Here is a 71,819-nt window from a genome sequence, read left to right as displayed (position 1 = left end):
AACTCAATTTTAAGCAACTCAAAAATTTGCAAACAAAACTAAAACTACACAAAAAGGTTCAAAATCATAGCACAGTTTAACCCATTAGAAAAATAGCGTGTGAGCGTGGAATCGATTTGGACTTGAAATGATTTATTTCCCATTTTGATGGGCATATTTTTTGATGTTTTGGATATGCTGCGAGTATCTAATATTTTCTCATGTATTTTGTGTTGAAAATTTAAAGGGTTAATTAGATTTCTTTATCTAATTAGTTTATGCTTCACACTTTGCGCTAAACTTAGATCCCATTGGATTGTACTAGCTATTAATAAAATTTTAATATCATGGACGGTATTAATCAAATCATTATGGGCCAATCGTTATTCTATTGTCTTTGTTCAAAGTTGTTAGCGAGAAAAAAAACGTGATTCTGGTTGGTAACAATGAATACAAATAGTCACAATTATTAAAGCACATAACATACAAAATTTTATAAACCAACTAGATATATGAAACGTACGATTTATTTGTTTTATGCATGCATAGTTGTTCGGCAATTATTCTATTACCTATTCATGGAGAAAAAATGAAGAAATTGTCTCGTTTTTAACTGAGTAATCGAATTTTATAAGTTTCTATTTCTTATTAATTTTGTTTTCACTACGACTCAGTAAGTGCTCATTTGATTATTTCCAACCCTCTCTGGTAGAGCGATAAAATATTTACATCATTAATTAAAACTAAAAAAAATAAATCGATAAATTTTTCAATAATCAACTCCAATTGAGTTTGCACTTTACAGTGCAAATGAATTTGGATCTTGGGCTCCACGATCAATACTAGGCCTCGTACCGAGTGTTGTAGGCTTATTATGGCCCAAGGCCTTTAAAAAGCCCAATTTTACTTGGGTTGGTTAAATGTCTTGTTAGTCCCTGTATAACTCAATTATTGCGACTTGTTCCCTAAACTTTTCATGTCAACACTAAACCAGAGCATAGAATTATTAAAAAAAAAAAAATTGTGCGTGAAACAACTCATTTCGCAATAAAAAATTGTAGATTATTGAAGTACAGTTTATGCAAATAATTTAAAACTTAAAGAATCTGATTAAATGTCTAGAAACCAAATTACCCAAAAGCTACAAAGAGAGCAATGCTTTCTTTATAGCTATAACAGAAGTATAGATCTTAATTACCTCCTGAGCATTTAAGCTTTGAGACACCCTGAGTCATTCATTTGTATTTTCAATTTTTTTAGTACAAAAAGTTTTAAAAAAATTAAGAATGATAGAAAGTAAATTACCTTAAACTCTATAACAGAATAGGTAAGTAGCATTTGAAGATGGACTCTCACCATATCTAGTACAATTGTTTAAATAGTTAATAATTAATATTCAAGCTATATTTCTAAATGTTAAAAATAAACAACGCGATTAATTTGCTATTTTTCTCCAACAAAAGTATATAGAGATGGACGTGAGCGAGGGATGACCCCTGTTTGAACAAAAAGAGTGAAAAAAAAAAGTAGACAAAAAAGTACACAAGCCGCTTGGCAAAATTAATGGTACCAGTGAACTTTGGACTATAAATACGGTGACATGTGGCAATACATGAAACTAACTCTACGAACTCTAGTATATAATAATAAATAGATTTTTAATTTTATTAAGAAAAAAAAATAAATAGCTTTAAGTCGTGTTCGCCAACTACCAACAAGCGCAATGGGGCACATGCTTAAATTTGAACGACCACCGACAACTAGGGATGCAAATGGATTTGGTCCGGTGGAGCTCCCGCATCAATCCGTTCCGAATAGGGCGATAAATAAAAATAAAAAATATAGAAAAATGTAGTTTGTTGTTAATTCGTTTCAATCCGCTAAGTAAATGAAGTAAAGAAATTATTTTCTTTCTTCAATCGGTTTCGATTCGTCAAATATTTATAAAAAATTCGCTTCCGTCCTGATCCGCTCCGAATGAAGTGGTAAGAAAAATAAAAAATACAAAAAAATGATTCGGTCCGAATCCATTCCGTTGTAGGAGGTGGGAAAACTCTCCAGCCTCCAGATCCGGATTGTTTGCATTCCTACCAACAATTGCGGTGAGGCACGTGATTTAATTTGAGATTTAATTTGAATAGTTCGATCAAATAAAATGGTCAGTGACTTGTGTCGAGTGACCAGTCTGTGCGTATAACGTCCACTACTCCTCGGATTGTGTGAAAGAAAAGGAAGGAAGATTATAAACAGTAATTTATTATTCAACCATGCAATTTGACTGCTCACTTAATCAATATTACAACAAGCTACAAATACTATATATATATATATATATATATATATATATATATATATATATATAGCAGGGTTGCTGTGCTCTCATGAGCACGGAGGTGCCTCCATGCTCCTGAGCCATTTTCGATGATGGAATTTTCGAATCGACGATCGGTTCCGTTAGACTTGATCTAAGTGCATTTGAAGTTTATAGAAAATAATTTTTTACGATTTTTCGATATCACCATTTACCTATGATCGAAAGGATTCAAAATCCATAATTTTTAATGGTTGACTTTCTGCGTTTCAAGTTTACACGATGTAGAATATTCAAACAGATGAATAATTTGAATAGAAATATTTTTAATACTATCTACAACCAAGATCTATATTCGATCGAAAATTAGTGCATCTATATCACCCACCACTTGTTTATAGAATTTTCTATTTTCAGCGTAAAAATTATTGATTTTGAATCCTTTCGATGCTAGGTATAAGATATCGAAAAAGCGCAAAAATGTATTTTCTAGAAACTTAAATACGCTAGTCAAATTTAACGGAAGCCGACGTCGATTCGAAAACTCCATCAAAATCAGAGAAAACAGGCTCAGAGCACGGGGCCCTCCGTGCTCCTGACCGAGCACAGCAAGCCCTGCCTATATATATATATTAATATATATACATAATATATATATATAATACATATATATATATATAAATTGAAGCAAAATACTTTAAAAGTATTGATGTGAGTGGTCTTTTGATTTTTAGGCCATTGGACTGAGAGATGTGAGGTTAGAATGGTGGTAGGTATGGTAGGATGGTGGTAGTGGAATAGTGTTGATCCAAGGGCTATTAGTACTCAAGAAGTAGATTCAATGGCACAAAACCTAATAGCAACCATGGGTATACTTCGTAAAAAGTATTCTACGCTCCATTATATATACTATATATAATATACTACTATAATACTACAATATAATATAAGTATAATATATGAGTCCGGCTATGAGCGTGTTGAAATTTTTTAAAAAATAATTTTGGTCAATTTAAATTTTTTAAAAATATATTTGTTATTCGAGTCCGGCTACTATGTTATTAATGGCACGAAGCACTTAGTACTATCAAGTTTTCCGCCGTTAGATCTACCATTTTAATCATTTTCATCTATTAGATCATATTATTCAACCAACCACCCACTCAACCCTAGGAGACCCACATTATTCTAACCACACATCTCTAAATCCAATGATCAAAAACATGATAGCACCAATGACTTGGTGCTATTAATAGTATATTAGCCTAGTTCTTGTTATTCTATATATTTCTCCAGTTGGTACGGGTATAAGTAAGAACTAGATATTTCAGAAATATGTGCAAGTGTAACAAAATTAAAGATTAAGAACTCAATTTTAAGTAACTCAAAAACTTGTAACAAAATTAAAGCCACACAAAAAGGTTCAAAATCATGCCATAATTTGACCTGTAAGAAAAATAGTGTGTGAGCACGGAATCGATTTGGACTTGTTTCTGTATCTGAATGCGTCAGATGATTCCTTTTCCATTTTGATGGGCATATTTACTGTTGATTTGGAAATGATTTTCTTTGGGCATATTTATTGATGATTTGGATATGCTGAGAGTATCTAATATTTTCTCGTAGATTTTGTGTTGAAAATTCAAAGGGTCAATTTGATTTCTTTATCTAATTAGTTTATGCTTCACACTTCGCATTTAACTTAGACCCCATTGGATTGTGCTAGCTATTAATAAATTTTTAATATTATGGACGGTATTAATCAAATCATTATGGACCAATCGTTAGTACGGTAAAAACTTTTGGATGGTCACGATGAATACACGTAGTCACAATTATTAAAGCATATAATGTACAAAGCTTTATAAACCAAACGAGATATCTGAACCGTACGGTTTATCTGCTTTACGCATGCATAGTTGTTCGGGATTTATTCTACTATACCCATTCATGGAGTAAAAATATATAGAAATTGTTTGCAATGCACCATACTTCTTAACCGAGTAATTGAATTTTAGAAGTTTTTGTTTTTTATTAATTTTGTTTTCACTACGACTCAGTAAGAGCTCATTTGATTATTTCAAGCGACAAAATTTTTACATCATTAATTAAAACAAAAAAAATAAATAGATAAAATTTTCAATAATTAAGTGGGGGAGGGGGGAATCTCTCTTACCGCAAATGTTGTATCGAGAGAGTTTGAGTAAATGGCCTGGGCTTTGGTTTACAATGTAAATGGTTTTGGATTTTGGGCTCTACGATCAATACTAGGCCTAAGTACCGAACATTGTTTTCTGTATTATCTATAACATAAGCATAGATCTTACCTCCAAGTCTTTAAACATTGAGACAACCAGCGTTATTCATTTGTGTTGTCAAATTTTTTTAATACAAAAAGTTTTAAAAAAATTAAGAATGATAGAAAGTAAATATCTTAAACTCCATAATAAAAAGTATAAGTAGCATTTGGGGATGGACACTGACCATATATAGTACAATTGACTAAATAGTTAATAATTAATATTCTAGCTATATTTTTAAATGTTAAAAATTAAACGACGTGATTAATTTGCTACTTTTCTCTAATTAACAAAAGTATACAGAGATGGACGTGAGCTAGGGCTGACGCATGTTTGAACAAAAAGAGTTCAAAAAAAAAGAAGGGTCGAATATTGTAGACAAAAATAGAGGCACATGAGCCTCTTGGCAAAATTATTGGTACCGAGTCACCTCTCGATTGTAAATTCCCAACTTTGTTAAAGAAAATAACAAATAGCTTTAAGTCGCGTTCACCAACCACCAACGAGTGCGATGAGGCACATACTTAAATTTGAATAGTTCGATCAAATAAAATGGTTAGTGACTTGTGTTGAGTGTACAATCAATTCAAACCTAGGACTTTGATGAGACGAGTAACTTCGTATACCATCCACTATTCCTGGGATTGTGTTAAAAAAAAAAAGAAAAAAGATCATAAACAGTAACTTATTATTAAATCATGCAATTTAACTGCTCACTCAATCAACATTACAGCACGCTACTAGTACTATAAATATAGGAGCAATATTATTCGACGTTAATTAATCAGTATCGAACCATGCATGTAGCTTCCTTTTTCTTGCAATTTAATTCTTTCTTTCTATAACCTACGTACGTATCTTTAAATCATCAATGCATAACTATTAGCTAGGAGGATAGATAGATGGCGTAATTTGCCATCAATCTCGACTGTATACAGCACTCCAATCTTAAAGCAGTACGTATTCAAATCTTAAAGCAGTATAATTAATTAACTAGGGTGGTAAATTATACCGGCGTGACCGGCACCGGGTATTTGCCGATGCAGTCGGCCCAGGCGCTGTGGTCGTCCTTCGGGACGGCACGCAGGCACCTCCAGACGGCGCTGTTGCACTTGAAGCCGCTGCCGAGGCCGATCTGCCAGACGCGGTCGCCCCTCCGCATCTTCCCCTTCGCCTCCACGTAGCCGAGCTCGTACCACGGCGAGCTCGACGACGTGTTCCCGAAGCGGTGCAGCGTCATCCGCGATGCCTCCACCTGCTCCTCGCTCAGCCGCAGGTTCCTCGCCAGCTCCTCGATCACCGCCCGCCCGCCCGCGTGTATGCAGAAGTACTCGAACGCCTTCGTGAAGTCCGGCACGTACGGCCGCCACTTGGGGTTGATCAGCTTTCGCCCGGCGACGCTCAGGAAGAAGAGGATCTGCTCCGACAGCGGCAGCACCAGCGGACCGATCGTCGTGATGTTTGCCTTCAGCGCACCGCCCGCGATCGCCATCAGGTCTTTCGACAGCAAGATGCCCGCCTTGCCGACCTCGTCCTCCTCCTGGTGTTTAACAACACACACCACTACTTTAAAAGCTTGAAGATTTTTATATTATCTAACTAATTTTATTTCTAACTAAAATAAACCAAACGGATAGCAGCATACTATCTATTTTTTTTTAAAAAAATACTTTTATATTTAATACTTTTTTTGTATCTGGTGTTAGATTTAAAGTTTCTCTATGAATACTAATTAAGATATCGATTATGCTCCTCCTCTGGGAACCGTCGGAATCATAATATTAACGCATTTATTTTTATCTTTGTAGTATAGTGACAAATTTGATTTTGATATTTACAAATAGATATATAAAACGATTGAATTAAACCAAATTTAGTAAATTTGCACTATCTTATTAAAACATAGTCTGTCAATATCTTTCGCTTTTGTAGAAATTTAAACTACAATAAGATCCATCATGTATAGCTAGCAAAATAATTCAAATTAAGGATTAATTTTATGCTGTGTCCCTAGAAATCGCATAAAATATATTTTTACTAAGTAAAATATTGTTTAAGTGATTAATTATAATTGTCCCACCAAAGTAAAATATTATTGTTTTTTGAGAGAGAGAGAGAGCAATAGCACGCTATCGCTTCGTTTATTTCATTTAGAAATAAACTTAGCTGGAAATGTGAATCAACTAGAATTCGAACTTAGGTCTCGGGTACCAACCAGCAAGCTCTTTGCCACTTGCTCTAGGGACAGTTGGTACCAAAGTAAAATATTGTTGCACATATATATTCCTATTTGTTAGTCTCTCTTAACAATATTTAGTTGGCCATAATTAAAATAGAACTATATTATTTAATCATAATTAATCAAGAAGTAAAATAATTTTTTATTCTCGTTAATTATATTTAAGAATTAATTTTATACGTGTTTCTATAAAGGCATAAAATTATAAATATATTTCTATAAATTGTAAGTTATCAAATTTTACTACAATAAAAATGATCTATAGCGACACATTTCAATGTCAGTACATGTTAAAAAAAGTGCTGCTGCCTAAATTACCGATATTTTTAAAAAGTGTTGCTATATGTGGAGTCGCTAGGTATATAGTGACAGTTAAAGAGTGTCGCTATAATCTAAAAAGTGCTGCTAAGTTACCAACATTTTTTTAAGTATTTAGCAACCGCCGAAACTCTACCTCGTTGGTTGTAGTGGCGGAGGAGGACGAGAGGAAAGGGGCCTTCGTCTAGAATTTCAATGGATTAAGTGAGGAGAGAAAGGGAGATGGTAATCGATTTTTTTTTTTATTTTTATTTTTTATCTATAATCGGGCCGAATGAGCTGAGTGGGGTGGGTTGAGTAAAGTAACCTTTTCTTTTTTGTTGGATTAGGCTTTATATTTAGGCATTAGTAGATATTTTTTTAAGTTTTGGTATAAATAGGATACTTATACAAAAGTGTCCCAAACATATGTCCTTATAACTTAATTCTAGTGTAGTGTTTGTAGTTTCAAAAATTCTAATATGTTAATTTTATCTCTCTCGTCGTGAAATGTTGAAAGGTATCCCTTTCATCAAAAGAGAGAAAAAGAAAAATGAAGGATAGTGTAGAGCATATGCGAGATATATAGGTGAAAGAGAAAAGAAGGTAAGTGCGGGAGATGTAAGAAATGGATGAAGAAGAAAAGTGGCAAGAGAAGAGGTGAAGAAGAGGTATAACTATAAACAGTAGAAAATTAGATAGATTTTAATAGAGAAAGAAGATGACCATTAAAACTTTTTACGAGATCTAGTATATTTGCACATGTTAGTTTTATTTAGAGCAACAAATTTATAATTACAAAATCATGATTTTACAAAGTAATTGATAAAAAATAAACGGTAGACGAACGAGAACAAATGAGAGGAATAAATATGAGCGTGTTGACTTTTTTAAAAGAATAGATTTGATTATTTAAAATTTTTACAAATATATTTATTATTTGATATTTTTATAGAGACACGTCTAAAATAAACCCTAACTATATCACTTAATATATACATATGTATATACCTGGAACACGCAGTGGTACGAGGTGTCATCGGCCCCCTTGTGGGTGCGCACGAGGTGGAGGAGCTCGTACTTGGCGCGCCACCCCTCGCGGCGCTTGTTGGTGAGGAGCACCGCCGCGCCGCCCATGCGGAAGAGGCAGTTGGCCACCAGCTTCGACCGATCGTTGCCGGTGTACCAGTGCTCGCTGATGATCTCCGTCGTCAACACCAGCGCATACGCGCTCTGGTGCACCTGCAGCTCGTCGCGCGCCAGATCGATCGAGATCAGCCCCGCGCTGCACCCCATCCCCGACAGGTTGTAGCTCCGCACATCGCTCCGCATCTTGTATCTGTAAAACACATAAAATATTAAAATACCGTTTTCTTACTTTCTCATATGATATCAGATTGGAAGCTCTCACATTTCAAATTTTTTCCGTTCTCTTGTTTGTTGAACTCTCACAAGCAACTCAAACTTTTAGTGCTTTTAAATACCTATTTACGATCATGGCGGAAAGCGACGGGGTTGGTGAAAAGAGGCTGCAGTTCACGACGAGGATGTCAATATCCCTCGGCTTGATCTTAGTCTTCTTGAACAGCGAGTCGACGAGGGAGAACAGGACAAGCTCCGCCTCGTCCCGCGAAGCGGTCATCGACGGGGCGTAGGGGACGGCATGTTGCGCGGGGGGGAGGGCAGTGTCCTCCCCCAGCCCGGACCGCTCGAGGATCTTCCGCTGGAACTCGACGTTCGACGGGTCGAAGTCAAGCATGAGGCTCGAGTGCTTCATGAACTTCTCGGTCGAGAACCGCAACTCCGCGGGCGGCTTGAAGCACACGAAGTCGACGAGGTAGACGGGGCGGGAGCGCGACATGAAGTAGATGGTGGCCAAGAAGATGAGCGCAAAGGAGTAAAGCACGACGTAGAAGGCGTCCACGGAGTCGACTAAAGAATAAAGTGCGCCGAGCTCATCGGAGGTGAGACAGAGGACTTTAAACAGCGCGACGGCGAAGGTCGGCAACAGCAGCACGGTGACGAGGTTGTCGAAGAAGTATTGGTAGCAGAGCCTCAAGTACTTAGCCATGGACATGATTATGTCACAAGAAGGGGCACTAGGAATTAAGAAGCAGAGGAGTATGAGTATATAAAGAGCTAGTACGTACCCCTCTTCTACAAAGAGAGAGCTTAAAGTTATTATCATTTTTAAACGTGGCGGGAGTGAAAAGGTTAAAGAAAAGAAGTGAGATGCTGAAACGAGCAATGAACGAATATGCCACGCAACTTCATTTATAATTTAAATTAAAAGATAATATATAAATTTCATTTATTAAACTGTAACTAAAAGTATGAACTTAATAATAAAACTATTGACAATTATAAGTTGATTAAAATTATTAATTTTAAAAAAATATAAAAGTTAATCGCCTAGGTGAAGGGATCTCCATATATTTTTGCCTTTAAATAACACCGGTAGGTTTGAGGTCACACACCACAGGTTGCTCTATCACAAAGAGAGGTGGTATAATAAGTGCAAGCTAGCTAAGAAGATTGGCTCTAGGGTTTTCCAATATTTTGGTACTTGGACTTGGGTTTACAAGCCGACTTATTCTAGTCAATCACATATTTTGTTGCTTGTTGATTAACATGGGTGTGAAAGATACATGAGCCCTGCAATTTTTAGTAAATAATGAAATATATATGCATTAGTTGGGTGAAGATATTTTTACTTGTAACTACAAATAAAAAAGGACAAAAGAGAAGTTAAGTGAACGCACAAGGGCGTGAAAGATAGGTAGCACGCTACCCGCTTCATTTATTTTATTTAGAAATAAACTTAGTTAGAAATGTAAATCAACTAGAATTTGAACTTGGGACCTCGGGTACCAACCACCAAGTCCATTATCACTTGCTCTAGGGACAGTCAGTGACATCAATTTGTTGATAATGTAAAAATAAAGCTTTTGTCCAATGAGACATCACCCCATTACCAATACTGGGAAATGAGGGATCAAATATGCATGGAAAGGTATATGGATACAATAATTTATTTGGGATAATTCTGATTTGGTGTTATCGAGTTTTCCACCGTTAGATTTAATCCTCTGATTATTTTTACCCGTTAGATTATACTATTCAACCAACCACTCACTCAACCTTAGGGGACCCACATCATCCTAATCATCCATTTCTCAAGCAAAGGGCTAAAAAATCAATAGCACCAATAATTTTGTGCTATTGATAGTATTCCAGTCTAGTTCTCTCTCTATATATATATAGTAGGTCTTGTGTGCTATTAGGAGCACGGAGCCCTCCGTGCTCCTAAGCCGTTTTCGATCATGGAGCTTCCGAATCGACGATCGACTCCGTTAGACTTGATCTAGCGTATTTGAAGTATTTAGAAAATAAATTTTATGATTTTTTTATATCATTTACCTGGCGTTCGAAATGATTCAAAATCAACGGCTGAAAATAAAAATCTCACAAAAAGTGGTGATATAACACTAAAATTTTCGATCAGAGATATTAATCTTACTGTAAATAGTATAAAAATTTTCTGCTCCTAATAGCACACAAGATCTACTATATATATATATATATATATATACACACACAAGGTCAAAAGAGAACATAAAAACACAAATAAGTAAATAAATGCTGTTCCGAGAGGATTAAAAATTCTATGCATATGATTACAAAAAATTTAGGCTTCTTCGAAATATTTAATAAACATGATCAAACTAGAAAAAATTGAATATTTGAGCCTAGCTAATTGAAGGAGAGTGACATACTAAATTTACAACCAAAATAATAATAATAATAATCCCCACAAGCCATCATCTAAAAGCTAGTACTTAGAATTTGCTAATCCAATATATGCAGCATCTAATTAAAGGCGCCCGTTGGCTTCATAGATTATACTATTTATTTTACTCATAACCGCATAGAATTTTTGGCAATTTTTTTTTAAAAAAATCTTGCTGTAAATGAGAATTCTGAATCTCCATAAATGAAAATACAATTTGGATACATGTGTTTAATTATGCTACAATCAATTAGTAGATGATATATATTCAGATAAAAAAGTAAATTTTTTTTCTAACAGTGGTAGTGACACAAAATTTTTGTACCAGGTATTATATCTAGGTAAATTAATGTGATTTAATAACATATGGTTGAAAGGGAAAAAGAAAAATTTTTAAAAACATCCCTTTATCACCTACTACAGATTTCTGTGGGCGCCACACCGCTATATAATTTGGACGGTTGTGATCGTCTTGGTTGACCGACCCAATTCCCGCCACGTAACTACGTGTGACACGTTTCGGATTCCTCTCTCATTGGTCGGAGATCACATCACACGGATGAGTCAGAGAAGTAATCGCTCGGTCAAACTGATTCAATAGGGGGCGAGTTGACCTGCGTCGGGAGGTTTGACACGAAATTGTTGGTTGCACCCGGTGCAGGCACCATATACATTGTGCACAGTTTTGTTTTTCTTTTTTTTTTTTTATACTAAAATGCAAGGTGACTTTTTATGTGGTTGCTTGATTAGAAGAATGAAAATATATAGCAGAAACTTATGTCCCTAATCAGTCGATCCCTACTAAAACTTATACGAATCTAATTAAAAAACAAATACAAATTACGAGCAACTATTTCACTAAAACTAATACGAATAGTTCTGTGCTGAATAAAAACTCATAAATACCACAACATACATGAGAAAAAAAGATGAACAAATACTTCACCACTCGTAGGATAGCTAATCAAATGTTGAAACAACGAGCAATTTTGTATTATATTAATTAAACTCTCTACACCATCCCGAACTATATAAATTATAGCCTCTTTTGATTTAAACAAACACAAGGCTTATGTTATGAAGGACTAGAAGATGCAGCTTATAATACATTTCGACGCGCTTGGTGCGAGCGATAGTCTTTAAATTTGACCCAGCTGAATTCTGCTTTCTTGCGAAACATCACAAAAGAATTTCGGTAGCAGAAGTTTTTACTTACTTCCATTATTCGAGACTACACTATTGCTGCATGTAATCAAATCTATATATGCCAACACATCGAGAATGTATAAAAGCAATTTGAGTGTATATACGTGAGTATTGCTTGAAAATTTACGTGTGTATAAGATGATTTTTTTTCTCTGAAGAACTACTATGGATTCCGCAAAATACAACCATTGATCACAAACTGCTGAATAATCACATGAAAGCTCTAACAATATAAGAAAATTAATATTTATGGACGTTTTTTTTTTATATTTAATGATGTTTAAAAGAGTCTCAATATAGTCTAAGATCACATTTGAAAGTGTCAGCAAATGAATAGTGATCATATATATACCGACATTTATGTAAAGCGTCAATAAAATATATTTTGAGGTTTTAAAGCGTCAAGATTTTTCAAAATTTTTTGAAACCTTAACGCTTTAAAGCGCCGAAAGATTTAAAATAATAGTAAAATTTATCATGTAAAAAATTAATTAGTTTGATAAAATAGAGGATTCATATGACGATACTTTTTAAAGTGTCAGTATTTTCAGCTAAGTTTATTTCCAATTAGGATTCGAGACCCAAGTTAGAATCCTAGTTGTCGGTATTTGTTATATTGTAGGGATGCTTGGGGATACTTTTCCCAAGTATCGTCTAGAAAATGTCTTTATATTGAGACTTTTTTGTTGTGTAATTGATTGGTTGGTATGAGCTGCGCTAAGTGCTTCATAAATTTGACAGTATATCTACATCCCGCAGAAAATCTTATGAAGGAATTAATCTGCAGAAACCAAATAAGCTCACTAAAAGTAAGCGTTAAGAAGGTCACATACCAAATACAATATAGAAGTGAAATGCATATCAATATTAATTTAATGATCCCCTCAAACTAGCTAGGAAAAAGAACATAAAGAGTAATTAAAGGTCGAAATAGTTAGTGAAAACAGTCAATTGTATTAAAGAAAAATGTAGCAATCAATCAATAATTCAAACAACGCAGCAAGTTAATTAATTCGACCAAAATATTTAAACCAATGTACACCTTTCAATAAAAGCCCTACCAATTAAAGCGTCATTGTATTGACCTATTCCTTGCTTCATTAGCATCCTAATTTTCTTCAACTACCTAATGTCACAAGATTTTGAACATTCACATGCAGATTATAACTTTTTTGTCTTTAGTTTAAAATTGGATTGCGGTTCCTTTTTCTTTCCGTAAATAGTTGACAAGTTGATAGAGTGTTTACGGCTTAGGAAAATATGAAAGAAGAACGACAGTTGAAACAACCATGAGAAATGTCAAGTCTACAACCCCAAAAAAATGTAAGATTATAATTTTTGTTCTAAGGGTCGTAATCTTATAACTCTATTATTCAAGAGCCCATATTTATCTACTGGTCGTATCCCCCCCATTCTATATTTCTATCATTCTATTTTTGTATCGTATAACTAACAAGAAGTTTTTCAAACCCTAAGGTGTAGGATTACAACCCTTAGATAAAGATTGTCATCATGCAAGCTTTTTTTTTTTTTTTTTAGAAAAAGATAGTATGCTACCTGCTTCATTTATTAAAGGGATGATTAAGCAATAGGGGTGAGTTAATTGAACTCAGCCAAAACATAAATAAACAATAAAGTGAAAAAAAAAATCATACAAGCATATTTAAGAAGTACACTTAGCATGTTTTTTTTTTAAAATAAGAGTGATAATTAAGACAAGTTAAGAAATATGAACTCTCGAATAATAAAGTCATAGGACTATAACCAAAAGGTGATTATGCAGCTTCAATTGTTCGATAACCATATGAGTTCTTATCAGAAACTTCTCGTATGCGATTAAGAACTCTTTATTCTTGTTGTGTTGCAATCTAGCCAGAACAAGGTACAAATAAACAATAAATTGAAAATTACGAATTTATAATCTCCAAATGGCGGTAAGATAACGTACACATGCAATCCTTTGCTACATACAATTCATTTTACTGCTTAATTTATGCATGGAAATAAAGATTAAAAAAAAACTTCGTTAACGTCTGTAATTATCTTTCCCGATTAAACATATACAGGTTTTGGTCATTGTTCCAGGGCCAATATTTTTCCACGTGCTCTTTTGATCTAGCTAGCTAGGTTTTTTTTTTGTTTTTTTTTTTTTTTTTTGAAGGGAAGGTAGTATGCTACAGCTTCATTCAATTAGAAAGTGAATTTAGCTATTTGATGAGGCAGCTAGGCCTTAGGAGGCAAAGGAAAAAAAAGAAAAAAAGAAAAAATGGGCAAGGGATTAAAAGGAAGGGAAGATTACACCCCTGGAGGGAGCCCGCTAAACTATAGTACGCTTGACTTGTCAGTTCACAGGCGTTTCGGACCGCTTGTAGCATCTGCCGGTGTGAAGCTAGAAAGGTTCTAACAAAACTTTTTAAAGAGAAGAGTAGCTAGTTAGGTTGGTGTTGGTATTGGTAGATAAAGAACTTCATGTGTGTGATCAGTGCTTCAAACGCCCACGAGCATATCTAACCTCTCATATTCAATATTACAAGAAATGTTAAGTCTACGACCCAAAAAGGATCCCAGAATTACAACCCTTAATTTGAAAGTTGTAATCCTAGCTACGTCACCGGAGTTAAAAAATAACTTTTGAATTTTAGTTTTAAAATTAAAGAAGAGAAGCAATAAGAGTAGCGAAGAAATATGAGCATTTGGGAGTGATAAAGTTACAGGATTAGGACCAAAAAGTGGTTGTAGGGCTAGCATTGGTGTCCGTTATTTAGTTACAACCCTTCTAAATAGTTATAGCCACACAACTTCCATCGATCCTCTCATCATTACTGTTTCCAATTTCCAATTAATCTAAATTGCTTTAATATGCTCACTTATGTCTAATTTAGACAAGCATGAAAGACATTAGATTGGGCAAATTTCAAAGTTTTTGGATTCTTTCAGATGCATTAGACTAGGAGCATGTTTGGCCTGCTAAAAAAAAACTGTACTGACGGCAGTCAGCCATTGCGGTTTATCTTTGCATAAGAAGATTGCCATAAGAGAAGCACCAACCCAGACTGTCACGTGGGTTGGGAAGCTCATTGCACAGTTAGGTCAAAAAGGCCCTAGAATTCTAATTACACCAGCCTTTCTTTCATTTATTTCTCTATTTTTTCAATTACGTACCATTCCAGTTGGTAAATACTGAACTGAATTGAGCCTACCATTACTCTCTTTCCAATTCAATTGCTCTCTCTCTCTCTCTCTCTCTCTCTCTCTCTCTCTCACACACACACACACACACACACACACACACACACACACACACACACACACACACATGTACAGATACCAGAGAAGATACATAGATTGCATAGGTTGTTATATATGTAGCGAGGATCACATGCAAGGAATCCCACCGACGAGTCAAAGTTGACCACCTCTTTGATCCAGCAGTGCCAATTAATAAGTCACGACACTTGCCCCTTGATACCCTATATATAACTGCAGCTTTATCCTTGTCAATCAACAATAGAGATCGTGTTTCATCATCAATTGGATCCTTCAATTAAAAGGTACATTTCTGCTGCATATATACATGTTTTAAGCCCTAGTACTGCAGAAGCTTCTTTTGTAGTAAAAGCCATCTTCATGTATTTTGTTTATGTTTTTGGCTTTTTGCAGATATTAAAAGTTGCAGGGACTGATCATAAGTTGAAGGGGAAACTTGGTATGAGGTTAGTTTCTTTCATGGTGAGTGCTATCCGTGCCATGCTTTTGACAATTGTAAACAGTCCTTCGATATCGACCTTGCGTTCGTTGTCTGTTCGACCTTGAGTTTCCTAATGCAGCATACCCTAGCAAGTTAGGTTTTCGGTGTTCAATATCCTTAATTAAATTATGAAACCTTTTGATCTGTTTGTGGGTAAGATATATAGCTCAAGTAGTAAACTGTAATTAATCCTTAAGACTGAAATTAAGCTGTTGTTATATAATTTATACAAGGATGTCATGATTTCAAAGCTTGCTAGCTAATCTTATACACCACTAGTTAAGAATTAAAAACATGCATCCACCCATTTGATTCATTTCAAACTAGAAAAAAGGGAACATGATCAGGGAGCGCATAGAAATTTTACTATATTCGCCTGCTGTTATTCGACGGTTTAAGCTTTAAAAGAGAAATGATGGAACGGCTACTTTTTGATAATGAAACACTAAAATATATAAGAAAATCAATGACTAAATTTATAGAACCAGTAGTTTCATTTAATAACTCTCCTCTAAGATTTCATGAGGTCCCCATAACGTTAAATTTTGTGGTCTCCACCCTAACTCTTGAGGTACCTAGGCGCTTGTAAGTTTTTTTTTTTTTTTTTTTTTTTTTTTTTTTTTTTTAGTGATAGGTAGCATGTTATTCGCTTCGTTTATTTCATTTAGGAATAAATTCAGCTGAAAATATGAATCAACTAGTATTCGAACTTGGCACCTCGGATGCCGACTATTAAATCCTTTGTCATTTGCGCTAGGGATGGTCGGTGAGATGCTTGTAAGGTTAGTTGCCAACTATTGTTAGATGTTCCTCTCTCTCTCTCTCTCTCTCTCTCTCAGGTTTTGGCAAAAATCTAAGTACGTTTAAACTGGTGTATGTTGCATCTCCTTTTCCGCTTCGGGTATGAGAAAAGGATATCACACATGGCAATGATATATCTATATAAATACAAGATAAAATCTTGGTTAGGTTAACTACATACCTAGTAACGTACATATAAATTAATTATGAGCAATATTATTGCATGCATGCCGACACCAACTAACATCTACAGGCAACTGCCAGTGCTGAACTGATAGGTAATGTAAAAGAAAGAAGTTAATTAGGCCCAAATTGGTTTTTTTTTTTTTTTTTTTTGAGAGAGAGAAAGGTAATATGCTACCCGTTTTGTTTATAAAATTAGTTAAAAATATGAAACAACTAGGTTTCGAACTTTGAACCTCAGGTACCAACTTCCAATCTCTTAGCCAGTAGCGACAGGGACGATCAGTGCTCAAATTGGTATGTGATATATATTCAAATGTACTTGTTTTGATGCTTTAGAGTGCATAAAATTTGAGTCCTAGTGTGCTTTAGAGTGATTTGTAATGACCATACGAACTTTGTTGGGTACAAGAAGCTAAAAGCAGTTTTGGAGCTTTCGAGCAAGCTAATTAACTACCAATTCTTCTGCAATTGGGTAGTGCATTACCAAAATTTGTGCGAACATCTGCGCTCTCCTATATACAGTGGTTCCCACCAACGTTTGTAGTACTAATAGATTAGCCTAGCTAACAAATAATTTTCATTTTCATGGAGTATATATGTGAAGCCAATTAATGTATTTGAGGATTAATGCATTTGCAAATTAAACTACGCATGCTTTAGTTAATTAGATTGTTGGATTTGAAATATAATTAGCTGTATAACTCTACAATCCATACCATATTTTATGATACATATACTACATATAAAAAAAAAATTATGTACTGATATGATACAGATGACAGTGTACATCAATTAATTAAACAATATTAATATGATATTGGAGAAGGAAATAAAGCGACATAATAGCAAGCACGAGGCGTTCCTCAGGACTTGGGCTTCCATCACCCCATCACAAAATTCCTATCCAATTTATAGACCACACACTGCTACACGAAAAGACACTATGAACATATATTTTTTTTTCAATAAAGAGATGTAAAAGCATCTTTGCATGCAAGGCACCTCTTTTATTAAGACACCTTTTTATGATAATTAACTAAAACACTTTTTGTTCACGCCTTTTCATACAAATATATGCTTAGTTAATCAATACAACTCTTTGTAAAGATATATTTTTTTCACATGATAGCTAGCTAGATGCCTCTACAAACATTATTTTGAATATAATCCTTAAGGTCTAATAATTAAGGCATCTGAAGCCAGTTTACATGGTATATGATTACTCAAAGTTGTATAGCGCAGATTATAGTGTTTTAGTGGTTTTCATACGACGAGGCTTGCTCTTCTGAGCAAGTAAAATACACTTACTTACTCATGTCTCATGGATAATATCTAATATGTCTTAACAAGTGTTTTCGTAGCATAATCAAAGGAAAAGCCCATACAATATTGGTGTATAGCCTAACTTAGTTTAAGGTCGGACACGCAACGAAGTTGAGGTCTAAGGAACGGACTGTGTAGTTGACAAAGGGTTGGCATGGATGGATAAAGGCACCATTCTTCGAGAAAGCTCCGTGCTTTTGGCTCAACACATGCGTAAAAGGTAATTAAAGTTTCTTGAATTATTATACTTGTGACTTTTATCAATTAGAATGATTGTAACACCAATAATCTCAGAGTGGAACATGTTAGATCGATATTGTTAATCTTAGTCTCCTTCATATAGCAATGTTAAGGACCTAAGTAATTAAGGTGCTATATCTTACTGTATATGTGCAACATATTATAAACTAGCTCTAATTCTCCATTGTTTGAAGTTGGAACAGAGAAGAAGGCCAATTTGCAAAAAGGTATAGTCCCTTTCCTCTTTTCGAGTTTAGAGTTTCAGTTCATTATGTTCAATCATTTGTGCAACTTCAAGTCAAATGTGAATCAATAGACCTGAGCAAAACTGGTCCAACCTGCCCGACCGATCGATCTAGCTCACCCAGTTTGGTTCATTGCGGGTAGGCTCAACCCTAGCCCGGCACATCACATCAAACACGGTCAGGAAGCAAAGTTGGAAGCTCGAAAAGAACTGAACTTTTCTTTTCTTCGATTTGCTCGACCCCGAGCCACTTTGGATTGGGCTTGAGTTTGAAATATATATATATATATATATATATAGGCTCCTATGCTTTTGGAAGTACGGAGACCTCCGTACTTATAAGTTGTTTTCGATGATGGGACATCCAATTTGGCAATCGGTTCCATTAAACTTGATCTACGCTATTGGAACTATTTAGAAACCAAATTTCATAATTTTTTGACTTTGCTTGTCTAGTGAACGAGCAGCCTCAAAATGAACGGCTGAAAATAAAAATCTCATAAAAAATAGTGATAAAAGACTCACATTTTAAATCGGAAGTATTGTTTTTACTCTTGATGTTAAGTATAATTTTTTATTAAATTTTCATGTAATTTGGATACTTCGACACCGTTGAACTTAAAAATGTACCACATCGGCCGTTAAAATAGTCATTTTTGCGACCCTATCATCGCTTGGTAAATTATGTCGAAAAATTATAAAATTTGATTTATAAATAGTTTCAATAACGTAGATTATGCTTAACGGAGCCGATCGTTGAATCGAATGTTTGATCATCAAAAATAACTTACAAGTACGAAGACTTTTGTACTTTCGAAAGTACGGAAGACGTACTATATATATATATATATATAACTAAGTTGGAATACTATTAATAGCACCAAGCCATTGGTGTTATTAGTTTTTTAGCCCTTGGATTGAAAAATATGCGGTTAGGATGATGTGGCCCCCCTAGAGTTGAGTGGGTGTAAATGAGCCGAACACGAGCGAGCTGAGGTCGGCTCGTGTTCGGCTCGTTTAAAATGAGCCGAACATGAGCTGGCTTGTTAAAGTATCGAGCCAAAAAATTCAGCTCGTGTTCGGCTCGTTAATAAACGAGCCAAACACGAGCTGGCTGACGAGCTGGCCAACGAACAATAAGTTAAAAGGATTAGATTGAATATATATAAAAAATAAATTTATAAAATCTTATCAATTAGATTTTGACCTGATAGTTGAAACTTTATATATAAATGAGTTTTTTATAATTGAGCTTGCCTTTATATTTTTATTTTGCTAAAAATTAAATAATAAAAATATATATTATATATAATTATTTATTTATATATAAATATAAATTACATAAATTATATAAATATAAAATATATGTATTCGAGCTGTTATCGAGCCGAACACAAACGAGCTGACTCCAACTCGTGTTCGGCTTGTTTAATAAACGAGCCGAAAAATTCGCCTCGTGTTCGGCTCGTTTACTAAACGAGCGATTCAATTTCGAGCTCATTTCGAGCCGAACACGAGCTGGCTCGCGAACAGCGAGCTGGATTGCCACCCTTACCTAGGGTTGAGCGGGTGGTTGGTTGAATAGTACAATCTAACGGATAAAACTAATCAAGGGTTAAATCTAACGGTAAAAAAACTCGATAGCACCAAGTCCTTGGTGCTATCGATAGTATCCCAGCCGGACTTTATATATATATATATATATATATATATATATATATATATTATATATATATATATAGAGTAGGGCTAGATACTTGTAAAGTATCATGCGGGTGATACTTGTGTATTATTTTAGCTCTTGGATGGAAAGATGTGAGGTTGACGGTGATCGTGATAGGTTGAGTGGTTAGGTGAATAGTGTTTAATCAAAGGCATATTATAATAAAAAAGAGATCAATGTTGCTTAAAACCTAATGCACATGATGATGATACTGTTAAAAATCATCACAGCTCAACTCTTTATATATATATATATATATATATATATATATATATATATATTTATATTTTTTTTTTTTTTTTTTTTTTTTTTTTTTCCCTTCAAGCTAGTTGGGTCCGGCTCGAACCCAACCAACTTTTTGCCGAGGCCTAGCACGAAAAAAATGATTTCAACCAAAGCGCGAGAAAGTGAGGCCTGAATTACAAAATCGAGAAAATGGTTGGACTGTTTTGCAAAACAGCCCCAAGTGGCTATTGGTCGAAGTGTGTGGAATGGTGGGCCCCATGAGAAGTTTGAGACCCCACCTCGTATGCGTGGTTGAGGGGTACTTGCTGGGAATCTTCGAACGTACAGAAGCAACAACTACGAGCATGCACACCATCGGAACACTCTTCTTCTGGGAAACGAGTTCCCACGAAAAAGAAAACAAAAGGAAAGGAAATTAAGGTACAAATGTATGAGACCCCCCTCAACTATAGCAACGTTGGACATTGACCTTTTAGCTTTTATTTTTACTATTGAGACTTTCCAAAACTTTCAATCTCCTTTACTTGAGATTTTAATGCCCCGGTTAAAAGTTTCATCATATTTAATAATTTAATAAGCTGTGAACTGTTATTCGGTCAAGTTTTATCTCCAAATTTTCAAAATCACCGATGATTTTGAAAGAATTTTTAAGTTTTTGGAACTAAAATTGGTTGAAAATTGAGGGAGTCTCGATCACACAAAAAAAAAAAAAAAAAGTTGTAGGGTACATTTCACAATTGCCTACATTGGGGGTTTGTTCATGCATTTTTACCACATAAAAAAAAGAATAAAAAGAAGGTAGTGGTTTCCTATCTTCCCTCAAAAAGGAGAATCCACTTGTTGAGGGGCGAAGTGCGATTTTTAACTTCTCAAAATATTAAAAAAAAAGTTTCAATTTTTTTTGAATTTTTTTATGTTATTGTTTTTATAGACCGTTGATATATTGGTGAACCAAATAAAAGCCAACACAAGAGCTCCACATCTTACATAAATAATATTCTAAAAATTATCTTCAGTTAACACAGCAATACAGAAGAATAAAAAAAAAACAGAACTATGATAAAAATATAATGATTTTCAAAAAAAAAATTTTGGGTTGCTAATATATTGTCAAGCTCATATAACACTTTTATACAATATTCATAATTCAACTAAAATTTTTCACATCATATATACCGATATATTAACAATTGATATTGATAAAAAAATTATTTTCAAAGATTTTTAAGTGGTAGATAAATAAAATCATCCATTTCAATTTGTAGACTTTGCAACAAAAGTGCTTCCAACATTTGGATGATGAAGTATGCAAAATAAATTTTATTAGAAGAATAATTTAAATTTTTCTCATCCATTTTTTAATATTTCTTTTAGAACAACACCTCTTTTAAATAGAATTATGAAGCGAAATAATAAAAAGTATATATTTTACTCATGACAAAATTTGCTGTTCAAATATCAATATTCAAATATAGGGTTAATTTTTTACTTTATTTCTTTGTTTTTTTTATCTGATTGCCTTAACATTTTAATTTTGTTTTTTACGTCTTATAATTTTATTTTTGATAGCAATTAGTTTATCTCTTTATTGTAAAAAGTTTGAAGAACTATGGATGTGTTTTTACTTTTTTTAAAAAATTATAGAACCAAGTTATAATATCCTGGTACTACAGGAACTAGAAATAGATTTGATCTGATACAAAAGCAGAAAACGATAAAATGACTAAAATGCCCTCACTCCGCAACCATTCAAACATGGGCACACCCATCATGGCATGATCCGTAAATAAACAAATATCAAGTGGCTTTTATGTATCAGCTCGAGGAGGCTATGGCAAAAGACAAAGCGGAAATTATAAAGAAAAAGAAAAATTCAGAGAAAGGTAACTCCAATGCCCCATGCACGTCAGCAATCCGCGTGATCCCCTATTCCTCCCAGTCACGACCGTCTGATCAACGCCGTCTATCGAATCCCGACCGTCGATCCCATCCCCTACCCTACCCCTTCCCTTCCACATTCAACTTCTATTTTAAATTATCACTTACCCCTTTTTTCCCCTTTTTTCCTTTTATTTTTTTCCCTTCCCTTCTCCCCATTTCCGATCCATCCCCAACCCAACCCCACCTTTTTAAATTCCTTTCCGACCCCCCCCAAAATATTTCTAATCACAACAAACTCCTCTCTCTCTCTCTCTCTCTCTCTCTCTCTCTCTTCTTCTTCTTCCTCGTCGCTTTGTTCTCGCTCTCGTCGCCATGGCTATGGCCGGTGAAGAGGTTGGGAAGCCGCCGCCTCATCATCTACCCACGTACCCGGAGGTACCCTCGCGACCCCAAATGCTAACCCTAACGTTCTTTAGGTTTTTCTCCCCCGTTTTTGGAAGGTTCTAGAAACCCTAATTTCCTTGGGATTTTGGTTCGGGTGCGGCGGAGCAGATGATAATGGCGGCGATCACGGCGCTGAACGAGCCGAACGGGTCGAACAAGACGTCGATCTCCAAGTACATACAGTCGAACTACGGGGAGCTCCCCCCGTCGCACTCGGCGCTGCTCAAGGCGCACCTCATGCACATGCGCCAGAACGGGGAGCTTGTATTCATCAAGAACAACTACTTCGTCGCCGGCCCCGACGCGCCGCCGAAGCGCGGCCGCGGCCGACCCCCGAAGTCCGAGGCCCGGGGCCCGCCCGGGTTCCGGCCGGCGCCGCCTCGGCGTCCACGTCGTCGTCGGCGGCGGCCATGATGGGGGCCGCGCCGCCGCCGCAGCCGGGTAAGAGGGGGAGGGGGCGGCCGCGGAAGGTGAGGCCGGAAGAGGCGAACGACGGGTTCTGAGAGTTTCTGATCGCATTTGTGGTGCTTTTCTATGCCCTCTTCTCCTCCTCCTCCTCCTCTCCCTCTCTCTCTCTCTCACTCTTATTTGTTCTATTCTTAATGTTAGATTTGCTAATTGTAGGGAGATGCAGTGTTAATTGAAGCGTATGTTGTGTAATGTGGATGCATAGATGTACATTTTTATGGAATCGCCTCATTTGACCTAGTTCGTGAAAACGATTCAATGAGATTAATCTGAGTAGTTTCCGGCTGTTTGACTTCCTTCTCTTTTTCTGAAAAAGATGTTCCTTTTTGCTGTTCACTTCATGTGCTTTTTTCCTAGTGGGGTTTACTTGTTACAGTTCCTGCTGCATTCGCATACTCCTAAATATGATAAATTGTTAAGAGTAGGTATTTTATATGTGCTTGATATCTGATCTATATCTGTGCGCGGGATGTTTCAGATGAAGACATGGTGTGCATAAGCGTGCTTTATCGTTCTCTTTTCTTTTCTTTTTCTCTTCATTCTTTGGAGCACAGCTGAGGGGCATGTGGGAGTCCTGAAGCATGGCCTTTGATAAAAGTGCTCATCATAATGCTGATCTACAGTAGTTGCGATAATTTGTGAGGTTTTGCAGTGGTGATCCTATTCGGAATTTAATGATTCTATGATTGCTATTTAAATTGTAGAATCTCTAGTTCTTAATGAATTAGTTTAAGACTAGATGTGTACTTATTCTTTCACTGTCGTTTTAAATTCGTCACCATGCTGTTTGTTTTCTTTAAGCTGAGTTGCTCATTGGCTTGTCATGTTGATGATGTATTTGGGTAGCCCAGGAATGCTATTTTCTTAATGGTTGATCTGTCAATTTGAAGGGGCTTTTAGTTTGTGATTGGGGGCTCATTAGTCATCACTATTGTTTAGTTTGTATTTGTGTTATTAGATTGTTGACTGTGGATGACTGTAACAGCTGTTTTTTTCGGTCTAATTATTGGTTTCACAAAGTATCTTGTTAAGTATGTGCTTTTATGCTATATAGTTGATTTGGGAATAAGACATTCTTTATTGTTTTCAAAATATGTAGAATAGAAATAACTTCTAGTACAGACAGGGTCGGCTAGATGAGTAACGGCCATTGATTATCTTGATGTGGCATGATTGTCATGATGTCCATCATGTGGTGGAATATTTCTTCTTTGTTTTGTCCCCCCCTTAAGTTGATGTGATATGATTATCACGGTGGATGTTGTGAGGGCGCATTAGCTGCTACTCCAAAAGCTACATGTGTCTAATGTTATATTGGTAATTCCCGGAGGCCCTAAAGTCTCTTATTTGTTAAGTTTGTTTATTTTCCAAATAAATAGGTGGGCAGTGTGCTGTTATTTGTCAAAAAAAAAAAAAAAAGAGAGAAATACTGTGGTGATAGATAAGCTGAAGGTTAAGTGGTGAAATTTAATTTTTTTTCAAATGTTAGATAGTTACTTCTAATGACCTCGACCTTATATTTGTTTTAAAGTCGTTAGTTGAGGTGTATGCGTAACGTAAGTATTGAATGCTTTTTATACAATATGTCAAATTTATAAAAAAGTGGTATTTACAAATCACATTTTTAAGATTCGCTATATTTATCAAGAAATTCAAAAATATAAATTTTGATCAGAAATAAGATGTTTTAAGCAATTTGATCAATGATAATTGTTCTTAGTGGCAACGAAAAAATATATTATCACATAATACATGCATGCAAAAGTAACAGCATGACTATACAGTTTATCATACTTTTTTACTGTTTTTGGTTTTGTTTTGTTTTGTTTTTTTTTTTTTTTTTTTTTAAAGGCAACTACATATTTAAAAAAGTTCCTTGTACAAGCATCGAGATGGAGCTTAGCTTTATAATCTAAGTTGTCTAGCTTTAATATTATTTTTTTCTTTTTCTTTTTGTACATGTTTATAATTTGCATAACCAATGCTATATTACTTATCTTTGATTGGGCATTCTTTTTTTATGTGAAACAGTANCCCCCCTGTGGTTTCGTGCATTCTCACTTTGCTACCCTGTGGTTTAAAACGTATCAATTTACCCCCCTGTGGTTTCATTTTTATCTTTTCGAAAGCTTTTTCGTTAATATTTCGTTAAATTATATACAAAAAACTTCAGATAACCATCTATATTTATCGAATAGTCACTTTAGTATCCTTTAATTTTAACTTTGTCACTGATTTTAAAAAAAAATAATAATAAAATTGATAACAAAAAGATAAAAACGAAACCACAGGGGGGCAAATTGATACATTTTAAACCACAGGGTAGCAAAGTGAGAATGCACGAAACCACAGGGGGGTTTTTGAAGTTTTCCCTAAAATGTATGATTTATGCCCACCTTTAGAGTGTAGACAGTATTGCTCATATTTTTAAAAGGAGCATACATCATTAATTATGTTTTCTATGATAAACTTGGGCCATTTCAGAACGAAATAGTGAGTGATCAAACTCAAGATAACTGACAGCATAATTTGTAACATGAGAGAGCAGAGGGAAGAACTCAATCTCTTCTTTTTGCAAGCGATTGCAAACTCTTGAAAACATTTACCAGTACCGTCTCCAAATTGCTTTGGCGGATCTATCAACAAGCCTTAACCAAAGAGCACATTTTTAATTAACACGCCCATGAGAGTATCTGTTGCCCGTTCTAAAATGTCCATAATTTATGACTAGATAACATAATATTGGCCTAGGCCTATGCGGTGCAAATGTCCCTTTCATAGCTTGTATCAAGCAGAGAAAAGGAAATAGGTGTAAGGTAACTAAACAATCCGGCAAACATTTCCGCGAGCAAATAAAAAACTGGTACATGTAGCTGGCCCAAATGGTTGGAACTTAGGCATCCCGACTGCTTTGTTATAGTAAAGCTGTGCGTGATGATTAAGCCAGAGCATTTTGATGAGATCTTCATCAGAATGCTCGATTGGGAAGCTAACAGAGCTTTTCGCTCCGCTTTTCTACCATGCTTTTCCAGCTGAACCAAAGAGGTGCATTTTCTCTGCAATTACTGCTTTCATTGCCTCCTTTGCAGCCGCCATCACCAGAACAAGATCTTTTTGTGGCTCTTTAAGAGATTCCATGTAAGCCTTTCGAACTTCTGTGTTCACATTGAATTTCCTTACGCCTAAATCAATGCATTCCTGCTCAACACCGGCGGTGAGAGAGAGAGAGAGAGAGTACTTACATAAGCATGATGCCGCCACTAATTCACTTTAGTTCTTACTATTGCTCATTTCTTACTATTCACTCATTGCAAATCATCTAATCAGAAATAAAGGTGCAATATTGATGGTTTGCTCTTCTGCATAATCCATTAGTTAACTCCCCTCTTACCATCAGTATACTGCATTTCCTGTTAAATGCTCCTTTTGAGCCTTTAACAGACTCCTGTACATTGGCTGTCTCCAAACAATTTCTCCAAACAATCACATCACTATGAGATGTTTGTTGAGGGGTATCACTATATTCATGCAACAAGATGAATAGCTTTCTGCATAAAGCACTTACGCACCTTAACGAGTTCCCTCGGCAATCCAGATGCTCCATGGAGAACCAAACTAACTCCCTTTTCTCTTGTTAATGCACGAAGGTCCTGTGATGCGATTTAATATATCAGGGGGAAAACACAAAATCTCACCAAGAATCGGAAGCAAAATTATGCCATTGGAATTGAAGTATGATTTTTAAAAGTTAATGTCAATGAAACTAATACTATGAACGCTAGCAGCAATCATAACAATAATCCATTTTATGACCCATTTGGCACCTATGTTTTAGCCTTCCAAAATGCATGCTTATGATCCAAAAGGCGGACAGGGACATGTATATTTTCTGGACGGACAACCAGGGGGTTGTGACAGACTTACAGAAAAGGAAAAGGCTGTATAGATGCTAACATACAGCTCAAATAGGACACATACTATCAATTCGAAGTTCTAATCCAAAGCAAAGAAAGAGGCTCATCTCCTCAATGATTCTATTCTACTTACCTAAAGTCTACTTTTTTGGTAGTTCTAATTCTCTCCAATTTATAAGAGTAGGACGCTGTATACAAAGGCCATATTATTATGTTAGTATTTGTTGTAATACTTTTATTCATCACTGCTAATAATTTGTCTTCCAAATAAAAGGTGATGCGGCTTTTTTAAGTTCATAGAGCTTCAGTACAACAATATTAAGGATTGGGTATTTGTAATTTGATGCCTATTTTAGATAGAAAATTGAAAATGATAAGCTGTGATTGGAACATTACACAAAATTCTATTTGCTTGCTCATAAAATAGTCCCCTGTAGACTTTACTTGTTCACGATGGAATCCTTGTAAGATCATTAATATTGAAGCTAAGATAGCTAAACTGTCAGTACAATTCCCACCCAACCTGAAAATCCAATTGTAGCCAACCTAGTTTAGGTTAAGTTTCAGCCAATCTTTCTCTTCAGGCTTATCATTTAAAGACGTTGAATTCATAGCTTAGTTTCTTTACTAGGCAAATTTCTGCTTCTCAAGGTGCTATCTTGTCATTGATTTTATGTTGGTCATATCTGACACAAATATTTTGCATGACACCTTAAAGAGAAAATATGCATTGCAACTGACATGCAAATACAAATGTTTTACTTTTTGAACTGAACTACCAAGATAAACTTTACGGATCTTTAGACTGGAACACTCGTAAAAACAACTGTGAGAGTTCCTATTCATCTATTGAACTACGAAGACCTGATTGCCTTTATCTGACCTTTAACAAGTCGAGTCTGAGATTGGGACCAGAGGGCGGATATGATCCATGAACATTTCCGACGCACACTGCTAAAGCATCGATGTTTGTTTTATCAATAAATTCTTGGGCCTGACCACCATCACCGGTAAAATAAACAACGTTAAATCTTCAGCAAGTACTTTTCTTGAAGCCCATTGAATAACAGAGTAAATTTACCTGGGTAACGTCAGTTAGTCTAGCTTCATAAGCTTCAACTGTTAAGCCATCTTCAGTGCCCGACAACCTCCCAAGTTCAGCTTCCACCAACATCCCTTTTGCTTGTGCCAATGAAGATATATACTTTGTGAATAAAATGTTTTCCTCTAAAGGGAGGTGTGAACCGTCTATCATGACTGAATCGAAATCCTGTAGTAGTACCGATAAGGCAGTCCAAAGTTGGAAGCAGAATCAAGAAAACAATATAACTAATAAGAGCATATACTCACTTCAGGAAGAGAAAACCTAGACAGGAAGTGACAACACATTATGCAACTGCTAGATAGAAGCTTTTATGTCTTTGAAATGAAGTAATGACTCTGAATTCATACATACCAGCTCAAGAGCTTCAAGCAGCTCAGATTTGGAACTTCCATGATCATAATGAACAGTGATAGGCACCTGCCATGTTGTTGTGAATAGTAACTAGGTAGATAGGGTTGAAAATTGGACAGAAACATACAATAATGCTATAAAGTATGAAAAATATGGTGTGAAAATCATTTTGAAGACAGTAGTTAAATGTTGATAATGATTAGGCATTATATGTATTAAAAAGTTCAAGTATAGGAAGTTGTAAGGAATGTATGACCAGAATGGAAAAGCTTACGAAGTTAAACTACTTGTAAGTTCAAGTATAGGAAGTTGTTAAAGAATGTATGATCAGAATGGAAAAGCTTACAAAGTTAAACTACTTGTCCTTTAATATCTGGAACTATTTTATCAGGTATGACATGTGAAGACTCTAATATTCTTTTTTAGCCTCAGCATGATTATGCCTTGTGGTCAGTACATCTTTCCTTTTTATAGATTTTTTCCATGCTCAGAAGGAGCTCTATAAAGTGGGTTGTCTGGCTTTAGGCTTTCATGAGCCTGAATGCTGCCAATTAAGAACAATCCACCGATCATCTGACCTTGTAAGATTCCTAGTATGCATGGAAAGAGATGATGTTTATAGTGACAAACATTGTACTCTTCATGCAATGATACTTCTACAATTATAATTATTGCATTTGCTTGCTAACATTCAAGCATAAAGGAGAGTTCTTGTTAGTGAGATTGTGCAGATGGCTGAAAACATTTTCAGCAAATTATATTTTCCGGATGCACTTACGCGTTTGCTAACATAAAAGTATATAGGAGTATTTGTTAATGAAATTGTGCACGTGGTTTTTAAAAAAAATAAAAAAAAAATAAAAATCAGCATATTATATTTTCTGGTGTGCTTACTATCGCCTGTTCAGCAGCAGAAATGCAACAAGCAACCAAGGGGAATCCTCCCTGCTTTAGAGCACCTGGATGAACCTGGAAATCAAAACTCAATCGATTCAGAAACCGAAGTCCATAAACCAACTATCTTCCTGATGATGATATTATGCTCCTAATGTTTTATCTTTTGCAATAAAATAGATTACAAACAATCGTAATGAATCCCCCTCAACAGATCTTCCAATGGTAATAAATTTTGATACATTCTTAACAAAATTCTGTGAGAAAATATATAAGCAAAACTATAATAGCTTTTTCTTTCTCAGGGTGGAAAAAACAAAGGTAGTAACGTACAGAATATCAAACTAAACCATGCAGACATATTCCATAAATTTCAGTCTGAAATACTAGGAAATAAGGTCAAGGCATGCTATGGTATGCTCAAGACTAGTTGGAATGACAAAGAAACTTGTAAATCTAATCAGAGCTAAAAAGAATTAGCCACCAATGAGAAAGCTAAGGTCCTCAATTAATTTCTTTAGACAATAGGATTTTGTATTTTTCTAATAAATTAGTATAAGCCATAACCAGCACACCTGCAAGATAGCAGGACTATTTTCAGCTTCTGCAGCCGAAACAACTGCTTCAATACCTTCAATGTTGTAGACATTGAATGCACCAATAGCATATCCACCCTTCTCTGCATTCTACATGAGAACAAGCGTCTTAGCCAAACAAGATTAACGCAAAAAGGGAGAAAAAAAAAGAAAAAAACAAACATCATAAAGAATTTACAAGTAGTAGTTCTTTTGTTGAGCTTCTAGGAGGCCGAGCCCAATTTTTTACTACATTTGCCAGAGCAAAATTATCACCAACATTACCTATTACAAGGCAAGAAAAACATTGGTTGAACTGAAAAAATAAAAGCTCGAGGAGTAATCTCTTTTACCAAAAACACTAAAGAAATATAATCACCAGGAAAAACAATATACGGAAGACCAGGATGTTTGCTTTCTGGACCTAGCAGCCACAACGGTACACCAGCTAATGCTTGTCCAATTACCTTAGCACACCGAGCTTCTAGAGCTTTAGTAGCAAGATCGGATGAAGTTATTCCACCCTGTACCGAAACATAGTTAAAACACCCAAAAATTCAGATGTTCATTTTATCTACTTGTTAAGCTATAGTCTGTCATAGATAGTTTCATGATTATGAAAGCTTTACAACAGGAATAAAACAATACTAGGGAAATTGTATTTGTAAAAACACAAAAGTATAAATGAAAAAGCGATCTAACCCAATTTGGTATTCTATTCTCAACCTGCTTGCAGTTGACGCTTCATTAATTAGTAAAACACTTCATAGCTGGTTTATCTCTTCAGAATAAAAGCAACAAATAAATAAAAATGTTTAGCATAAAAACTCGAAGGTTGATATTCTTGGAAACTTAGCTGGCTAGACTGAGTCCCAAGTTTGTCTTACAATTTACTAGTTACTGCATTTGAGAGATAGAGAAACAGATAGAACACTCAATAATGATACGCTACACTTTACATATGATTTTTCTTCACTTAACTAATCAAAGTGTTCTGCCACAGAGCCATGACCTAATATTAAGAAAGTCCACCAGAGAGTAATTTCTTTTTATAGTGGTTGAGGTCTAGGCTTCCTTGCTAGCAACTAACTGTTAACTAGGTACTAAGGGTATATTTAGAAAGCTGATGACAAGGAAAGATGTTGTTTTGCATTTGTTTGAGTACCTTGGCAATGATATAACGCGGTCGGGAGTCAATGCTTCTAACAATGTCAACCAAAGCAGAACTGACTTTATAATTAATCTCCAGACTTTCTTCAGGAGCTGCGCAATAAAAGAAAATAGTAATAAGAGCTTTGGACCATGGAAATAGTGACTAAAACTAAGAATCCATGAAAGAAGACCATAGTTTTCTATATATATATTTACTTGGAAGACACCAAATTAGGACCAAAAAAAAGCATCACACATTCCCACATAGAAATAGGAAAGCCGAAAAATACTAACAACTATCATAAAATATGGTCAGGAACAAAAGAAATGGTGAAATTGCACAACAGATAATATTGTCTTTTACCTTTTTCCATTTTAAGTCATGCGTAAACTATGATTGTCAATAGTTACGAAAAGATGTAAAGGAGCAAGAGCTCACTAAAATGCTGATTGCAAATGATTCTAAAAAATAAACAGATATGGAAGGAACAAATTAGATTCTACAAACTAGTAAGGGGTCCTAATTAGAAAAAGCTAGCAGAAACACAACTTACTCCAATTTAGGTATATTGTGTAATCTCCAGCACAAGTTCAAATGAACAATTGAAGCTCAAGCCACATAATACATATTATTTGAGATCAAGGTGCACAATATTTAGTCGAAAAAATCTCGGACACCAAATACTGTGTGCCCAACCTAAGCAGTTGATAAAGCAGCTTGTAAAAATTGAAACTGTATCAATTTATTGGTTAATTAGATTGAATCTGAAGAAACACAAATCATTCCAATTTCCTTTCCACACCCTTTTTATCGAGCTTCGGCTGATTGACTTATTGGATTGGATTTGACCTTTACTATATTACTATCCAACTACTCATTTCTACAAGGCAAAAGTATGTTACTTGGCATCCTAAAAGAATAAGAGTGCTGTCAGAATAACTTTATTTTGTCCTCTTGTATCCCTTTTTTGCCTTTATCATGTACAACTTGCATTCCGTAATCTTACTTCTTGCAGATACCTTCTTGCTAATTGTCTAATTTTCCATAATGACCAAAATATGCTAGGGTTTTTAATATTTACTATCAAGATCATTTTGTTCATTCTATATCCTGATATTTCTCAGAATTGTATTAATTATGTTTTCCTCCATTTTTGAACCACTGAAATGGTTATATTCATATAGAGCAAAGACTCAATAATTTGAATGATACTTTAAGTTTTCATCGGCACATTCAATTAGACACACACACACACACACACACACACACACATAAATATATATAGAGTGAGGCTACTATGCTATCGGAAGCACGGAGCCTTCCGTGCTTCCAGCTCGTTTTCGATGTTGCGACTTTCGAATCGTCGATCGGCTCCGTTAAATTTGATCTAGAGTATTTGAGGTACCTAGAAAATAAATTTTATGATTTTACGATATCATTTGCCTAGTGAACGAAGGGGCTCAAAATCAACGGCTGAAAATAAAAATCTTACNGATATATATATATATATATATGTGTAGATGATACGATAGCCTTCGTGCCTCGGAAGACACGAAGATCGAGCAAAAGCTACAACGCTGAAAGCTTAGCAGCTAGCCGAGGCAATTTGAACTAGATCTCATAAACCTCATGGATCTTTTATTTAAAATAATAAAAAGCTATAGTAAACGGATCACTAGCTTACCCGAGTTTTAGTTGTTTAAAGTTACCGGCATCACTCGGCAAACGTTCAAATTGCCACATCTTTATAGGTTTAGTGCACTTTAAAAAGAGAGAGAGAGAGAGAGAGAGAGAGAGATGAAAAATGACATTTTCCAGTAATGAGCTCTCGGCTGGTTATTATTAGAGTGTCTTTCCGTGCTTTTATAGAAGCATTTGCAATTTGAGCAGCATGGATGATCTCTTTGTCTCTCATCTCGTTTGACTTCATGGAGACTTTATCAACAGAAACCTGCATAGGGTCAGAAATGAGAGAACAAGATACAAAATGAAGATGTCAAAGAATCTAAGATCAAATCCATCTAAATTTTAGACAAATTGGCAAAGAAGCAACTAGGATATCTTAACAAGTCTGTTTACCATGACCTGCTTTTTATTAGAAATCAGAAGGAAAACTCACCTCTATTATTTTCAGGTTATGGCCAAATTGTGATTTAAGTTCTTCGACCTACAGAAGGAACAATTATGCTGAGCAAAATATATTGATGTCAGAAATTAAAAGAAGAACACAAGCCACAAGTAGAGATTCGAACCTGCTTTGTTGTTTTTGGAACATAAGAACCGACAACTATGAGGCCACCACTGATACATTTTTCTATGCCAAGATCTTTGGGGCACATTGGGGGTTTTGGCTTGATGCCTATTCGAGAACTCACAAAGCTTGCAGCTGTACGACATAAAAAGCATTTTCCTTTCTTCTCGGCCTACCAAGAAAGTTACCGTAAGAAACAGATTAACAATGTAAATAAAATTTAGAGGTAGGCAATCGGCTATTTGGCATACCTGAATCATTCCTGCTGTAAATACATTCATGTCTCTTTCACTCGCAGCATTGACCACACACACTGAACCCTGTTGAAAAACATTGCATACAGTGCATAAATATGTGTAATACTAAAGAACTAGATAGATTTTCTAGCCTATCTAATCTATTTTTTTTATCACCTAAGCAGCAATACAAAACAAAATGATATCTTTTGACATTTAAGCTATATATATATATATATATATATATATAGAAGTCAAGTCAATTATACAATCCAAAGATCCACAAAGCTTAGTCAATACTAATAGTTTCACCAGTTTCTTAAGATATTTTTTTTAAAAAAGGACCAATTTGTTTTTTACGGCATTACTTTCATAGATTCCACCTTTAGTAACAAAGTAACCATATTCACTAAAGTAGCCTTTGCTTTAATATTTGTATATAAGAGGATATTCTTGGGTACCTTTTCCAAGCTGGAGAGGTGCTCACAAACACCAGCTGGTCCTTCCTTGCGCAAAAGTTGTATAGAAATCGAGGAGACACTGTCGGCCGGAATACGCCCTTTAGTTTTTTCTTCAACCCACTAAGTATCAAGTAATCATTCTTATTCCTCCATGACCTTTATGATTGTAACTTTATACATATACAATAAAACGGCCTCCAGAATGATACCTCTCTGAGATTGGAAGATTTGTAACCAAAGGCAGCATCTTTAGCAAATTCAGTCTCGCCAGCAGGAATTAATCTAGAAGAAGAAAACCCAAGCTTTAAATTTCAGCGATAAATAGGATAACAGAAACCCCTGGAAACAGAGCCAGGATTACCTGTCAGACTCCGCAACATAGTGAATATCATCAATGGTGTAACGTCCTCCTTGAAAGAAGAATGGACATATGATCCATGCATCCATCTCACCTAGTACAGAAACAACTGCATCGGCTTCCTGAAAATCGTAAGATACAGAATTTCAATTAGGTGTGAAAACCTTTAAGAGGCAATTCGACACAAAGAAGAGATAGAATCACAAGACATCAATGAGGGAAAGAAAAAAGGAAAAAGAACAAATACCTCTGGGAAATGCCCACGAAGAGTTGAATCACCTCGCAAGACTACGGTATAACTAATATCACTTACTGTTCTAGCTGCAGCTTCTATATTTCTACAGATGTCTTTTGTCAACAAGACTGCCTGTAAAACAGTCAGAACTTAACAATGTTTATGTGATAAGAAACTTATTCCATGGATTATATAATCACTATACAATGTGTTAGATTCCAGATAAGAGCTACAAACAGTCGATAAGAGCAGTAGAACAAAATATTTTCCTTTAAGGGACTTCTAGAGAAAGATTTATTACTGTTTAGTAATTGTAAATTCTCTACCTTGTCAGCATTCAGTGATCGCGAATTAGTTAGAATGAAAAAGCACACAGGCCTTCTTTTAAACTGCTCTACTAGAGTCTCAATACTCCTGCATGAAAAAATCTTGTTGTCAGACCAAATAAATGTTTTGACCAAAATGAAGTTTGAACCACATAAATTAGTCAAGAATCACATGGAGGAAGAAAATCACTTTCAGCAGAATGTATAGCACAGCATGTGGTAACCAACAAATTTAAAACAAACAAAAAAAATTAACCACATAGACTACCATTCTGTTAGTACTTCTATGTCATGGACAGTTTGAGTTCCAGTTGGATCATCATCTAACACTATCAAAACCTTTGAACTATTTTGGAATTTCAAAATGTGAAGATCTTCCATTGGATTCTCTGGCCATTCAGGAGGAAGAGAACTTAAGACATCTTCTTTACTAAGAACTGGTGGTTTTCCTTCAACTTTGACACCAGTAATCTCATAAACCTGCAGAAACATAAGAAAAATACACATTATAGGTAAGACTGATAGTGAGATAACATACAATAGCAACCTTTTGATGGGACGCCCAATTGTTAGTTGTGTCAATGCAACTTCTAGTTACTAACTTCTAGTTACTCTTTTTTTGCACTAGACATTTGATTTCATTTCTAACATCCTATTAGTGCAAGCAATATAGAAGCAAGGATTAAAGTGCCCATCAGCACGGGCCGTATCCAACGTACCGTATCATACAACAAGATATCAGTACGATATAGTCTCCGTGCCAATGACACAACTCAAAACCCTTTATTCTTGAAATTAGAAAGTAATTTTCTCAATAAAGTTCAAAAGATCTGATAAAACTACATAATAAATAATTACAAATTTTGTTGCTAAAGAAAATAAATATTTCATACAATTACGTGTCGGCACACATTTTTTGTGACTAGCATTAATCGGCACAGCCCGGCATGCACTGTGCCGGCAAGTTTTCAGCATGACCCCGTGCCAGCACTTAAATCCTTGTACAAAAGAATTTGCAGTGAATGTGATCTTCCTGGGAAGAGAAACAAGGAGAGTCTCAAATGTTTCCCAAACAGTCGAGAATTGTTGGGCATACTTACTTTGCTAGAAAAGGTAAAACACCCAAGTGTTCATTGTTCAAGGACAAGTTTTATTGTTTTCTTTTCTTTATATTATTTTATCACTTCTATTGTTCGCATATCATCCTATCTAGTCTTTTATGTTGCCTTCTCCTTTTAAATCTGTGTCACCTTTTTGACTTTCTACTTAAATCTACAAATTCAGCGTCCATAAGCTTATTGCGTACCTCCATCTCCATTTATCATTACGAAAAATGACTGCCTGAGCCACCATACCATATGCCTAGACCTAATCTAGGGTTTTGAGATCCCAACCAAGTATAATTCTTGAGCCAAATTAGGATTGTACTTACAAAATATACTTCATCGCAAGAATTTAAATGCCCATCGGCACGGGCTGTATCCACCGTGTCGTATCGTGCCAACAAGATATTGGCATGATACAGCCCCTGTGCCGATAGCACAGCTCAAGACCTTGTATTATTTAAATTAGTAAGTAATTTTTTCAATAAAGTTCAAAAGAATTGATAAAGATGCATATTAAACAATTAGAATATTTTGTTGCCAAAGAAAATAGATATTTCATGCCGTTATGTGTCGGCACACATGTATTTTTTGTGACCAGCATGCATCGGCATGGCTCGGCACGCATCGTGCTGTATCGTGCCGGCAAGTTTCTGGCACGATCCCGTGCCACGGTATTTAAATCCTTGCTTCATCGGTTACAATATTCAATGTTACAAGGAGAGATTTCTAAATTTAACCACGTAAAATTGGGATTATTCTTACAAAATAAATATACCTTCACAACCGCAGCATCATCATATCGCCCCCATCCAGAAGCAGAGGCTGTTCAATAATGGCATCCAGAAATAATTAAGATAATCAGTTCTAATAGAGTAAAATGTGTGCACAGTTGTGAGAAACAAGAAATTGATACTTCATTTAGATTCCTAATGATTCCAAATAATACAAAAACTCCAATTGAGAAGGAGTTAATTTACATAATCACTGGTCTAAAAGTAAACGATACGAAGTTTTCCAATACTCGCAACCAACATATGGGAAAAAGGATCCAAGTTATGATGCTCATTTCAATCAAGATGGTATATTCAAGGATAAAATAAATAATAAAAAATTGAGGAGCTTCATTGATTTAACAGGACCTGCAAGAAATAATTGATGAGCAATGGTTGTAACATGCAGTGGGATACTCAAGTTGGAGCTTTCATTACAAACAATACCCTGGAAAAGAAAAAAGAGTATCAGAAAATCTGGTCTCATCTACTTTAACGCTGCATTGCAAAGAAGCAGAGTATATGGAATCGGTAGTTCATACAAGATCTTTGACAAAAATATCCACTGCAGAGTAGGGTGTATAATCATCATCTAACATGTGTGGTACACGATTTCCAAACATCCTGCAATGAAGTATGGGTTCACTATGCAACTTTTCTGAGTTTTAATATAATAATATTAATTAAAAGCATATCTTTATAGCAACATTGCATGGAAGAAGAAAAGAGTTCTGCAGAGCATCTTAAATATCTCTTGAAAAAAAATCCTTAAAGAACTTGATATGCATCAAAGCAATGTTCATCTATATCGATAGAAGACAACATACTGTGAAGCAGAGCCATCTCTTCTTCTACGGACTGCTTCTTCAAGACTATAATGCTAGTTCCAAGGGAATAAAACAAGATCAATGATATGAAATCACAGAGAGAGAGAGAGAGAGGGGGGGGATATGGATGTTTCCATCATTTGTGCGAGAATTTTAGCTTAGTCATATGCTCCCGCTTGACCAGCCCATTGGGGTGAATCAATCAACGAGGAAAGAAATGTATCTTTGCTGATATTGGTCAAAAGTGTTTGTTGGAATACCTTAGTGAAAAGTTGATTGCATATGGCAGCATTTCAATTGAAATTATATAGTTTAAGCTTCTGCAGTACAAACAAACATCACTTCAACACGAGATACAATCGGTAAATACAACAATAAATCCTGAACATAAAGTTCCTCAATGCTTATCGTGGTGCTCAAGTATACTCGGCGAAAAAGAACATGCAAAGATTGCATAGAACAAAAAATGATTGCCTGCTTATTATGGCAGAACTTGTGATCATATTTTTCACTTGTGCTCATTGAGTCTGCCGCAGATAAAGTAAAAAGGCAAAAAAGAATTTGCAGGGAAGTAAGTGTATTTGGTTAAAATTGGCCATCATTTACCCAAAATAACATACAACTGGAAAAAAAAAACACAAAGAAACTGACCAGGAATAGCCTCTTGCATGTTGAATGATTTCATACAGTACTCTGGCTTGTATACTTAGTCGAGCTCCAAATGCCATTGCTTCTGCTGCAGCAGCTATATGAACTCCAGCAAGCAGCTGATTGACCATCTTTACAGAACTGGTTAGACATGCACAGGATGAATAAATACTTGGAGCTAATGTGTATCATGGGAATTGGGAAGTTAACTATCTATCGCGGACTCACGATAGACAGATTTGTATCCAATTAATTGTACATAATTTTGCAAGAAAATCAAGCTGCAAATACATGGCAATATCCTCATGCATGCAATCTCAAACATGTCTCACCTAGCAGCTCCACATCCCCCTCTAATGACATAAAGCTTCTCACTGAGTGCTGCATACACAAAAACCAGTCAACTTTTATAACTTATGAATTTCTATAAATGCAGCGAACGCAAGTCCTTTCCAACCAGCAATTACATAAATCATTACCGGTGAGAAGAGAACCGGCAACTTGAAGAGCTTCTTCAGTGCCTGAAGTCATTATCTATCAAAGAATGGATGGTGTGAAAGATAAGATACTTCTGAGTCTATAACATATGCAAGATTTGAGTTGTGCTAATACTTTCTTTTCTAACAAAATTTTTTCAAGAAAAAAAAAAATGTGGGCTCAAAATTTACCGTTAGTGTCCCATCTGCTGCTCTTTTTACACCACCGGATACTGGTGCATCCACCAATTTCAAATCCTTGCTTTCACCTGTAATGAAGTGGTAAAATAATGACAATGTCCCATCATATGCTCATGGGAGTCCAAAGTCTAAAAGATAGGCCCTATATAAAATAAGTATTGAGTTTCGGTTTGGTTATAGATTTTAAAAAAGGCTAAATTTAAAAAAAAAAAACTCCCTTGCACTTCAGCCCCCGTCTCAATTTTCCCCTGCATAATTGCTTCAATTATCGCCCTATACTATGTTGTTCTTTCAAATAGGTCCAAAAGTTTAGGATAATTGTTGAATTCAGGTGTAAAACTTTATAAAAACAAATTGGCAGATGAAGTTAGTAATAACTGATGCAATAAAATCATATTAAATTGAATAAAATTATTCAATAAACTGTCAATTTTGATAGTATTAGCAAAATAGGAGATCTCTTTTATCTAATTTTTTTTAATCTGTTTTTTGAGTTGCAAATTAGAAAGATTTTCAGATGTGGAACAAATTGACATACCGACTCATTTTAGTAAATTAGAAAAATTTTCAGATGTGGAACAAATTGATATACCAACTCATTTTATAACCTAATTCACCAATTATCCCAAACTGTTGGACCTATTTGAAACAGAGACAGAGTGCAGGGAAATCATTGACGCAATTTTTAATGCAGGGTGTAATTGAGATAGGGGCTAAAGTGCAAGGGGGATTTTTGTAATTTAACCTTAAAAAAGATGATTTTGGCCTTGCATCTGAAACTTGAAACCATGACATTTATCATGCTTTAACTTGCCTTCCCCTTTTTCATTATATCCTCTCTCACCTTTCCTGGTTTATAGGTTCATTTTATTAGATATTCTACCAGTTTATAAGAGCAATTTTTTATTGGTAGTAATAGAAATAAGGGCTAGCCGGGTAATGTTAGGGATAACTGATTGTAATTTATTTCGGATAATGCAGTAAAGCTGGAAAAGTTAAAAGCGATCTTGTCACAGCTTAAAGCCTAGAAAAATAGTGAGTTTGACAGTTTGCCAAATCTAATAAGCAAGGTCTATAGTATAAAAAGGTAATATAGAGCAATAGGAAGATAACAAAAGGAAATATAGGTACAGAAAGAGGAAGATACGAGAATAAGCAGAGAAATTCGCTTTTGATGAGTACTTGATTGAATGAAGTCTTACCTTTCAATCTTTGTTCAAGACGAGTAATAAATCCAGGTGAGACTGTAGAAGAAAGAATAACGGTTGCTCCAGGGGAAAGAGCTGAAACAAATACCAGACAATTATTGAAGACACTGTTAAAGTACGGATACTGATTGATAAACTATTTTAACAAATTTAACAGCTAGCACTAAAGACGAAGTTAGTAACCTGGCACTGAACCAGCATCCCCATATAAAACACTTTCAGCTTGAGCTTCAGTTGCAACCATGACAATTAGCACTTCTACATCTGGAAGCATGCTCAAATTAATGTTTGTAATGCTTTACTAGGATGAATGACTGATAATCATGGATATAGCTATCCTAAGAAACAAAGACTCAATCACAAAAAATGACCAAGTGTTTTAGAAAGAGGAGCAGTACACCAAGAACATGCAACATGCATGCCCAGGAAGCAGCATGGTCGACGCAGCCGTAAGTAAATACTTGGGATAAGCTATCAATTGATTTGTAAGTACCATAAGATTAAATTCCATAGAGCTTCTAGAATTAATCAATGTATTATATCATACTGTAGTAGAAACAATCACTGAGTGATTATTGTAGCATATATTAAGAGTAAAAAGGAAAATTTCTTTTCAAGCACCATAATGAGAGTACTTGGCAGTATTTTACTTGAGACTGTATTACTAGATTTCCACAAAATTGATGAAAAATTTTAAATGGAAAGAAAATAGCTTTTTTGGAACAGGGAGTTTCTTTTTCTTCTGTACTTCTAAACTATAGAGTACCTCTAGAAACTTCCTCAGGAGAGGACCCTATTTTGCCACCTAAGTAAGCAAACTTGGCCAGCGTTGGCTGATAAACCTACATATGTCAAAGAACAACAAACCACATATGACATAGGGAAGGCAAAAAAACAACATTTAACATAACAAATGGAAGTAGCAAATTATGTTCAAATCAAGTATGTTAATGATGTATAATTGCACGTACAAACTAGGCAAAACTGAAACATTTGTTAACAGAAAAACTAACTTTATGGCCATAATAATCTTACATCATAAGCAGCAATCGAGAAGCCTGATCTTAGCAGATGTGCAGCCATGCCAAAGCCCATAGCTCCAAGGCCAATAAACCCAACTCTGTTCACAATTTTTAATGGAGTAGCAAGTTGATCTGCCAACTTGCAAGCATCATAAGATGGTTGATTGGCCATGTCTCTTATATTCACTCCAAACATTTGTTCCCAGACCTGTGCCTTAAAGTTGTCACAAGCACATAAAAGAACCAGCTTCGAACTGGAAAACAAGATTCTTTTGATCACAAACAGACTATAGCGTAAAAGTTCAAAAGCCTACTTAAAGAACACCAACTATACCTTCACCGGTGAAGTGGAAAATTCATCTCCAATTTTCATTGAACAACCTGAAAATAAGTACAAGAAAGCATAAAGGAACTGAAATATAAATAAGAAAATTTAGGTACCGCCTACTGAATGAAACATTGTTATATTTGTTGAATACCATGTATTAACTGCTGATATGCCACAGCTAGAAGTGGTAGAGGGAATGTGACTGCTTTAGCCATGCCCATCACATATGTCTATTTGTTTGAAGGGAAAAAAAAGTAAAAAGAAGAAAAGAGCATGAGGTATGTAAATGATTAAGCATCACTGAAGGTTTTGTAGAAATTTCATACGGCAATATTATCAATGCAACATGGATTATGACCTTACCGCATTTTTCACCAAGGCGCTCAAAAATTTCACAAGAGAGCTATCATTAGTCAATAGTTTTGGAACAAGCTCCACGAAGATCCTGAAGATGTACAAGTCATTTTCATACAACGTACAAAGGTATTATTTAATAAGCTAGTACACTAATTTAGCTGGTAAAGTGAAAAACCTCAGGAAAGTTAAAGATTCAATTTCACATGATTAATTTCTTCCCACAGTACAGGAGATGGCAAAACATCCTAATGCTATCAAAGGACAACAGACAGCATAAAGGCATAAATTGCACTATAATGTGATATTGAATTTAAATATCAGTGCTTTAAAAGTAATTCCTTAGATAGTGAGAAGATTTGGAAAAAAAAAAAATTTGTTATAAGAAACATGCGTGTTAACCCAGTTCTATCACCTTGAGCTTCCAGCAGCATTTGATATTATATCATAGAGAATCAAGGGATGAATTCCAGCTCGAACGCCAAGGAACATTGCTTCCACCGAGGCAACTAGATGAATGCCCTCTAACAGATCATTTACCAGCTTAATTTTACTACAAAAACGAAAATAAACATTAGAAGAATTTCAATAAGTGAATTCTCTAGTACAGATATTATAATTCCAAATCAATCATCCTGTGAATATTATAAAATTAGACAAAAGAAAGACTAAACAAACAGTATGTATTGCAAAAGAATCCTGCACATATACCACTTAGTACCCAGACTAAATCCTACCTTGAGGTACCAATGTCACCTTCAAATAGATAAATTTTGTCGCTGAGAGCTGTTATAGAACAGTTGTCAGTAATACGTAATAAAAATGGAAGTGCATAGACAGTTTCTTTATTGCCAAAGAGTGTTGTCGGCAAGAAAACACAATACAATGCATAGACTTTTTACCGGACAAAAAAGGTTGAGCACGTAGTGTTGCATTTTCCCTTCCAGATGCAATAACCTAAGCAGGTGATGAAACAAAGAATTAAGACCTAAACTACAATCAAAAGAGAAGGAAAGGTGCATGGAAGATGTTGGTGCAATTTCTTTCTCACAACAATTTTTTGGCTCAAAGCCTCAGAACATCCCTGAAAAACATGTGCATCCACAAGAAACACCTCCTTTTCCATATCTGCAAAAGGTATACAGCTTTATATAATCATCATCATCTTTTGACCCTCTTCACACCCAGTTTCTTGTTGTTGTTGATGAAGCAGGCAATAAAATATTCATATATACAGTAGACTTGAGAAATCAACATCTTCATTCAACAATGAAATAAGATCAATGATGAAAAGAGATACCATGTTTGAGAAAGAAAGGAATATGAAGTTGTTATGTTTAATTGGTCTTTTGTCATTGCCATGAAAAATTCAATCACCTGTTCTCCACTCCCAGAAAATTCATTCCCTAATTCTAGTGCCTTTTATCAAGAATAATTAAGAGTACAACTGGAAACTCATATATTGTCACCAGTATGGAAAATACATAAGGTCCACTAGAGAATTGATGCCGCAGTGAAGTATCAAGAATAACTTTCAATGATCAACGAGATATGAAAATCTGCACCTGTGAGTTTCTTCTCTAGATTCTGAACATGACTTGGTAATAATGTTGATCGAAGGATGATAACAACATTCTTTTGCAATCCTAACATCAAAAAACAAATAAATTTGTTCAATACTAGTTAAATTAGCTCAAAGTAAATTGCGAGAGAATTCAAGACCTTTCACTAAGCCTTCTGTCCCAAAGAATACATTAGCAATATCATCTGTATTAATCAATATAATGATAGCGGCAGCATCTGATAAAGGGAAAAAGAACTCAGGTTAGTCAAACTTCAAAATAACAACAAATCAAGAAACCCCTGATGCATAACAAATGCTAATGATAATCAGATGAAATACATTGAGCTAGTTTCCACAAAAAATAATTGAAGCCTATGTCAACCGTTGACCATTTTTATTCAAGAATAAGGCTAGTACTAGTATTATAGAAGTTCATGGCTGATTTACTTTTACTAGATAACAAGGTACTTCCACATGCTTATACCATGAGCTTTCGCTCCACACGTAGTTGATCCTGAAAGATCTCCAAAAGAAAAGGACTATATGATCCTTTGCAATGACAGCTGCCGAGCATTGGGCACTCATATGAAACATAAAAGGATGCTTATTATAGGCATATCAGTGGTATCTTGGCAAGTATGCCAACAAATCCTGCACCGTGGGGTTAGATTTTTTACTTACAACTGTGAATGTTTTCGGTCAACTGCTAGTCAACATAAAGAAATTTGAACAAACACCTGTTGTAAATTTAGGCATCATTGCCATTATCTTCGAATATTTTTCCAACATCAATATCATTGATGTAGCCTTCAATCTTCTCCAACCGCAGGGAGTTTGATTTATTATTTCTGCAGAGTAACCATAACTTCTCCATTTCTTTCCTTTCAAATTCTTCCACGCTTCCTTCCACTGATCTACCTTGTTTATGCATTAACGAAATCCTAAATGGAAGAACATTTTAAAAACTCCAAATAATGCGGTACAGGATCCTCCTGACTCGCAAATAGAGTAAGATATTGCATTATAGTATACTCGTCCTAAAATGTCCCAAAATAGAGTAATACAGCCTTCTCTCAAAAAAAAAAAATATAGAGTAATACAGCCATCAAGATAGGAGACAGAACAAGTAACTGACCTCTTGCAGCGTTCATGGGGCTTTCACATCTAACACCACCCAAATCCAAGAACCCGTCCATCACGGACGGCCCGGCAACCTGCATTCAATCACACGATCCACAAAACTAAGTAAGATTACGAACTTTGTTACGGGATCGGAGCTCAAGAATCCACTCTTCCGGATCAAATTAGGTCCAAAATTAAGCCATGCGAACTCCAAAAAGATGGAGGAGTAAAAGAACAAATTAACAACTAAGAAACGGGATTCTTGATCCGAGATTACTAGCGCATGGTGATCAGATGGATTCTCGAATCGAACTATTGGTTTCTTGTGGTTTCTTGAACACACAGAGCAGAACAAAACATCAAATAAACGCGATTCTTCATTCACGCGTCGGTATCTCATCGTCGAAGCACTAGAGACAAAGCGATTCTTGGTTCACGAATCGCTAGCTCGTAGGAGAAGCACTGAGATCTATACCATTGGAGAAGTCGAACGATTCCTAATTCACCTATCGATCCTTCGATTCTTGAAGGAAACGAGATTGGATTCAAGGAGATGAGAGAGAAAGGAAGGAGAAGAGAAGTGGAGGAGGAGGAGGAGAACCTCGTATCCATGGACGCGATACCCCGCTTTGACGAGGGAGGAGGCGAGCTCCAAGCTGAGCTCGTCGAGCCCCACGAATCCCACCACCTTCGTCGTCGCCATTAGAAGCGTGTCTTAGCTAGGACTCCGCGAATGGCAACAGAAAGAAGTGGAAGGAGCGGACGAGTGACGAGTGATTTTCGGGTTTATATAATCCCTCGTGGCCTGTTAATTGAGTTAATTAATGACGCGCCCCACAAATACTGCGTTGCGGATATCCGGTATCACGATTGAGTCGCACCGAGCGGGAAAAATGTATGTACACTTTTATTAATTTATTAAAAGTTTGAATTAAATCTCTAAAATTTATAATTTATTTTTATAAAATTTTGAAACTGATAAATTTTTTAATACAACTTGACCTGTAAAGATTTATTACTTATATTTTTTTATAATAAATTGTATTATTATTTGGTTGGGAGATAACATAGACTAGTCATTGTTGCTCGAAACGGAGTGTCACGTTACAGTACGCTACCCAACGTTGGGTAGTCCAGGTAGGACAGACGTGTCATAGATAAGGACAACCTCGTGTTTGCAGATATTCGAGAACAATACGTTTCTCCTGCTTCACGAGGTCATTGAAGTATTAGATGCAACGGGTGTAGTAGAACATCCCAATACTATTAAAATGTGACCCAAAAAAAAGATCAAATTTAATTTAAAAAATCAACACTCCTGTTCAATTCGCATAAACTAGTTGTTTAAATTTTATGTTTAGAACTTTTGATGTATATGTTTTTGAACAATATAACACATCTTATGAGCTAAAATGCTGAATTTCAAAACATCTATGATCGATGCAATTCTACGCTACGCAGTGCACTGGGTGGATGCAATAATCCCACCTGCACGAGGCTGCAGCGCGAGCAACGAATCACGTGATTGAGCGGCGAGCAAGGAGCAGCAGAATAGGGAGAATCCCAAGTCCCCAGTGAACTATAGATTTATTAATTTGTTAATCCCGTTTTTAGATCTGTAAGTTACTGTTTCTTAATTTCCTAATTTTCACAATTCCACGAGCCTTGAGATCGAATGATCTCTGCTTAATGTGCCATAAAAATGACAAATAATCAATGAATAAATATCCTATCTGAAAAACTGGACGTAAGTTTGTTCTCGGCTTTTTCCAGATAATGCAGATGATTCTTCGCGTAATTGTATGCAAAATTTTTAACGCGATTATATATGATGATGTATGTAGTGGACACTCCCAATGTGTTATTTTGCATCGTTCTTTGATTAGACAGGCTCAAATATGTTCAATTTGTTGTTTTGCTAGACTTTGCCATCCGTGCCTTTGGGGTACATTTTTAGGTACCCCTAGCATTAGTTATGCAGCTTGGGCCGCTTGGCGGCCCGTGGGCTCACCAAACAACAGAGTCGTTAAGTGTCGATTGTGTAAATGGGCTCCTATATGGGCCCGATTGGGCCAGAGCCTACATGCCCATTACTGGTTCTTCGATTTCCATCCAACCAAATAGTAAGGATAGGAATCAACTGTTCCAATTCCGAATACTATTCCAAATTTTATTAATCCATTTTCGATTTTAATCTATTTCAATTTCTATTTTAAACCAAATGCAATCTAAATAGTAAAACTTGTATACACGTAGCTGTTGCTTTTCCCCATCCAACGGTATCCAATAATCCGACGAAAATATGTAAATTGCATAAGGATCTTATAATGTGGGAAAGAATTTTCCTGAATTAATTATTTTAGAAAGATTGTTAGATATTGGTTTTAATTTGTACAAATATTATAAATAGATTTCTACAAAATTTTTGCTCCAACAATTCCTTTGTTGTGTTCTTACTAAATGGAAAATAGAGAAAAAAGAAAAAAAAAAAAAGAAAAAGAAAATTTAGCTAGCACTTCTCTATTTGCATGGAGTTGTAAGTGGGCTCGATTTGGGTCAAGTTGGGCTCAGCTCAATTTAGATCTAGTAATTATGCATACGACGGAGAGAATTATAAGTTTTTGTTATTTTAAACAGCAAAAGTTCTGCTTTAATTCTGATTTTCTTAAAAAATTTCGAAAAGATTTCAGAGAGAAATATATATATTGTAGCTACTTTAGTGGAGGAACTTTTTAATTTTTCTACAACTTCTATATTATTAATTTGGTTCTATATCCGTTACTTACTTAATTTAAAACAAATTTTTTTAGTCCATGCCCCACCACTCTAGAACTTTATACTGGCCCCAGCGTAAACTTAATGAAAGAGTTGTCACTACTTTGTAGCCCTGTTTTGCTGGTAACGCCAAGGAATAATCAGGGAAACCACTCTATCCTATTGGATTCATACATAAATTATTCATTTTTGCTTAGTTCCAAAAATGTAGTGTAGAAGCCTTTAGGTTTAAGTGGGTACATCTAAACTTAGTGCTTCATTAAGAAACCAATCTTGTAAATGCGTCAAGCATCAATAGGGATGACGAATTTGCAAAAGTATTTTGATACCATGCATTCCAATTGTGATTCGCAATCTCACTATTAAGGAACAGAAAGAAACAAATAGTTAAATATAAAAATATAATTCTTTATTAGCTTAAGAGAATAACACTTGTCACGTATTATTTAATATGGTATCAGAACATAAGGTTCTGAGTTCAAATTTTGCCAAGCTTTCAGTCTTATTTAAGTTTCTATTATTTAATTCAAATCAACGTTTTAGATCTATCAAAAACTCTTGAGTCTAGACGTGAGAAAAAGTGTTGAATATAAAAATTAAAAACATCGTGCTCTAATAGTTTAAGTTTTTGAAGAAAATAATTATTTTATATAATTTTACATGATACCAAAACATGAGATGCTAAATTCGAATCACACTAAAATTCTAGCGCAATTGATTTTTTTTCCATTTAATTATAACCCACTTAATGGGTCAGATGTGAGGAAGAATGTGTTAAATATAAAAATATAAAAATATTATTTTCTAGTTTTCAGAAGATAACAATTATTTCATATTATTTATCACAAACAAACAAATTAACTCTCTCCGTTGAGAAAGAGACTTCCTCTACACTTTAAAAAAGTGAAAGCAAATTAACTCACTCCATTGAGAAAGGGAATTCCTCTGTACTTTAAAAAAAATGAAAAGGGATAACCTTAAATTATTCAAATCCCTGTGATAGGAAAGTATATTCATAGTCNCGCCAAGGAATAATCAGGGAAACCACTCTATCCTATTGGTTTCATACATAAATTATTCATTTTTGCTTAGTTCCAAAAATGTAGTGTAGAAGCCTTTAGGTTTAAGTGGGTACATCTAAACTTAGTGCTTCATTAAGAAACCAATCTTGTGAATGCGTCAAGCATCAATAGGGATGACGAATTTGCGAAAGTATTTTGATACCATGCATTCCAATTGTGAGTCGCAATCTCACTATTAAGGAAAAGAAAGAAACAAATAGTTAAATATAAAAATATAAAAATATAATTCTTTATTAGCTTAAGAGAATAACACTTGTCACCTATTATTTAATATGGTATCAGAACATAAGGTCCTGAGTTCAGATTTTGCCAAGCTTTCAGTCTTATTTAAGTTTCTATTATTTAATTCAAATCAACGTTTTAGGCCTATCAAAAACTCTTGAGTCTAGACGTGAGAAAAAGTGTTAAATATAAAAATTAAAACATCATGCTCTAATAGTTTAAGTTTTTGAAGAAAATAATTATTTTATATAATTTTACATGATACCAAAACATGAGATGCTAAGTTCGAATCACACTAAAATTCTAGCGCAATTGATTTTTTTTTCCATTTAATTATAACCCACTTAATGGGCCAGATGTGAGGGGAGAGCGTGTTAAATATAAAAATATAAAAATATTATTTTCTATCCATTTAAGTTTTCAGAAGATAACAATTATTTCATATTATTTATCACAAACAAACAAATTAACTCACTCCGTTGAGAAAGAGACTTCCTCTACACTTTAAAAAAGTGAAAGCAAATTAACTCATTCCGTTGAGAAAGGGAATTCCTCTGTACTTTAAAAAAATGAAAAGGGATGACCTTATAATATTCAAATCCCTGTGATAGGAAAGTACTATTCATAGTCCCATTTCAAATCAAACTATATATATATATATATATATATATAAAGCAGGGCTGCTGTGCTCTCAAGAGCACGAAGGTCTCCGTGCTCCCGAGCCGTTTTTGATGATGGAGTTTCTGAATCGACGATCAACTTTGTTAAACTTGATCTAGCGTATTTGAAGTTTCTAGAAAATAATTTTTACGATTTTTCGATATCATTTATCTAGCAATCGAAAGGATTCAAAAGCAATAATTTTTAACGGTTGAAAATAAAAATTCTATAAAAATTCTATAATCTTCAAATACGCTAGATCAAGTTTAACGGAGTCGATCGTCGATTCAGAAACTCTATCATCGAAAATGGCTCAGGAGCACGGAGGCCTCCGTGCTCCTGAGAGCACAGCAGCCCTGCTCTCTCTCTCTCTCTCTCTCTCTCTCTCTATATATATATATATATATATATATATTCCTTCATACCTTTTGCAACTTACAAGAAGAATGTAGAAGGATTCAAGGAATAGTGGAAGGGGTCAGTGGATAAGGTACTTAATTAAAATGGAGGGTCATACCCACTGATAACAAATGCATGGGCTATCATCATGGCCTAATAAGGAAAGAGAAAAAAGAAAAAGAAAAAAAAAAAAGATAATGCCCTAACGTGGGATCTCTTTCTCTCTAGCTACTTCACTCTCTGCCACGAGGTTACGCGACTTTTTAATTTGGAAAATACGCGGAGAGCGGGGGGGGTCCAGAAAAGAATGAATTACTGGAAGAATATTGGATGATAATAGATGCGAGCATGTAAATTTTGATTCACTTTGTTAACTACTATGTGACCATCAAAGTGTTAAATTATTTAGGCTTATAGTTTGATAATCAAAGTACTGTTACGTCAAAAGTCGTCAACACGTACGTGGTTTGCGCTGATCGATTTACATGCGAACACTACGCGCAAAAATATATGTAATATTTTAGAAGCTGCAGATATAGAGGCACGGTAACCAATTATTACGCGTCTCACCATATGTAGGAATTAATGGTTTGGTGAGCTCCAGCCAATTTGGTTAGGACTGTCCATTCTTTCAACTAACAATGCGTGGTTGCATGGGAATATTCTCCCCTTGCTGCTATTTCTCTCACTTTCCCTGACATAAGAGGAGTTAATGACACTGACCGTTCCTAATGCAAGTAGCAAAGGATTTAGTGGTTGGTATCCGAGGTCACAAATTCGAATCCTAATTCATTCACATTTTCAGCTAAATTTATTTTTTTAAAAAATATACGAAACGGGTAACATACTATCTTTCTCCTGCTCAAAAAAAAAGAAAGAGCCAATGATAGTAACCTTTGGCTCTTTTACGTGCATGCCCTGAAAAATTCTATACTTAAGTGTTTTCGCTGCCTCAAATTACTTTAACCTTAAGTTTTTGGAGGAAAAAACAGCTGTTCAAATTAGTTTAAACGGTTATCAACATAGGAGTATAGTTTCGAAGGGCGGATCGAAGTTAAAAATTCAAATCTTGTAAGGATTTATTTGGAAAAACAAGCTATGTTTATTTAATCTTTTTATTCGTAGTCACTAATCGGGTGAAACCTGCATCATTCAACTTAGAAAGGTACATAGGCCCGAATTATACTCGTCCATCAAAAGCCTGCATATATATTTCCACTCAATAAGCTTTTTACTGGACCAATGTTACTAGTTGTGCTAAGTTGCAGGGCACTAAGGAGAAAAGAGATTTGGAGCTCGATAAGATAGATTTGTTTTCAAATTTTGTTTTTGAGTGTTCTTCCACCATTGCTAAAAATCTCCTCAAAAAGACCAGCCCTGGATGATTAGGAGTTGATCATGATGCTTCGCTTACGTATGCACTACGTAAAAGAATAAGATACATTTTCCACATCATCATATATATATATAACTCTTTTCCTAACTTAGTACACGAGATAACATATACATATTTTCTTACGTGTCATTTTATCCAAATTCTCATCATTATTTAAGCCTGTGGAATTCGATCGATTATTCCATGATGAATATATTGAGAACAAACAATTGGTATGCAACTCTGGACCACCTAATTAGTTTACTCCCACCCAGTCTTAAAACAATCTTTCGTACACCCCGTGCATATGTACATTTGTACGCCACCCAATTATATATTAGTTAGCTTCTTACTTTATTTATTTCATATTTTCTAATCTTTTTTCCTCTGGGGCCATTTTTTTAGATAAAAATAATAAAATTTTATTTTACTTGTTTAGAATGGGAATTAAGATGAATAATGGAGAGTAACAAAGAGAATAAAAAATAGATTTATTTTTATTATTCTTGTACATCCAAACATCATGACAAATTATAAATACATTTTCTTTACTCTTAATTATTTATTTTTCGTTCTCCTTTTCTCAAACGAAGTGTTGAAATTACAAGATTTTTAGTGTGAAAAAATTGTCTGCCTCTAAATGTAACTTTTACATATATTAAAATAAAAAATTCTGAAATCAAATCCCACTAAGCATTTGATTTTTTTTAATTACTTTTTATTGTATATATATATATGTTCCATCCTTCGTTGGAATATAAATAATTAATTTTCTGATAGCTTAATTTATTATTTTTTTTTAGAGATAGGTAGTACGCCGCTTTATTTATTTTATTTAGAAATAAATTTAGCTGAAAATATGAATCAACTAGGATTCAAACTTGGGTCTCGAGTACCAACCATCAAGTCCTTTGCCAGTTGCTCTAGGAACGGTCGGTGATAGCTTAAATTTTTGGGGGAAAAGATACAGGTGTTTCACGCGCAAAGCGTACAGGTGACTGAGTACCGGCGCACAGATACGCCGGTTGCACCAGGTGCAAAGAATAACTCCTCCCCTTGCGGGCCGGGACCCAGTGAACCACTAACAACTTTTACACGAATTTAAAGAACCACGTGGCACGGCCTCAGCCCTGCCAACCGCTGCGGCCCGGGGCGTGAGGGGACCGAGCCGCACCGACCACGCCCACGCCTCCACCGCCCCAGAAAACACCCGCGCCGCTGCCGCTTCACAAAACCAACCCACGCAAACGACACACTCACTGATCAGTGATCACTCCACTACTACACTGCATGCATCTCCTCCCATATATATATGTATCTATTCTATCTATACATGGTGGCGCACACACTTAATTCATTGATCACTAGGTGTGCAATCATTGAGATGCTTAACACCGCATCTTCTTCTTCTTCTTCTTTTTTCCTTTTTCTTCATCTTCTTCTCGCTGTTCTGCGCCAATAAAGTTTGAGCTTTTCCTTTTCTTTTATGGCGGTTTGGTAGACACTTTTCCCGTGCTTCTTCCATCGATTTCAAAAAGATGAAAAAGATGAAATTGAAAAGCCTGGTGGCTGGGACACAACACAACCCATCGATCTCCTGGGTATTAATTACTGGAAGAGGGAATGGTGTGTTGTGGGCTCCTCTCTCTCTCTCTCTCTCTCTCTCTCTCTCTCTCTCTCTCTAAGCACTTGCATATAATGCATGGGATATGGTAGGGCACACACTAGGTTTTGTCGTGAGCCCGTTGTTTACATGTGTGGCTCGTGCATGCTCGCGTGTGGCCCCTGAACGAGGAAGGGGTGGGACCCACGTCATCCGGTATCTTTTATTTCGAGGATCCACACCAGAAGAAAGAATTCTACACTATCACACTTGCACCACGTCATCAATAATAAGCCAATCATCTTTTTTTTTTTCAAACAAAAGTATAATAAAAATATTTTTTTATAATCATGATGTGACATATATTTCTAAAAGGAGATTTTTGATTGGTTTGTAACTCCACGTCACCAATATACCCGTTGCATTCTAGAATTTTTCCACCAGAAAAGCTACTGCTTCTACCATCATCCAAAGTATTTCTAGTATTTATATTTATTTTTTCAGTAAATCAATCTGTTAAAAATTTTTAAATTAAAGTTTTTTGATTTTGAGATCTAAGGGTTCGTGACTACTTGTCATTTTATTTTTTGAAGCACTCAAACAGAAATAGATATAGCTAAAAGTTAAAACAGATACTAAATCTTAAATTTCTCGTAAATTTTTCCTGCATAGAATATTTTAGAACCACACGATTAATTAGAACTAGTCAACCAAGATAATTAGCTAGTCTCTAGAATGAATGCAGTTTCTAGAGGAGCCTCCAAATTATTTTTTGGCCTCACACGAGTCTATTCAAACTAGCTTGCGCAGCCCAAAATGAACTGGCATGAAAGAGACTACGCACTATAAGATTAAATAACATGCATGTTTAAATCGTAGTGATATTTCAACACGGTGTTATCTTTCCTACTGTTGGACCTAGAGAGTTCAAAAACTCGTTTCAGAAAAGGAAATTAATCAAAAAGAAAAGAAAAAGAAAGTTCAATTAAAAACGGAAAAAAGAAAAACAGCTTTTATCTTTGTATGCATATGATGAAATTTTCGCTAGTAAGTATCCACATTGAAAGGGATGAGATTTTCCTTCCGTATGCGTACTAGTATTGTAGTTCTTGAGGGTTTTGGCTAGTGTAGAGTACTTCGAGAACTTTTTAATAGATCCAAGAGAACAACTTGGGATCTTTTTAGTTAAATATTTGCATGGACTTGAATTGTTGCGTTCCTAATTATGAGATTTTTCTCCGGCATTACGCTATCAACATCCTTTAATTAGTGCTTGAGAATGATGTTTTAATATTATATCTTTATTAAAAATTGTTCTCGTGCTTACTTTGAATGCCATTATATTATATATGGTAGATTTTTTTTCAAGTCTAACTTAAATAGTCAAATTACTTGAAAGAAGTTTGCCTACCTAATCTTTTGTACATCTTAGACTTAGAAATAAGGGAGCTAATGTGAATTGTATGACTTTATATATCATGTAAGTGCTAAAATTCACAATTATACTACAACAAAATATGTTTTAGACGACGTTTTTTAGATGACGCTTTATTTTAGCGTCTTCAATATTTGGCATGTATCGAAACTCTAATTAAGCGTAGTCAATAAATATATTTTTATTAAATACTAATCAAAATTTTCGACACTATATTAAAGTATCGATATATTTATCCCGACACATTTACGTAACGACTCTTTACTCGACATTTTTACAAGCATCGAGATTATTCTTGCCAACACTTCAAAACGTCGCTAGTTATTATTTAAAGTGTCCTTAAGTGCAAGATTTGTTATAGTAATATGCTTAACAAGTCTTAATATTCTATGGAAAAAATTTCTATGGGGGTAAATCAAAAGAGAAAGACTAGAAACTTCTATCAAGTCTTATAGAAAAAAATTAAAAAAGACTACAAGAACACTAGGAAGACGAGTTGTAAGTTGATCATATATATATATATATATATATATATAGGATCGATAACTACACGTTTGGAAAAAATAAGGAGCTAATTTTCAATTATATACATATGCATGATCTCATTACTAGAGGAATTTATTATTGTTTAGACGCAGTCTAAGACGTCAATTGTGGAATAGTCGTAGTTGATTACTATCCATTCTAGCTCTACTTTCAATATCTCACACTATAACGGATCGTTCCTCACGTGAATGGCAAAAAAATTTGATAGTTGGTATTTGAAATTCTAAGTTTATTTTTTAAAAAAACTGAAGGAGACTGATAACATGCTACCTTTCTTCAAAAAAAATTGTAAACAAACTTGCGCTATATATATATATATATATATATATATATATATATATGTATAGTATAAAATAGAGATGTATGAACACACATTCATTGACCAATCCACAGCTAACATGGTGGACTAGGTCAATGTAATAGTTATAATTTCTTTCTTTGAGAACAAGGACCTCTATCTAAATCAACATGTCATTTCAGGAAGTTTATTGCTATCTAGAAGCAAAGCGGAATACTTTCCCTTCGGAACTTGCTTCTCCGAGTGTTACTTACTATTAAGGCTTCGAGTTTGAGATTGCGGAGACATTGCGTTACGTGCGGTGAGAAAGAACGATGAAAAAATATATTGTTTGTTTCTATACGTAATATTTCGCTTCGCATATTAAGTCAGTTAAGATATATTTTTTGCGGTTTTACTGGTGAATGCAGAAGCCTATCCTTATATACTTTTACCCCAATTCCATTTTATCTAATAGTGTCAGATTGATCATAATACCAAACTAAGCCTAAATGAGTAACTACAAGCATATATATATAAGTCTTGAGAAAGCAACTCTTTGCATTTCAAGCATCGAATAACATCAAATTTCCTCAATAGAACAGGAATTAATATGCACTGATAAGAACACTTTTCTTAATGTAGTTATTTGTTGTAAGCATAACATTGTTACCTAAAACATCGATCTAGTAAGAAATAACTGTAACTAATAAAATATTTAACATTGTGCATACACGGATGATGAATTACAAGGTATGTAGAATTATTACATGAGATAAAAAATAGGAAATTAATTAACGTGGGAACCCATAAACATCTTTAATGTTTATTTCATTCATTATTATTTGTACGTGCACACCGTATACTTGCCTTTGTAATATATCTTGTTTTTTTTTCGTTTTTTTTCATCATTAATCAACACCTAAAATAAGGCTCACACGTGTGGCAAACTCGTGCGGCGTGGCACGAAAGTGGAGTCCACAAGTAGTAGTGGATAGTGATGACGTGGCGTCGAACCGCGTCTTCAAAGTCTTTAATTTGGCGCGTACGCGGAAGTAAAAGGAGAGAGAAAGAGAGAAAAAAAACAAAAATAAAGGCGCGAAGAAACTGTCGAGGAGCGCCGCTATTCGTCTTCGTGGCGTCCGTTGAATTTGTGCGCGGAAAGTCAAAGTCAAAACCGCTCGAAGATTCCGTTTGCGTAGCTTCGGCTTTGTAATTAAAACACAACTCGATCGGTTTGGTTCTTTGCGAGACGAGAGAACCGTGATGCGAAAACAAAATACTCGTGGATTTTTCTGTAATAGCATTGATAGAGCTACAAATGGATAGGATCGACCCGTTCGTTTTTTATAATATTTTGAAAATGAATAAAATCTAAATTTTGAAAATGATAATATCACGGTCTAGTAAGCTTTTGCTAAGCATGATGGTCTAGCCACATGCGATCGACAGTGATATACTCTTATATTGAAGTACTTTACTTTAATCTAACACCACCACTAAGCATCAATTGGTAGCTAGGTATTCTAGTGGTTAGAATTTAGATCTTTTGTTCCAATACTGTCTAACTAGCAGCGAGCATCTTCAAATGAACATGCAATATAATAAAACTTGCATGCACGTCCAAATAAAAATAATATGTGTTACTGTCATCATTATTTAGAACAGTTGATATATATTTTTATTTCGGATTTAGATATGTACTAAGAGCAAGTGTATGTGTGTGGCTAGTGTACAAATATATATTCAGGGAAAAAAAAAATGTATTACTTGCCAGTATTTGCTTTTAAAGCAAGTTTCAATTACAATACAGGAAAAGTTTTTTTGAGAGAAATGTAACATGCTACCTGCTTCATTCATTAAGAAAATAAAATTAGTTACATGAAGTGAGGTAGTTAGGGCCTCAGAAAAGTGAAAAAACAGAAGGAAGGGGGCGTGAAAAAAATAAAAATAAAAATAAAGATGAAACTAAAACTAAAAATACAGGAAAAGTTGGATACTAACAGGGTAGGATTCAATTGATATATTCAAGCCAAATCAATTTATGTGCAGCACCTAAGTCCTAACCCGTTGGCTGGGACTTGTGATCTCGTTAAAAAAAATGCAAGGACGAATATAAAGAATAGCATACTATATGTACATTCAAAGTAGGTGCAAATCTTATATTTTTTTGTGTCTAAAAATTAATAAATTTACACTAGTCTTATTAGTTAATTTTAAAGGAATGTCTAAATTTTTAAATACACCACCTGTTGCCACTACTTTCGACCTGTCACTATTACAAAAAACCCCTCCCCTCCCTAGTTGGAACCTGGGTATTTAGTCTTGGACCCTTTTGTTCTATTATAAATTGTTTTGTTTATTTTTGTAAAAAATATATGTAGCTGAAAATGTGAAATAACTAAAATTTGAATCTGAATTTCAGATACCAATTATTAAACCTTTTTGTAACTTGTATTAGAAACGGTCGATAATAAGCTATTAAATATTAAGTACTATTTTAAAATTGGCAGCTGGTTACAAGCCGAAAAAGATGTTGGGTTCCATCGATCAAACCAAATGTTGTCAGCATATTAATATTATCATAAATAATTAATTATTAATGTTTTATATTAAAAAATAAAGACAAAGAAAATAAATAAATATATTTTACAAAGTATTTTTAAAAAATTTTAAATCAAAACGATTTAATGTCTAATAATGGATAAACATGTAAGTGATAACTCAGACTAATTCAATTAATTCCTGGCTGGTTTACTTGATGTGTTTGCATAGGAACTGAGTTATGGTCGACAGGCCAATTCAACCAGATTTTTAAAACACTATTTAAAAAAAAATATAACAGATGTGTTTGCATCCACTAATAAAAGCTTTTTAACATCGTGCATACTTTTTCCTTAAAAACCTTTTAATTTCTTCCTATTTTAAGGAAGCAAAACTTTTTGTTTCCTTCAAATGATTGATTACACCTGGCTCACAAGTATCAAAAAAACCCCATCAACTTTGCCACCTTTTGGTTTTCTTTTTTTTTTTATGTCATCAAAATAATCCCAATTCGCTAAAAAATAAATAAAAATTATGAGATATATAACCTTTTGCATGACCTAATTTTTCCATGACAAAATGAAAAGTGAGATGATTAAAGGGACAGTGTCACTATCTTGTGGTTTTATTACACTTTATCGACAATTAAATCCCAAAGTAAAGCGAAAGAGAGGAAACTTAAAAATTTCTCACACACTCTCTTCTTTATTTCTGTTTTTTTTTTTTGTTGTTGTTGTTGGATTTTGGAGCAAATGTTACATGTATGAAGCAAATCAAAAGAGCTCCAATTTCCAAGCTTCTTGATCAAAAGCACTTCTCTGATACTGGTTAAAGGGATCAGAACTGAGTCTCCCATCCCCACCATCGACACACAAATCCCCTCCCATGATATCATCAAGACCCATGAGGTACATTGACTCAGGCCACTCCATGAATGGAAACAGAGCCTCCTCTGCTTTCACAGAAGCACTTGAAGAAGAATAAGAAGAGCATGAGGAAGAAGCAGAGGAAGAGGTAGAGGAGGAAGCAGAAGAGGAAGAAGAAGAGGGGACTATGATCTCATGGGGCTGTATCATGGGCACTTCGTCGGTGCAAAACCCAGGTGATCTGCTGAGGAACTCATCAGCTTCCATGGGATCAAAGGTGGTTGGATAAGGATTGCTCTGCTTCTCTTGTGCTTCTTCTTCTTCTTCTGGGTCCTCCTTTGGAGGGAGCTTCTCATTGTGTTCATCTACAACAGCTAAAGGAGCAGCTTCTAGCTGCTGCTGCTGCTGTTTTGGGAGGTCATCAGATAGACCCAAGGGCTTGTGAGTGAGAGGGTCAATCCCCATCTTTCTAAGCTTCTTCTTAATGTGGGTGTTCCAGTGATTCTTGATCTCGTTATCAGTTCGACCGGGGAGGTGGGATGCAATCTTAGACCATCTATCAAAGGGAGAGAAATTTTGGCTTAGAAAAACCAAAGAGATATTTAAAATTATATTCATGTCTAGGATTGAAATTTTTAATAATTCCTTCTAAAGTTAAATAATTAAAAGTTAAAATATATCAAGCTTATTTGAACTATGCATCATTTTGAATTAACTATCTAATCTTTCAAAATTCTAATTTTATTACTCAACTTGTCAATTTGTTTGATTAGAGTCGGTAAGCGGTACTTTTATTTTTAAATTTCAATGTTTCGTTTATTTTTACATATTTGTATAGTATACTTCAGATAATTCTCGCAATTATAAATTCAACAAATAAAATAATTAGTTTAAAGTTTGAAGTTAAAATATCGTTGACCGTCTCAAATCAAACAAATTTAAAATATTTGGATAGTAAAATCAAAATTTTAAAAGGCTGGGCAGCTGAATCAAAATATATCATAGCTCAGATAAATTCTGTAAATTTTTACAAAAAATAAATAGGAGAAAAGCAAGAGAACTATTAAGTCAGATGAAATTCAAACCCCCATTTTTGTTAATCCTTGGAGAGAGAGAGAGAGAGAGAGAGAGAGAGAGAGCAATGGGTAGTAATGCCAAATAATTCAACTACTAAAATGAAAATAACATACGGAGAAAAAAAAAAAAAAAAAAAGAGGAGAGAAACAAAAACAGAGAACCTGTTTCCCAGCTGGGCATGTAGGTCAATGACCAGCTTCTCCTCAGACTCGGATAACAAACCCCTCTTTAAATCAGGCCTCAGATAATTTGTCCATCTTAACCTACAACTCTTCCCACACCTCAGCAGCCCTATTCCACAAAGATCAATCAACTATTAAAGTTACATGAAAACTTGCCAAAACCCACCAAAAATCAAATTATTCACCTCTAAACAAATTAAGTATACACCCATTTCCTAACTTAATTTCCTCCTCACGATCCTACTACGTTTCCACTGCTGGAGAACTCCTATCAAAACTAAGCAAGGAATTAAGTAAGATAATCCCAAAAACCATTGTCACTTCTCAAAAGAAGAAGGTGGTGAAAAAACTAAAAAAAAAAAAAAGCATTTTTCAATGCATTATTAATGGACTAATATTCCATGATAAGAAGGAATGTTTGAGTAAACAGGCCGAGAAATATATGTTAACTAATTTTCTACATTATAACTCGTTAAAATTTTTTTTTTTTTTAAGAGATAGGTAGCACGCTATCCGCTCCGTTTATTTCATTTAGAAATAAACTTAGCTGGAAATATGAATCATTCAGATTCGAACTTGGAACCTCAGGTACCAACCGCCAAACCTTTTGCCACTTGCTCTAGGGACGGTCGGTGACTCGTTAAATATTGATGTAGTAGGAAACAGGTCCAGAAATATATGATAGCAGAAGCGTACGAAATAAATTTGTGAATAAATTTGTGGAATAGAGACCTGCGAGCTTGGGCACAGCTCTCCAGCAGCATTGGCCATTGTTGAGGATGAAGTTGATCAACTTCTTATCCTCCTCCGCCGTCCACGGGCCCTTCTTTAGTCCCACCTTATCACAACACGGTTGCCTCCCCATTCTCCCCAGTATACAGTACTTAATTAGTACTCCTCCTCTTTAGTATCCACAACAACACCAAAACATAAAACGCAACCCAACACAACAAATGAGAGCGAGAGAGAGATAGAGAGAGAGAGAGAGAGAGAGAGAGAAACGAAAAAGGAGATGATGAGAGGAAAAGGAGAGAGCTATATAAAGAAGTATAGGCACCACCACGTTGCTTTATAAGGATGGCGGGTGGGGGGACCGTGTGTGTGACGCCCGCGCGCACACATTGCTTTGAGGAGGAAGGCGTGCACCACGTGTCGAGAGGAGTAGAGGGTGGTGGCACGGTCGCACGTGGGAGTCGGTTTCCGAAGTGTGGCGTTGCTTCGCTTGTTTCGCAAGTGTGGATGGATCGCCCAAACAGGGCCTCTCTCTCTCTCTCTCTCTCTCTCTTCGACTATAAGACTAATTTGCCACATAGTTTCCTTGTTGAGGAATAGAGATTTTACTATTATTTTAATGTGTCATTTTTCGATTAGTTTGCTACTTTTATAAAATATGTTTTTAGAAATAAGCACTAAAGAAGCAGTTTTCTTTTTTGAAAAAAAAAAAAATTGGACGAGCCTAAAAATCTTTATATAATCAAAAGATAGTATTGTTTTTTTAAACAAAAAAAATCTTAAATTTTTTATTCGGTAACTTATGTGACCATGTGATTATTTCTACTAAAACAATATATAGTTTAGCAATGTTTGTTTTACTTTCCTTTTCTTTCTCGTTTTTATATATGATCCAAGATAGAGTTGGTACTTGGTTTATATCACAAAATGAAGTTCTTGAGCATAGAGATAGTGACGAAGAGGAATTTACGTGTCATTGGTAATAAGTTATATAAACATAGTCCCCATCAATTGTGGACTTTATGATTACTAGCATGACTTTTGTGAGATCAATATTGCAGCCATAGTCATGAGACATGTTTTGGCCATTGAAACTAATGCACATTTGCACATTATAAATTTACACACACCAGCACTATATTATATATATATATATATTATATATATATATATATATTATATATAGTAGAGATACTATGCTATCGGAAGCATGCATATAGAATCTGATGCTTCCAATTTTTTGACCTTAGATCAACCCATTTAATTATTTTTAATCTTTGAATTAATACTATTAACTTGTGGAGACCACTCAACCTAGTAGTACTACTCAACCCTGGGAGACCGCAATCATCCAACGCATAATTTTTATCCAATGATCAAATAGTTGGAAGCATCATATCCTCTATACTTCGATAGCTACACATATATAGTAGCTCTACACACACACATACATACATATATATATTATATATATATATATATATTATATATTATGTTGGTACTATTATACATATATTAGTAGTCAATATCCTCCTAAAAAATTCCCATTCTCCAACAATTTCCTTAGATGATCAAGAGGTCAACATTAGCTTTCTAAGTGTTCCCACATGACTAAAGAACATGCCAATCTGTTATTTTGTTACCGCAGTGTAAGGGATAATTGATATATTATTTCCTGTTCATGTTATGCACTCTTTACATTTCCGGTCTCTCGGCGAACATTAGGTTCATAGCTTAAGAAAGAAGAGTCATTTGGAACATCTAAAAGATGTTTCTTAGTAACTATGTTTATTTTTAATGAAGAGTAATCCTTAATTAGATTAAGACTTTGTTCAAAATATATATATATAGGATGTTGCGCTGATCGATTTTCCATTTAGCTATGTGGAGAACATCGTATTCTCACGATAATGTCCTTAAAATTTCCACGAAAGCACACAGAAATGCTGAAATATTTTCAAATTATAATCAAGTTGTCCAACTCTGCTATCTCGATTCGACCTCAATCGGATCGAAATTGCACAATCTAGATGATAAAAGGATATTATCTTTAAAGAGGCAGAGTGAGTTTGTACATTAGTTGACGTGTTCAAGTCTTTAATTTAGGTATAAAATTAATTTGTTCTTCTCTCTATCTAGCTCACAAAAACATATTTTCATGGTCAATAGCGCGTAGGGGCAAACCAAATTCTTTCACAAATAACTTCTTATGAAATGCTATATGGATACTTTTATTGATAATGAGGTTAAATTAATTATCTTGAAGATAAATTTTCGGAGTATTAAGATTGTAGCTCAGTGTACAAATGCTTTGGAATAATCAGTTGTCCAACTGGTGATTGTTAATATAAGAAGGCAACTTTTGTGTTCTTATTTTGCCTTCAATAAGATTATCAAATGCTATCTAAGAACTAACTAATAATCAGTTCATAAATTAACTGATGCCTCACTTAGCAAAAAAAAAAAAAAAAAAAAAAGAGTTTCAACAAGCCAAAAAAATTTATAAACAAGGGTTATTAACATATCATTTAAAAAGAAAAAATCTGAAAATAAGATATCCTTCTTGTTTTGACGTTACTAATTCCTACCGTGCATCGTCCATGTTAATGAGGCTCAAGAAATGAAAAGAAACATCCTCTCAAGTTAGTGACGTTCCTCCAATTAATGTCCAAACTTCTTATTAGATGTTTCTGGTATATATATATATGTTCTTTGTGTCTTTCAATCCCTTCTTATTTTCTTCTACTTAAAAGAAAATTCCTAATTATTATCTAGCTGTTGAATATAAATATTAAAAATATTATTCCTGGTAACTTAAGCTTTTGAAGACCAAAACTTATTTCGCATTATTTTACATGCATGGTACTAGAGGGAGAGATCCTAAATTTGAGTTCCGCCACAACATTTTATGCCTATCAAAAAATATCGAGCCAAGACGTAAAGGGAGTATTTTTTCTGAGAGATAAGGGAGTATTGAATATAAATATTATCATATTTCGATAATTTAATGTTTTGATTACATAATAAAGACAATTAATATTACATTAGATGATGGCAGGTTATGCCTTTAGAACTGATCAGTATGCTAACAACTATAATTGTTAACCATTAATAATTTTAATGTACTATATTTTTTACACTCAAATTTTAACTAAAAGAAATAGTTTTAGATCATTTTAACTACGTTTAAATGGGAAATTAAAAAAAAAAAAAGAAAACATATAGGATTGTAAGAGAGAAGGAGGAGAGATCCTTTAATTAGCTACATTCACACAAAGATTGGGGATCAATTAAGTAAATAATGAGGTTGGTTGCATAGTGAGTGTATGTGAGCAAGCAAAGCATCATGCAAGAAGCTTTTACTCTCTTCTTTTTTTTTGTCCTTTTTAATTTTTCTTTTTCTCCTCTTTCGGTTATACATTATTAATTACGTGGATAAAATTTTTGAGAGGTTTATGTTAGAGAGAGAGAGAGAGAGAGAGAGAGAGAGAGAGAGACGCGTGTATTATCTGGAGTTAGTGCGTGCATGAGACCGCGTTCATGTGAAGGGTGTGGTGGGAGACAACACAAAATGGCGAGCAACGGAGTCGGCAACGGCTCTTATCACGATCCATACATAAACTATTAACATTAATAAACTACTACAAGAACATAAATTCGTCGATCTTAATAAACTTTTCTTATTAACATTAAAAATAAAAAAAAATAGATGGAGAGAGAGAGAGAGGGAGAGATAGAGAGAGATAAGAGATTGGGACGTTGTAGATTGCGTATGTGTACTATACACACTTTAGAATAGACCATATTTATACACTATCGTTTACTCTACTCCAATACACACAGGCTCAAAGAGTAACCGCTACCTACTTCACGTAGACTCCAATTTGAAGTTGAAAGGAGCCCAAATGGCCCTTCACCCTCCGCTTTGCATGAGATTAGTTTTATCCTTTGAAGATCCAACACTTGTTTTAATTAGTTAACACGCACGAGAATTAAAAAACAAAAAGTTAGGCAAAAGCTTGTCGACGTACGTATTTTACTCTCATTTAATTTCAGGAGTTGGAATAAAATTATTCATGTTGCCTCCACCAAATTTGTACGTATCATTCATGTACAATACTACTTAATATGTGATGTATGATCAATATATATGTTTATGTTGACAAATCAATGCAGTATTTTATACTATATATGTGAATGAACCAATTATATTTAGGTATCAAATGGTCCTAAAAAGTAGTTGCATGAAAAGAATATGTTCCAAATGTAGCCAAATAGAATACCTAAAAGTTTTAAAATTTTGGTACGCACTTAATTTTGTTTTTGCAACGACTGGGCCTTTTTGCATGTGGAACCCTAGTGGGCTGTTGGGCCGGCCCAAGGTGGGCGTCAAAAAGCAGAGCAAACAGTTACATGCTTCGAGAGAATAATTTTCACCACTCAAAAAAAGAAATGCACAACTCATAATCACCATCAACAACACTTGTGATATTTTGTATTAGTAACTGTATTGATAATTGAGACAACATGTGTAATTAACGACAACGTTATTTCATGTAAACGAAACCATGCCAAACCCCAAAAAAATGAAACTCATGTTGCAAACGGTATAGACTCGTAACAAAAGAATCAAAGAGGAGGAGCAGGAGCAGGAGCAGGAGCTGGGCCGGGGCGGGGCGGGAACGGGGACGGAGTAGTCCATAAAAGGATTCAGAGATCAACTACTTGGGCTCGGGGCGGGTTCGGAATTCAACGACGGTGCTGCAGGGGATGGAACAGGGCCGGAGCCGACGAGAGGCGCCGGAGGGGGAGCCTGGCTAACTCCGGCCTCGGCAAAGAGGCGATCGGCGATGATCTGATTCGCGGCGTCCGACGTGTGGTATGCGTCCCAGAACACAAACTCCCTGCGGTTGGGGCAGAGCTGCGAGTTGGGCAAGCAGAGTCCTCCAACGGTCGTATCAACGTTGCAGCATGATGTATGTGATGTCGTAAACCCTACATACATATATATTGACATGTTTTCCACGTGAACAACATGTATTCATGCAAAAATAAACTAAAATTACAAATAAAAAAAAAGAAAAAAAAAAAAAAAGAAAACAAGCTTGTGTTGGCATTATAGTTCACATATTTGTCGAGTTCCTACGAGAGCGATGTTTATTAGATGTTTTCCCAAAAGTACAAAAAGTTAATCGGCTTATCAAAATTAATCCTCAACTTTTTCCATCAAAGTTAATAACAGAAGTTTCTTCGATTCTCCGTTCAGAAATTCATTTAAGTTTAAACCCAAGATTAAGCTAGAATTTAATAATAATTTTGTTTTCGCCTATTTCTCGAAAATAAGGTTACGCTATTATTACCATATTTTTGAGGGTTCTCGATGAGATCCATGACAACAGTGTATGTATCCGAAAGAACCATTTTTGCACCAGGTAGCTTAAAATTTAAGCCATTTAACAGCTTCTTCGCTTGCGAGTTGAACTCCAACGCAAACTGGTTCACATGCTCGAGGCATTGGCCCGTCCCGGACCGCACCCTCTGCGAGGGGATGCAACCCAATGGAGCCAATCCATCGAAACTTATCATCCTAGCCCCGAGATCATAGAGCCTCTGTAGAAAAACAACAATTATAATGATTAATCGTAATTATAAATGTGTTTTTCCTTTTTATTGTAGCAATTGTGAGATATATTTTGACATGATCTCACCCTTAATTGGCGGTCTAATGTGGTCATGAGTAGCACCATGAACTCATTGTGAGTGTATATCGTGCCATCCGCCATAAAGGGCTGTAGGAAGTTGTTGATGTAGTCGTTGCTACCTAAATTAGAAGAAAAAGAAAACCAAATTGATCAAAATTAGTACATTAATTATTTTTACTAACAATTACAATTTTGTCATAATTACTAAATATTACCTAGAGCAACTAAGTAGAATGCATCATTGCATAACTTTTCGGCAGCCTCTTCCCCAATCTTCTGAGCAATTGCGTTCCGCGTAGTCTCGAAGGCGGTTATCTGATTATCGAAAGAGAGCTTCTGAATCTGCAATTGTGTAGTTATGTTAAGACTACGTATCAAAGTACGCATCCGTGTTCGTATCTATGAATGTAATGAAAATGTGACAGTTCAAAAAAGCGGAAAAAAGTAGAGATCCATCTTACGAAGTAAAGTCCGGTCTCATTGAGAATGCCCGCCCCGCCCGACGCGTAGTTGACACCCCCTTCAAGGATCGTGTTGTCGTCCATGGATAGCGAAAGATACGGCGGAGGAGATGATATTCCTAACTTTTCAGCTACATCATTGTAAACAGTCCAAATTTTTTTAGTACTATTGAGTAATTAGCTAACAAGGACAATATTGCTAGGTGGGTACACTTTAGACTTACCCATGATGTCTCCAATTGTTCTTCCATTGGTGAATCTCCCTGTAGGAAGCCCATATTTGTAATCAATTCCGTACCACGGATAATCCGATTTCGCGAGGCATAAGGGGAGGTAATTGTTGTTCCCGACGTCGGACATTGAGTCGCCGAATATGTAAGTGAATGGCCCCTTCCCCACCTCGAGGGAGGAGGCTATTGAGATGGTGCAAAGAAAGAAAAGGTTGGCTACAACTGCATTGAGAGAGGCCATTGTTCTTTGAGCTACTTGGTTGTTTTTACTTGGTTGTTTTGTGGGTGGTGGGCATGTTGTGGTGAGGGGCATTTATAGTGCCTTTTGTGCTATAAAAGTCTCTCCCTTTTTCTCTAAGTATGTGTTTTCTTCTTGAATTGCTTTTCCCGCTTTGTTAGATGTTTTGATTCTAGTGAGATAGTGTCACCCCTAAAAGTAAACAAAGGGAAAATTGGGGCAATTAGATTGGAGAAAGAGAGGGGTGGGTGAGGTTGTTGAGGATTTTCTCAAACAATTAGGCTTGCTTAGCTTGATGTTTTGATGTTAGTAATGGAATGTTTCAAGAAAGCTTTGGTGACTTAAGATGAACAGAAATTTGTAAAAGGTCCACATCATTTAACAACTAAGTGTATAGATTCTTTAATTTCTTTCATCACCAGAGTTATGAGAAAATATCGATTAAACCGAAATTTTGCTATGCCCGTGTATAATCTCGGCCATGTAAAATCATTTTATCTGTGTGATTTAGAGGTCCAATTGTGAGATTCACGCAGATAAGAATGAATGATATAGATCCACATTGTTTTTGCCAATAAAAAGGTGACCAATTTTATGTACATGTACTATTGAGGACTAACTTATTTTTGCTATAACTGTCTTATTATTATGAGAATTTTCATATAATTTCTCATCCCCTCAAAATTGGGTGCAAGCATTGCATATTCTCTGGCATGTAAAATCATTTTATTTGTGTGATTAGAGGTCCAATTGTGAGATTTACGTAGATAAAAATGAATGGTATAAATCCACATTATTTTTGCCAACAAAAAAATGACTAATTTTACGCACACGTACTATTGGGTTGTAGCATTGGTTGCTAAACCGTCATATTATTGTGAGAGTTTTCATATAATTTTCTTATTCCCTCAAAATTTGGCGCGAGCATTATAGAAAAGTTGTTGTTATTTTTATTATTATTATTAAGAGAACATGGAGTCGAATTTGATTACTTCAAATCCCAAAGTTTCCACAAAGTTTTTGGATGAAGCTGCAATTTGGAATGTGTACGGCCCAAAGTTGGTTTTTAAGCAGGCATCAATGGTTCATGTCCATAAACTACACACGCCTCATTCTGAAACGAGCAACACACAAGACAAAAGCGACAGCAAGAGAAAAGGCATGAATAAAGTAGCTTAACAGGCTTTAAAAGAAAAGAATAAAAAAAAAAAAAAACACAGAAGAAGAGACACAGATAGAGAACTTCTATTCACGTGTTATAAAAATTACAGTTTCTTGGCTCAGATGAACTTTTCAACTGTACAGATCATCACAAGATAGGTTCATGTAACTGGATTCTTTCTGAGCTGGAGAAAAGAGCAAAACAAGAAAGGGATAAGTTGATTAAACGGCAAACCCACAAGTGAATGAAATGAGAAGAGAGAAGAGATCAAACTGATCAGAAAATGCATAGTATATAACAACTACTTATCTCAATTTTAACTGTATTACTAGAGCAGAGTGCGAAGAAGCCAGTAATAGATGCCATCAGCAAAACTGATACAATATCAAAGACGAATTTCCAAATCAACGAAACAAAAGCAAGATGAACTGATTGTTGGGTGCCATTCATGTAAGCGTGCAATTTTACAACAAGTCTCTCACACCAATCGTTCGGCTAGTTAAAATTACAGTATTTTGAGTAGATATGTTCACTCCGAACCATTTGAGATGAACTACAATATTCTTGTCAATGCCCTAATGGTTCAACAGCAGTCCGAAATAGAAGAACGTAGGCCTTATCGATGGAGAAGTACAAGAAGCCACCCAAAGAATGAGTGACATATGACCCAAAGCTTGTTCCAACAATGCAGTGCCAAGCAGGACCGTACAAGGAATCGAATTCCTGCAGACATAACAGAAGCACTATTAGTACAAGGACAATTATTTCACTAAATATGAGAAGTATCCTATAAGCCCATCCAAATCTAGCTCCTAACATGGTCCCGATACCCAATTTGAAGAGAATAACTGGCATTCCTTTACAGATTCCCAATTTGAAGAGAATAACTGGCATTCCTTTACTATGCAAGAAAAGAAAAATATTGATTATTTTGGTCCACGTCATCAAATCCACCGATATTTAAGCAAACAACACACTCCATATATGGTGGCCATTGGCATAAGGGTCCTTAATTAGCAAGCTTTTCAGACAAACATAAGTTCTTTCATATATCACATGCTCAGCAGTCATGTCCGGTGCATATATATGCAACAGTATCACGAGTGCCAAAGCTAGCATACAGTAAATTCACAATGGAGGCAGTACAGATCTAATCCTGCTAAAACCAAACTAAAAATGCACTCAAACACTCGAAGCAGGTATGAAGACAAACAAAACATTCTATTCTCACTGTCGAAAAGTAAAAAAGAAAAGAAAAAGTCATTTCAGAAGTTTGTTTGCCCATCTAAACCAGGGGATTACGAGCTTTCATTATTCCATTCACAATACTTTACTTCAGTGCCAACACTTGCCCGTGCTTAAATCTACTTATGATACTTACATATACTCCTTTAGGAAAAATAGGAGTCCAAACTGCCAATTCAGCAAAAGACTATGAACTTAAGAATTAAAAAGAATTTTCTTACAAGGAATCTTAAATAAGAAAAAGAGAGAGAAAGCTGAATAGAAATGAGCGACGACTGTCTTGTCCCTAGAGATTTGCATAATGCACACTGTTGTTTTGATTGTGGAATGGAAGAGAACAAGGCTGATACGAAACATAAAGGTTGCCATATCAACAATAAATCAAAGTTCAGCAACTCCAAATGGCCATCAACAAAAAAGTAAATAAGGACCAAGAAGATCAATTAGAAAGAAAGAATGGAATAAGAGATTAAGAGTTACAATATTAGCGCATAAAAGAGGGTTGAAAAACAATTTAGCAGATGCGACTCAGTAGAATCAAGTCATACAATTAAGCACGATGCGCGCATCAAAATCTGTCGGGGTTGTCCTTAAATCAGTATCTTTTACAGGGATTTTACTAAGGAGTAAGGACAATAATATTAGGCTATTTTTCTGGGGTCCTGTACCTTTTACTCGAAAAACTAAAAGCAAATACCCTTAATAAACAAAATTATAGTTCCTAGAAGAATATTAGCACCTAATTTTGTGAATGTGATAAGATTTCGACTCAAATATACAAATTGTCCATAGATAAAACCGTTTTCCTTATTAACATCCTTAATAAACGAAGTTATAGTTGCCTTTGAGCACAAATTGCAGTTGATTAATAAGCTAAATTATAAGATAACTAGATTGAACATAAAGAAGAAACAAACATTTCCCCAACAACCAATCCGCTACTTCTCACAATCCCTTAAATCAACAAGTCACAGTTCATAGGAACCCTAATTAAGCACAAGGGGAGAGGAGGTATACCTTCTTAAGGGCGAGGGCGAGGCGCTTGCTATCGAGCTTCGGCATCGCCGCGAGCGTCTCCCGCGCGCACCGGAACGCGCGCTTCTGCAGCGCGAGGGGCATGTCCGCGGCCCTAACCCTAACCTTATGCTTCTCCTGTGCCTCATCTCCTTTCTCCTCCTCCTCCTCCTCCTCCTCCTCCTCTCCCTTCTTCTCCTTCACCTTCTCCTTCTCCTTCACCTCCTCCTTCTCCTTCTCCCTCTCCATCTCGATCCGTGGCTCTCGCCTCTTCTCCTCCACCTTACCGTCGCTGTGCGCCGCCGCCGCCGCCGCCGCCGCTGTCACCTCCTCCTCCGCCTCGGTCCTCATCTTCGTCCGCTGTATAAGCGAGCTCAAATAACGGCTCCGTCGCTCGAGCTCCTCCGACGCAGCCTCCATACGCTTCTTCTCCTCTCTCATCGCCCCCTCCTCCTCCTCCTCCCTCGGCGACGAAGCATGCCACGCGAGAACAGCACCTACCTCGCCCAACCCTAACAGGCGCCGAGAGACAGATCAAAACGCCGTGGATTCGCCCTCTTCTTCTTCTACCTCATCGTCGTCGTCCTCCTCCTCCTCCTCTCTCTCTCTCTACTTCGCCTCCCAATGCGCGCTCGTGCGCAACGGAAAAGGCGTTAATGTCGCGATATGCGGTAGCGGGTTTGGTTTGTGTGGGGGGTTTACCTTTCGTCTCGGCGCGTTGGCGACGGCGATGTTGGACTTTGAGAGGCGCGGTATTTACTCCAAATGCCATTGCTTTTGATTTTTAAAAGTATTAAAAAAATTCTGAAATTTACTAAGAATCTTATCAAATTTAATCACTTTAATAATTTTTAGATTAATAGTTAATGGCCAATAGAGCTCCTAGCTTTAACAAAATTTTTACACTAATTCAAATTTTTTAAAAAAAATGGGAAGATCGCTAGAAACATTGAGGGGCCTATTCCACAAGTACCCTATAGTTGAGGGGGCTATATGCATTTTCAGTTTTTGCTTTCTTTTACTTAGCATGCGGTAAGATCACCGCCCAATTACGCTACTGTAGTGTAAGTAAATTAATCGC

At 35.4% G+C, this 71,819-nt stretch overlaps 6 protein-coding genes across 7 annotated transcripts; 1 reads left to right on the top strand and 5 right to left on the bottom strand.

The window, feature by feature from the left end:
* On the bottom strand, positions 5,335-9,316 carry LOC109711374 (3-ketoacyl-CoA synthase 5-like). Its single transcript, XM_020234384.1, has 3 exons — positions 8,611-9,316; positions 8,138-8,465; positions 5,335-6,130 (listed from the first exon to the last, which is right to left on the bottom strand). The coding sequence occupies exons 1-3, from the start codon at positions 9,312-9,314 to the stop codon at positions 5,597-5,599; spliced, it is 1,566 nt and encodes a 521-aa protein (XP_020089973.1). The 5' UTR covers positions 9,315-9,316; the 3' UTR covers positions 5,335-5,596.
* LOC109711332 (HMG-Y-related protein A-like) lies at positions 22,681-23,762 on the top strand. Its single transcript, XM_020234326.1, has 2 exons — positions 22,681-22,949; positions 23,067-23,762. The coding sequence occupies exons 1-2, from the start codon at positions 22,887-22,889 to the stop codon at positions 23,370-23,372; spliced, it is 369 nt and encodes a 122-aa protein (XP_020089915.1). The 5' UTR covers positions 22,681-22,886; the 3' UTR covers positions 23,373-23,762.
* LOC109711535 lies at positions 25,996-45,712 on the bottom strand. 2 transcript variants are annotated; one of them, XM_020234647.1, is made up of 42 exons: positions 45,513-45,712; positions 44,925-45,003; positions 43,948-44,025; positions 43,791-43,871; positions 43,277-43,353; positions 43,128-43,182; positions 42,963-43,011; positions 42,641-42,778; positions 42,235-42,316; positions 42,023-42,101; positions 41,878-41,924; positions 41,557-41,751; positions 41,288-41,363; positions 40,705-40,785; positions 40,516-40,596; positions 39,305-39,381; positions 39,116-39,170; positions 38,969-39,017; positions 38,640-38,777; positions 37,704-37,785; positions 37,531-37,609; positions 37,167-37,213; positions 35,554-35,765; positions 35,286-35,373; positions 34,972-35,091; positions 34,728-34,846; positions 34,576-34,648; positions 34,367-34,486; positions 33,921-33,989; positions 33,671-33,841; positions 33,538-33,585; positions 33,228-33,369; positions 31,431-31,528; positions 30,645-30,789; positions 30,465-30,514; positions 30,266-30,376; positions 29,691-29,765; positions 28,797-28,862; positions 28,422-28,610; positions 28,224-28,334; positions 26,996-27,076; positions 25,996-26,624 (listed from the first exon to the last, which is right to left on the bottom strand). In XM_020234647.1, exons 1-42 carry the CDS (start codon positions 45,612-45,614, stop codon positions 26,442-26,444), a joined length of 4,098 nt encoding a protein of 1,365 aa, XP_020090236.1. In that variant the 5' UTR covers positions 45,615-45,712; the 3' UTR covers positions 25,996-26,441. The 2 variants fall into 2 exon arrangements, with proteins under 2 accessions (XP_020090236.1, XP_020090235.1); XM_020234646.1 differs by having other exon boundaries at positions 30,465-30,550; positions 45,513-45,710.
* On the bottom strand, positions 58,422-60,960 carry LOC109711377 (protein ODORANT1-like). The gene is made up of 3 exons (XM_020234389.1): positions 60,687-60,960; positions 59,934-60,063; positions 58,422-59,251 (listed from the first exon to the last, which is right to left on the bottom strand). The coding sequence occupies exons 1-3, from the start codon at positions 60,817-60,819 to the stop codon at positions 58,603-58,605; spliced, it is 912 nt and encodes a 303-aa protein (XP_020089978.1). The 5' UTR covers positions 60,820-60,960; the 3' UTR covers positions 58,422-58,602.
* Positions 65,155-67,380, bottom strand: LOC109711321 (GDSL esterase/lipase At5g37690-like). Its single transcript, XM_020234298.1, has 6 exons — positions 67,074-67,380; positions 66,850-66,980; positions 66,604-66,730; positions 66,395-66,507; positions 66,047-66,296; positions 65,155-65,681 (listed from the first exon to the last, which is right to left on the bottom strand). Exons 1-6 carry the CDS (start codon positions 67,318-67,320, stop codon positions 65,404-65,406), a joined length of 1,146 nt encoding a protein of 381 aa, XP_020089887.1. The 5' UTR covers positions 67,321-67,380; the 3' UTR covers positions 65,155-65,403.
* LOC109711824 (histone-lysine N-methyltransferase, H3 lysine-79 specific) lies at positions 68,857-71,478 on the bottom strand. The gene is made up of 2 exons (XM_020235090.1): positions 70,742-71,478; positions 68,857-69,202 (listed from the first exon to the last, which is right to left on the bottom strand). The coding sequence occupies exons 1-2, from the start codon at positions 71,177-71,179 to the stop codon at positions 69,047-69,049; spliced, it is 594 nt and encodes a 197-aa protein (XP_020090679.1). The 5' UTR covers positions 71,180-71,478; the 3' UTR covers positions 68,857-69,046.

The sequence above is a fragment of the Ananas comosus genome, linkage group 6, assembly GCF_001540865.1.
Source record: "Ananas comosus cultivar F153 linkage group 6, ASM154086v1, whole genome shotgun sequence".
In the NCBI taxonomy this organism is placed as follows: domain Eukaryota; kingdom Viridiplantae; phylum Streptophyta; class Magnoliopsida; order Poales; family Bromeliaceae; genus Ananas; species Ananas comosus.
The sequence above is the reverse complement of the archived record's forward strand: the minus strand, read 5'-3'. Positions and strand labels throughout refer to the sequence as shown.

Coding starts and splice junctions, on each gene's coding strand:
- LOC109711374 (XM_020234384.1), bottom strand. CDS start 9,314: ATGATAATAACTTTAAGCTCTCTCTTTGTAGAAGAGGGGTACGTACTA. Junction 8,466..8,610: donor TCCGCCATGATCGTAAATAG/GTATTTAAAAGC, acceptor TGTGTTTTACAG/ATACAAGATGCGGAGCGATG. Junction 6,131..8,137: donor CGTACCACTGCGTGTTCCAG/GTATATACATAT, acceptor GTTAAACACCAG/GAGGAGGACGAGGTCGGCAA.
- LOC109711535 (XM_020234646.1), bottom strand. CDS start 45,614: ATGGCGACGACGAAGGTGGTGGGATTCGTGGGGCTCGACGAGCTCAGC. Junction 33,370..33,537: donor ATAACCTGAAAATAATAGAG/GTGAGTTTTCCT, acceptor GACCCTATGCAG/GTTTCTGTTGATAAAGTCTC. Junction 27,077..28,223: donor TCAGACTCGACTTGTTAAAG/GTCAGATAAAGG, acceptor ATCGCATCACAG/GACCTTCGTGCATTAACAAG.
- LOC109711332 (XM_020234326.1), top strand. CDS start 22,887: ATGGCTATGGCCGGTGAAGAGGTTGGGAAGCCGCCGCCTCATCATCTA. Junction 22,950..23,066: donor ATCTACCCACGTACCCGGAG/GTACCCTCGCGA, acceptor GCGGCGGAGCAG/ATGATAATGGCGGCGATCAC.
- LOC109711321 (XM_020234298.1), bottom strand. CDS start 67,320: ATGGCCTCTCTCAATGCAGTTGTAGCCAACCTTTTCTTTCTTTGCACC. Junction 66,731..66,849: donor ATGAGACCGGACTTTACTTC/GTAAGATGGATC, acceptor ACACAATTGCAG/ATTCAGAAGCTCTCTTTCGA. Junction 66,297..66,394: donor CATTAGACCGCCAATTAAGG/GTGAGATCATGT, acceptor GTTTTTCTACAG/AGGCTCTATGATCTCGGGGC.
- LOC109711377 (XM_020234389.1), bottom strand. CDS start 60,819: ATGGGGAGGCAACCGTGTTGTGATAAGGTGGGACTAAAGAAGGGCCCG. Junction 60,064..60,686: donor AGCTGTGCCCAAGCTCGCAG/GTCTCTATTCCA, acceptor TTTGTGGAATAG/GGCTGCTGAGGTGTGGGAAG. Junction 59,252..59,933: donor CATGCCCAGCTGGGAAACAG/GTTCTCTGTTTT, acceptor TCCCTTTGATAG/ATGGTCTAAGATTGCATCCC.
- LOC109711824 (XM_020235090.1), bottom strand. CDS start 71,179: ATGAGAGAGGAGAAGAAGCGTATGGAGGCTGCGTCGGAGGAGCTCGAG. Junction 69,203..70,741: donor TCGCCCTCGCCCTTAAGAAG/GTATACCTCCTC, acceptor TTATGTCTGCAG/GAATTCGATTCCTTGTACGG.